The 72,089-nt window shown below is 39.3% G+C and overlaps 2 protein-coding genes and 1 non-coding gene across 3 annotated transcripts; all 3 read left to right on the plus strand.

Annotated features, from left to right (window-relative positions):
• Nucleotides 1-24,032: 24,032 nt before the first annotated feature.
• On the plus strand, nt 24,033-45,385 carry NT5C1B (5'-nucleotidase, cytosolic IB). Its single transcript, XM_060169338.1, is given in 13 exon segments — nt 24,033-24,065; nt 25,893-25,985; nt 26,313-26,546; nt 27,105-27,243; nt 28,558-28,694; nt 28,697-28,931; nt 28,934-29,031; nt 29,334-29,501; nt 30,631-30,760; nt 33,419-33,541; nt 33,925-34,109; nt 45,054-45,207; nt 45,210-45,385. Coding segments are annotated over 13 exon segments (1,905 nt in total).
• Nucleotides 30,159-30,265, plus strand: LOC132532039 (U6 spliceosomal RNA). The gene has a single exon (XR_009544298.1). It is a non-coding gene; the product is annotated as a U6 spliceosomal RNA (small nuclear RNA).
• A 3,188-nt stretch (nt 45,386-48,573) lies between the features above and the next one.
• Nucleotides 48,574-53,170, plus strand: RDH14 (retinol dehydrogenase 14). Its single transcript, XM_060169339.1, has 2 exons — nt 48,574-49,034; nt 52,356-53,170. Exons 1-2 carry the CDS (start codon nt 48,642-48,644, stop codon nt 52,971-52,973), a joined length of 1,011 nt encoding a protein of 336 aa, XP_060025322.1. The 5' UTR covers nt 48,574-48,641; the 3' UTR covers nt 52,974-53,170.
• Nucleotides 53,171-72,089: the final 18,919 nt, after the last annotated feature.

A 72,089-nucleotide genomic window follows, 5' to 3' on the forward strand; every position in this document is an offset into this window, starting at 1 on the left:
AACTTTATGGACTGGTTCACTACTAAGCACCATGTCGGTGCTTCAGGAGAATTCCCTAAATCAGTCAGTGGTGTGAGCAGCCTGTAGTCAAGGGACATCTTGGCTATTTGGTCCTGACATTTATTGATTTTCACTAGAAATCAGGCATATTTGGTTCCACTGGCAATTCACCTGTGGATGGTGTAGTTGTAGTGGTAACTGAAGTTGTGCCCACTGACTCTGTGGGCATATTGTTATCATTAAGTGCTACCATTTATGAAATGATGACTCCACTAAGCACCTCACATATACTATCTCACTTAATCCTTCCAACCACTAGAAAATGATAGTCATTATCCCCATTTTACTGATAAGGAAACAGAGTTTTAAGCTTCAAGGTCAAATACCTAATAAGTAACAGAGCTGCATCTTAAATCCACGTCTATTGAATTCTACAGTCTAATTTTCCCCCTAGTTCTTTACTGTAAATAAGATTTACTACATAAACAATTATTAACATAGAAATAGAAATAAATTGGATATAACAGTTTTATTTTATAATATATTTAAAATAGTTTTCCCTCTAACCCCATCCTTCATCTTGAGTTTATTAGAATTCTGCAGCAAAAACACTGCGCCTGGAATCAGATGTAATAAGTTCTGGCTTTGAAATTACCACCAACTTAGTGTATGATTTGGGGAAACCCATTTAACCTCTGGGTTTCAGTATTGAGATCTACAAAATAATGGAATTGGATTATATCATCTTTAGGGTCACTTACTATTTTGAGTTTCTATAGCTGTCCATTGGTTGTTAAAGCCTTGTCTTTGTGAAAAGATGCACTTTATCTCAACTGCAATGACCATGCTTTATCTAATTAATGGGATCTTAAGAAGTGAGCTTCATCCTAAAAAATTGTTACTGCTGAGAAAATTAACCATCTGAACAGTCTAGCTATAAAGATGTGAAACTCTAGACGTTGGGCTCAATGCTTTCACAAATGCCATATCAATTCTGAGATATGTCACTTTATTCTTATTTTACGGAAAAAGAAAACTGAGGCCCTGAGAGATAATGCTTCTTGTCTCAGGTTATGTAGTTAGCAACAGTGACTCAGACCCAGATCCCTCTCTGGAATCACAGACTGACAGGAGTTAAAGGGGTTTTGGAGGTCACACAGCCTAATGTTCTGTCTAAAATTAAGTTAACATTGGGCCGCTGATTCCTGTGAAGTAATTTAGAATCTTTTTTACTCGACATAGGTTTGAAAGGTACACTAAGTCTCCCATGGTTTGGATGAAAAGAGAGAAGGGCATAAAGCACACTAGAAGATAAAAAAAGAAAGAAAAGAAAAGAAAACAGGTAAGATCCACCACAATGAAGGAAAACCCAAGTTTAACAGTTTAACACAGTGATTAGGAGCTGAAGCCTTGAAAACTGACTGGCCTGGGTTCAATCCTGACTCTGACACTTAATGGATATATGACAAGGCAAGGTACTTGAAACTCAATAAGCCTCAGTCTCCACATCCATGAATTAGGAATACAGTATCTACTTCATCATGGTACTATAAAGATGAAATGGGATAATCCGTGTTAAACTGCTTAGCACAGTACCAGACACATATATTAAAGTGGGCTATTATTATTTCTCAATGAACTATAGGGAAGAACATAAAACTACAGCCATTACTTAACTCTGATCTTCAAAGCTCCCAGCCTTTCTTCCCCACCCCCACTGCCATTGTAAAGAACTTGCATTTCACTAAAGACAAATTGTGTGCCTGGTTCAAAACCAGCCATTCTCGGTCTGAGTATCATTTGCCTTAACAGCAAAATCTTTAAGAAAAGACCAGCAAATATACTAGTACCAAGCCCCTATTGCAGAGCTTCAGTATTCAATATAAATCTCAGCCTGACTAACGACATCATCACAGACCAGCCAGTAACCTATGCAACCTCTAATCAAAAATAAATATTTGGCAAGAACTGGAAATGTCAGAAAATCAGGAGGGAAGGAAGACCATGAGGTAAGAAAAGTGCTTCAGCCTCAAATATGATCAAGATGGATGGTTAGCGATAGGGCTGTGCCAGAAACTAGTAGCATGGATGATTTGTCTTGGAAGAGCTTGTCTAAAACAATAATTCTTGTTTATGTGCAAGTTTTACAGTACTTTCCTTGGAAAACAGGAAGGTTCTCAGCAGAGTACCTCAAGTTCTTCCAAGGAACAATTATAATAAATATTTGTAATGCTCCCACAAGTTTGGCGAGAAGGGGAACAATCAGAGAACAACAAGGACAATGTGCGGCAAAGGGAGAATTGCACGGGAGCAACAAACGCAGAGGTGTGGAGGCAGAACAAGGAAGAGAAATCAGTCCAGTGGTACTGACTTTTCCTCTCATTCCAGAAAGGGCCTGGTTATTTCCACATTGTCCCTTCCAACCTTCTTCCTGTCACCTTTCCTTTTATACCTCAAATTATAAGTGTATGGAGGGTGGGGAACACCTGTCTAACCACAGAAACTCAGTAAACTCTTGTTCCATGAATGATTGAAATCTCAGTAATCTCTAAAGTGTAGAAGTACCCATATATCTACAACTCTATATTTTCTTCCTCCTTAAACTTCGTAATTATCATGTTCTACAAGTTAACATGGCTAAGCCTTATTGTCTTTTTTTCTTTTTTTTCCTAGGAGTGTAAATAACTAAACAATGTGGTCATGAATCTTCTCCACTTGTGCAGGGTGGGAGGCTGTAGAACCCAGTTCTGTGCTGCTAATGGTCTCAGTGCCCTTGGGCTCGATATTTAATCCTTATCATCACTACAAAGCAACCTGATTAAAGTTTGACAGGGAATACATGATCTTATGCCCCTTTCAGTCTAAAGATTCTGCTAAGCCCTTTGCATTATTTGGTTGACTATTTTTTACCTGTGAAGTTTGCATAAAACTATACCTAAGACACTTTTTTAGAAAGTAATCCAGCCCAGAGTCTAAAATGAAAACAAATACTACAGGCAAGATGTTGCAAAAGAGTCACTAAACAAGGAGTTAAGACACCAGAGTTCTGGTTATGTCTCACCTTTAACTTGTCATGCGATGTTGGACACACTATTCACCTTTTCTGGGCCTCTTTTTCCCCATTGGTAGGTTGAAAGGGTTAGTATAGGATAACCTCAAAAAGTTATTCACAGCCCTAGCAGTGAAAAAACTCTGGTAACATTTAATATGGGACCAAATTTATACAATGAACAAATACTATGTTCCTGAATATAAAAGCACAGAATGTGTGCTGTTTAAAATGAACCACTACAAAAAAGATTTAATTTTTATAAGCTAGGCAAAGAGATGCCTAATGAAGTAACTTTACCAGGGAAGAAAATGAAAATGAATTTGGAGCTGAAGAAATAAATGAGGAAGGAAAAGATTTTGGTGACTTTCCAAAACTAAACCTAAGCCAAGTTGTTCAATGAAAATTTAGCAATATTTATTCAAGAAAAAACTACAGGATTTGAACAAGTTGTTCTAATTTTAATATCAAATGGAGGCTTAAAATGGAAATTAATGTACTTACTCCCACAAGATGAAGAAATTTAAATAATTTCAAGCAAAACAGTAGTAAGTGAATTACAGAAGTATTTTTGTCATTTATGACTAAGAAACTGGTAAGTATAATACATATATTAGAATTTCATATTACATATATTAGAATTAGAATTTTATATTTTCTTACAAAGCAATCTGAAAATATAACATATGTTTGATTTCCCAAAAAACGAACCATTTAAGCATTTCTATAACGTTCTTAGTAAAATGCACATTAAATAGTGTTCTTGGATTGTCTTGAAAATCTGATCAACCTTCATGTAACACTGAATTCATGGGAAAACATTTCAGTTTCTAAATAAAACAGAACTTAAAGCAAATTATCTGCTTATGGCCCATTTTTAAGTTGAACGCTCTAAATATCAGAGAATAGTGGTATCCTGTAAGTCCACAGAAAGGATTCACCTAGGGCATAAAAAACTCCCTTATCCTTAGATTCCTAAGGTAATTCCTTAGATTACCAGTCTCACACTTACCCCTTCACCTACCGGCACACCAGTTACAACATAGAACAGGAGAGCCTGCACTTCGGTTTTGTTCACTGTTTTAGTTCTAAATCACTCTCTCAGTCCTTTTCTTGCAGCTGATTTCATACTGCCTTCCGACATCTGTCCACTAAACTTGCTGCCCATTTTCCTCATCCTTACCTTACCTGCTGAATCTGTCACTTACCACCACTTTCCTAGCTTCAATCTTGGTTTCTTTCAACAACACTGCTCTCTTTATATGATTCCTCTGGCCTCCTTGAACAAGCATCCATAAGAAGTCCACTTGGCCCCAAGACCTCCTGCTCCAGTGTATGCCACAGACAGGGCCACCATTAGCTCTGCCCAGCCCATCAGAGGAAAACAAGACCAACATTTCTATAATATTCTAATAGGTGACTGAGCATATAGAAATAAGAGCTTATTCATTTGGAAGAATCAGAAATGATTGTTCACTTGATCAATAAATAATTATTAAGCACCTGTTATATATCAAGCACTGTGCCAGGCATTGGAATCCAATGGTAAACGAGATATATTCCATGACCATGGATACTTTAAAATCTAGTGGGGATAAACTTGTGACAAGTAATTTTAAGGGAGATGAAAGTAATAAAGTAGAGGTGCTACTTTATTTTATTTTATAAAATATATTTTTATACATTTTACTTTTTTTTTTTTTTTTGCAGTATGTGGGCCTCTCACTGTTGTGGCCTCTCCCGTTGCGGAGCACAGGCTCCAGACGCGCAGCCTCAGCGGCCATGGCTCACGGGCCCAGCCGCTCCGCAGCATGTGGGATCTTCCCGGACTGGGGCACGAACCCGTGTCCCCTGCATCGGCAGGCGGACTCTCAACCACTGCGCCACCAGGGAAGCCCTTTTATACATTTAAAATGTATAAAAATAAGGAGGCCTAGCTTATTCTGAGATGTCAAAGAAATCTGGGAGGAAGTCAGGAAAACGTCCTTATAAATTATTCCATCTAAACCCTCAACTTACAAATAAAAGCATTTTGAGCTGGAAAGAGGAAATGACCTGTTTGCCCCATGAATGAAAGACTAAAAGGGTAGTGGCTAACTATATACACTTATCTCTCTATCTTCCCACCTACTCTCCAAATGGAACTTTCCAAAACAAGTAACAGGTTAAAAAGACTGCATTATACAGACAGGTGCCCAGTAGGTAAGCAATTAAAATTGTTACGGTAAACGAATCTTTAGCAACGTTTAATTCAACTCATTGAAAATACTGTAAGTAAAAACAGACAGTATGAGGTAAAACAATGTTATTATACACTGACAACACAAGTATTCCTTCTGGCAATTTCAATTCAGCTCATCTTTAAGGCTCAACTGATATTTTATGCTCTCTAAGAAGCCTTTGTCAGGCCACAGGGAGCTCCTCGGAACTCCTGGCACACTGGACTATCTGCTCCACTCCTACTGCACTCATGCTTATTATGTGCATTTCCATCTTTTCATTTGTATATTCGTTCAAGCTTGGGTACAACAGAAACTACAAATCAAAGCATTGTGCATAACCTTTAGTACTAAACAGGAATCTAGGAATCATATGTATGGTAGGCAGAAATCTAAAATAGCCCTCTAAGCTTCTCACCCTCTCGTATATACACCATGGTGGACAGAACCTTTGCATGTGATGGGAGAAGAGAATTTTTACAGATAATTAAGAACCTTAATCAGTTGACTTTGAATCAATCAAAAGGAAGATTGTACTGGATAGCCCTGACCTAATCAGATTAGCTCTTTAAAAAAGACTAGAAATTTCAGAGATTCTCATGCTGAGTTTGAAGGGGCCACCACGAATTCTACACCTGCAAGGAAATGAATTCTGCCAAAAATCATGAGCTTGGAAGAGAACTCTTAACCTCAGATGAGACTGCTGTTTCAAGCAGCACCCTAACTGCAGCTTGTGAGGCTCTGAGCAGGGGACCCAGCTAAACTATGCCCACACGATTGAGTCATAAAAACCAAGATAATAAATGGGTGTTGTTTTAAGCCACTAAGTTCGTGGTACTTTGGTATGCAGCAATAGAAAACTAATGTAATTATCTGTGCTGACTGTGCTACTTGTACAAGAGGGTCTGGAAAGAGGGAAGCTGGTTCCTCCAAGCACAAAGTGACAAACAGCGAGTGTATCAGTCAGCCTGGGCTGCCATAACAAAATACCACAAGCTGGGTGACTTAAACAATAGAAGTATATTTTCTCACTTTTCTGGAGGCTGGAAGTCCAAGATCAAGGTTCCAGCAGGGCTGGTTTCTGGTGAGGCCTCACTCAGCTTGCAAATTGTTACCTACTCTCTTATGTCCTCGCATGGTCTTTCCTCCACACACATGAGAGGAGAGACAGAAATAGAGATTGCACGTGCTCTGGTGTTTCTTCCTCTTCTTAGAAGGAAACCAGTCCTATCGGATTAGGGTCCCATCTTTATGACTTCGTCTAATCTTAATTACCCTTTTAAAGGCTCCTTCTCCAAATACAGTAATGGGGGAGGGAGTTAGGGCTTCAACAGATGAATTTTGGGGGAACACAGTTCAATCCATAACAAATAGGTAAAGCAGATGGCAGGGGCATAAATGGGTGACAGTGGAAAAAGAGGAAAAAGGATGCAGGCTGGAAAATCTATGAAGGAATAATTGCAAGGGCCTGATGCTTACTTGGATATTGAAGATGACGGAGCAATACAAACTGAAGCACAGTTTTCAGTTTTGGGGAGATCCACCAAAAGGGATGCAACCACAAAAAAGAAATTGTCATTCCTTAGAGGACCACTGTCCTTTTGTTTTGGAGGGAAGTATCAGGAAAAGAGGGATGGAAATAAGGCAAGGAATTTTGTTGAAATTAAGGAATCAGCAAGTCATATAAACAGTTGTATCTACTAGAAAACAAGAAATACAGGCTAAAAAAGTAAATAATAGGTTCGCATTTTAGCAAAAAGAATTATTGAAATGTAAATGGTTATAGAATTGTTACAACTGAGGTTGAAGTTAGTGAAAAACTTATGGATTTTTTTCTATTTTTTAAAATATAACTATATTTTTGTTTCCTAATAATCAATCCATTTTATTTTGTTTGATACAGTTGAGTGTGGAAAAGTGTTCAACTATAATTTTACTGAAACTTGAAGTATTTCATATAGCAGTTCTAAAGCATGTTTATAAGACATAAACCTCATGAGGCAATCTGTGATTACAGAGTTCTGTGGTAATCAAAAAGGGTATAAACTCGAAGTCTCTACCAGAGATCTGTAATGCCCACTACTTATGAATGATTCTGAAATCAATAAGGATAGTCTAGAGCAGTGGCTCCCAAATTTGTTTGCACAGTAGCATCACCGAGGGGTATTTATAAAAATGCAGGTTATCAGGGCTCACCTAGGCTTACTGAGTTAGATCTTGGAGCTGGGCCTGGATCCTTCTAAATGTAAATCATCCTCAGACCAATCTGATGCATGACCAGAGTACTGGCCTAGAACAGCCTGGCAAGGTCCTTCATGGTAACCTTGTGCTTTATCCTTCTGTCATCAGGATTGGTTAAGTAATTTCTACCAGAGGCTGCTACTAGCCTCATTCAACAAAGGAGGAAACTAAAGTTTAAAAGAAGTGGCCCTTCCCAGTTACTGGTATAAATGGTGGAGCATAACCCAAGACTGTCCAACTACAGTATGTCCAATGTGCCCTTTCCCCTAGACTAAGCTTCCTTCCGGTGTCTAAGAAACCTCACATTTCATTCAGAAATGCCTGAATGCATTCAGTGAATATTTTCTTAGTATTTACATATTCAGCTGCACTACGTAAAAAGATGAGAAAGCACAGCAGCCCCAGCAAACTAATACAGTGGGATAGAAGCAGAAGGAGGGGCCCCTGTTTTCCAGCTGGATGGCATGCTACACTGGACAGCTTTCAGGACCACAAGCACGAGGGAAGAATGGGTTATCCTGAATGTCAGGAGCCTGCAGAATGCTGTGTCCTGAGGAGTCCTCTCTGAAGAAGTGGGTCGGTTCCCTGTGAGCAGCTCCCAGTGACACTTCCTTGTCCTCTGTCTTGCACTTTTTTGACTTGCATTCCAATCTGTTGCAAATGCATTGTAACCATCCCTCCTGCTGCCTTTTCAGATCTCATTCCTAGTAAGGGTAACCACTGACTACAGGAGGTGCCTGTTTTCTAACTATGTCACCTACTGATCTCTTCTCTGTAAATTCATGCTTAATCACCTGCTACTCAGTGAAATGTTGAATTGTTCAAATAAACATTGCTGGGAGAACTAAGATCAACAGTTTAGGCCTGTGTGTTAGCAGTCACCTCTAAAAGGGAGTGGGGAGGCCCGGGCTTCTGGCCCAAGATCTATGATTACTATACCTGAAAATCCACTGCTTTCCCACATCTGATACCCGGATGGGTTAGGTACTTCCTCTTTGGAAATTCATTTTCTCACAGTTCTGGAAGCTGATTCCCCAAGATCAAGGTGTTGGCAGTGTTGGTTCCTTCTGAGGCCTCTCTCCTTGGCTTTTGGATGGTCATCTTCTCCCTGTGTCTTCACATCGTCTTCCCTCTGCATCTATGTTCCAATCTCTGCTTCTTATAAGGACACCAGTCATACTCAGTTAGGGCCCACCAATATGACCTCATTTTACATTAATTACCTCTTTAAAGGCCCTATCTCACATGCTGAGGTACTGGAGGTTAGGAATTTAACATATGAAAGGAGCACAGGACACAATTCAGCCTAGCACCCGGTGAAATGAGCACTTTTGTCCTGTTAGACCACATTTTTCTGTTCATGAGGAATCTCAGAATTCTAAGTGGGGAGAATCATCTCCCTGAAGTATGTAATCATCCCTTCGTAAGAGGTGAATGTTCTCTCAGATTACTAATGGGGCCTGGAAGGACAAGCTCCGAAGAAGGCAGAGACAGACTGATGAAGTTTAATAAGGCTCACACATCAGGGCCTGCTATTGTAAGTTCTGGGAGCCACAGTGTTCTGGCAGGAAAGGAAAAGCAAGGCCACGACCAGGAAGGATTTCTAGATAAGCATTCCAGATAAATAGGCAAAGAGATTTTAAAAAAAGACATCTGGATCTCCAAGCCACCAGTAATTTGTTGTGATTTTGTTTCACATTCTTAATAAATGTTTACTTTCACACCTAATTTTATATTAAAATTTTTGTGTTTTTTTCTCTTAAGCTTCAGACACCCCCAAAAACTAGAGCTGCCCCGTGGAAGATTTGAAACATGAAATTCTTTCACACAGCTCAGACATTGAAATTTTCTCTGGAATTCCACAAGATTGAGACAGAACTGACAGAACCCACACACTGCTACTGTCTACTCTTCATGAAACTTAGCTATCTTTGAAGGATTCAGTCCTGGACTGCTACCCATGCTAAAAAATTCCACAGTAGAGAGAGAGAAAAAGGCTTTCATTGGCAAATAGTTAGAAAGTCTGTATACTAATTCTAAGATCATCTTTAATAGAACTAAGAGGTTCCTTTTCCCAGCAACCTAATTCCCATCTCACCCAAAACCATGTCCCTGTAATCAGATCAAGGTGACACACTGAGGACCACACAATTCATGTTTACCAGAGTCTGTATGTCCCATACCAACTAATAATCCCAGCCACACAGCTACAACATGTCCCATGCCAGCTGCCAAGCTTAAAGGCCCAAAACTGCAAGACCTATGCAAAGAAAGGTGTAACGCCTTACGCCAGTGCTAGTGGAACTCAAAACCTCATTCTCCTCATGTTATTTTCAGCTCTAAGTTCCAGTCCCTCTAACTATGACTCAATTGTTTCTGGCCAATGAGCTTATATCTGGAGTTTTAATTTGTGATAGTAATACTTTTGTCCCCAGTTTGAGTTTGGGACTAGTTGAGAATTAGACATGGCTATCAGAGAGACCAAACATCAGATGTATTACTTAAAATAACTACATAAGAGGATATGAATTAAATGAAAACTCACAGGAAACTTTCTAATAGTTCCTCCAAACTTCAGTTTACCCAAAAGCAGAGTGGACGGCTGGAGACACGCCCGGCTGGCCAGAGTTCCCTGGTAATCTGACCTCATGGTGAAGAGAAGACCCAGAGGTACCCTCTAGGCAGCAGCCGCATCTGAAAGAAAGTGAATCTAGGAGAAGCTGAACCAAACCGCTCACTTCGAAACTCACCCATTAGATAAGTCATACCTATCCCTGTGGAAAGGAGTACGTAGAGGTAGGAGGGCAAAAAACTCCAGGAGATGTCCCTCTGGCCAGAACACTGAAACATAAAGCTCAGGGAGTGTGTGGGTTTCCATCTAACAGCACTGGCAACAAATAGCTCAAGTCTTTAAAATGTTTTGATCTAAAGATACAGTAAAGGCATTTCCAGAAATACGTCCAAAGAAAATACTCAGTGCTACAAATAAGTAGTTATGTATCAATATCCTCATTTTAACAGTAGAGCAGGAAAAGAAATCAAGGCAATAAGGAAAAAGAATAGTATGTCTCTACTAAATGTTTTCTAAATGTTTTTAATGAAATCAAAAGGTATTCGTGTTATAACTGGGAATTTTAAAAAGGCAGCAAAATTTTATTACAACAAAATTCCAAAATGTTTTTTCTAAGTATTTCCACAAAAATCTAAAATAGATAAGAAACATTACAGGTATATTTTTTTCTTATTATGTATTTTCTAAATGTTCTACAAGAAGCATATATTATTAATAAAATCAGGATAAGATTATTTGTTTCAATCTTCCCAGCATATCCAATCCAAGATTTACTATGTATACTAATTTCATAAAAAAAGAATTTTATATTTAGGTATCACTCTTCTCATGAGTTAAACAAAAACAAACTTAAACCTGCATAGCATATTACCATATAGGGAACAAATGAAAATTCCTATCTGTGTGGATATCCCCATTATTTCCACAATATAAAATAGAAAATACATATTTTATCCTATTGCTGTAATTTACCTAAAATATGGGGACAAATATCTAATATACCTATTGATTTTAGTGAAACTAACCCATGATCAAATAAATTAGCTTCTGTGAATAAGAGCAATATCATCTTTTAATTATTCATGACTAGGGCTGCCAGATAAAATAACGTATGTTCAATCAAATTTGAATTTATGATAAACAATTTTCTTATACTAAGTATGTTTTTGCAATATTTGAAAGGGTCCATGCAATATTTGGAACATACTTATACTAAGAAATCATTAACTGTTTATCTGAAATACCAATTTAATTGGCCACCCTGAATTTTTATTTGCTCCATCTGGCAACCCTATTTATGATATCATTTCAGAAAGCCACATTCTCTGCTCTGAATATTCATTACTCTAGCTCCAGCAGTGGCTAAACAACTGAATTAACTGGAGAACAATTCATCAAGCTAAAACTAGAGCTTTCTAATTCAGAGGGAAACACTCCCAAGGAGGACACTTGAAGAGATTCCAAGCTTGTGAATCTTGCTGTGTATGCCACTCGATAATTGCCTTTGCACACCTCTCTCTCCCCCCATCCCTGTTGAACCGTCCCAGAAAAAACAAGAGCAGCAGGGAATCCAAGTGCCCTCGTTTCCAAACGAATTCTAAGTGAAATATGTGGGAGCCCAGCAATCCTTCCCTGACTCTCAGAGCCACCCAGCCACATGGCTGAAGGGCACGACAGCTGCGGGAGGGACGGTGGGGCTGCACCAGCGGTGGGTCCTCTCTGATGCCCCGAAAGCAGGAAGCCAGGGATCGCCACTGGAATACCTGTTACCACGGGAAGAAACGAGGAAGAAGTTGTCTGATTTCTTTCTTCTTATCCCAAAGATGCTTATCTCACATTGTGATCACAGAAAGATGAAGGTTGGGCAAGGACAAGAAGGACAACTGGTGTCTTATTATCCTGCAGCTATTATCCAATGGCTATTATTCCATTGTTGTATGAACAATAAAGATATAGACCAAAAGATGCAGGATTCAAACTCCCTGGTTCAGGGTTTCCCTAGTGCCGCAGTGGTTAAGAATCTGCCTGCCAATGCAGGGGACTCGGGCTTGAGCCCTGGTCCAGGAGGATCCCACATGCCGCGGAGCAGCTAAGCCCGTGCGTCACAACTACTGAGCCTGCACTGTAGACCCCACGAGCCACAACTACTGAGCCTGCATGCCACAACTACTGAAGCCCGCGAGCCTAGAGCCCGTGCTCTACAACGAGAAGCCACCGCAATGAGAAGCCCGCGCATCGCAACGAAGAGTAGCCCCCGCTCGCCGCAACTAGAGAAAGCCGGCGCGTGGCAACGAAGACCCAACGCAGCCAAAAATAAATAAATAAATAAAATTTTTGGAAAAAAAAACCAAAACCCTGGCTCACATTTAGGTGAGACCTCATGCTTCAGAAGATTTTGGTAGCCAGATGGCTCTCTGGGTCCTTCATTAAGTACTGAGCTCAAGCCTCAAAAGATACCTACTCACTCTTTGGTGCAGCTGTTTAAAAGGAAGATCAGCAACAATACTGAAGTCTGAAAACCAGATCAGTGGGAATAAGAAGGAATCCAGCAGAGGCCCTCAAAAGAGGACATGTTCACTGTCTGACCTTTTAACCAGATGACTCACCATGCCAAAGGGGACTCGCAAGGGCAGGTCCAGGTTCCTCCCTGAATAACCTCCCCTCCCCCTGCAATTCATCAAGACACGCCCATCCCAGCAAAGAGGTTTTATAACCTAGTAGAGAAAGTGAAAAGTAGATAGCATCAGGGTTAACGCCTGTTGTTCAATCACAAAAATGGCCCTAAGACTCAAGCTGATGAATTATACATTTATCACCCTGCAATCATACATTTACTCACCCTGCAACTGTCCCATTCACCTGCCATGGTCCTACACACACAAAGTGAGGATAAGCACCACTGTCCAACAGTTTGAAATCTATACCATTAGCTCAACGCTGACTGGATACAAACCGAGAAACAGAAATGATGACTTTTGTATTCTAATTTTTGCAACTTAAATATCATTTGCTTTCAAAACTATTCCAGTATTTATTTTTTGTTTGCATTTTGCTGAAAAGCCAATGCTTTCCTGGTGTGCGGTTAGCATATTTTTTTTTAGCCCCACCCTTTGCAACACTAAATACTTTAGTTATATATCACTTGCCTTAAGAGCCTGTGGAACCCTGCTTCTAGTCCTCTTCATCCCGTCTAGCTTCTCAATTGAATTTTTCTTACCTATCTAGGCTGATTGTCTCCACATGTCCTGTGGCTGGAAGTTTCCATTCAGCCAGTCCTGTAGTATACACAAAGCAGCAGAGACCTGAAAGAAATGACTCCTAGTCATTAGGAATAAGCTCTATTCCCATTTTTCCAATCTTTTTTTTAACTGATACTGGTAATGAAAGGCATCTGAAAATATTCCAAATATTGAAATGCACTGTCTTCATCAACAAAATACTTCTGATAACTGTTTACAAAGCAAGTCTGCTGTTAGAGAACCTAAAAGTCTGGGCCCTCCATTGACATGGGCATCCAACAGTGTGCTCCTTCCTCGCTGAATCCATGGGAGTGCGAAGTGGGAAAGGATTTTTAATTCATCTTGGCTACCACTCTGTCTTATGGGAGGACGGCATCTAAACTAAGATGACTCTGTCAGGCTACTTTCCCCTCACAGAAATAAAAAACGGTACAAAAAAACTTACCTACAAAACAGAAATAGAGGTACAGATGTAGAAAATAAACTTCCGGTTACCGGGGTTAAGTGTGGGGGAGGGATAAATTGGAAGACTGGGATTGACATATACACACTACTATATATAAAATAGATAACTAATAACGACCTACCATATAGCACAGGGAACTCTATTCAATACTCTGTAATGGCCTATATGGGAAAAGAATCTTAAAAAGAGTGGATATACGTATACGTATAATTGATTCACTTTGCTGTACACCTGAAACTAACACAACATGGTAAATCAACTATACTCCAATAAAAATTTTTTAAAATTCTACAAATTGTAATGACCCTGACAAAAGTTAAGTTCATAGCATGTGAGTTGTAGCTACAGAGGAGAATGTCTCTAGAGGATTCCTCTCAAAGCACAGGCAGAAATCATGATTTGAAAATAATGCTTTTATTTTAATATATGTGTTTTTTTGTTTGTTTGCTTGTTTTTGCGGTACACGGGCCTCTCACTGCTGTGGCCCCCACCCCGTCTTGGAGCACAGCCTCCGGACGCGCAGGCCCAGTGGCCATGGCTCACGGGCCCAGCCGCTCCGCGGCATGTGGGATCTTCCCGGACCGGGGCACGAACCCGCGTCCCCTGCCTCGGCAGGCGGACTCTCAACCACTGCATCACCAGGGAAGCCCCAATATATGTGTTTTAAACAATGTATATCTGCACCAAACAGATATGTAACCCTGGGAAAAAAAAATAGCATGCTGGTATTTTCAGTTTGTTTATTTTAGACCACTTACAGAATAGCACAGTTTTTCTCTCTCTCTAAAAGGCTTTCTTAATCAATAATGTGTTTAACCTCAACTTTAAGGAGGTATTTAAATTAGCACATGATTCTCAAGTTCTTTCTTCCCAGCGCAGTCCCACAGAGTAACTTTCTAAATATTGCTTTTGTCTGGGCCAAATCATCTTGCAACGCCAGAAACACATTACTGCAAAGTTGCATTATAAGACAGTGCCATCATAACAAAATGGTGAAAACCAGAGCAGTTTTTATTAATAACAGCAGAACCTAATTTCATGGGCTTTAATTTACCATTTTTATATTTTACAATGACATTATCCAGATATAAATTGTTATGATGAGAAGCTATTCACTAGGGACAGAAAAAAAAGTTAGAACTCTGCTTTTAAAATAAGACTTTGCATATATCAGTGAAGGACACACTAATAAAGATTGGTCTGGAACATTTCTCTTTATGACGATTGACTTATCAGCAATAGTTACTGCAGCAGAATTGGAAATTACATAATTGCCAGAAACTGTAGATATTTGACTTGGCAAGAACCCTAGGTTTATCTGATTTATTTTTGTAAGAATTGGGCCCCGTGGATATTTAGAAATGTTTAATGAAAGAACAGTAGAATATAAATGAAACAAGCAAAAATCCTCTTTTCAAAGGCTGAATTTAACTCCATCATCACTGTTGTGATAACACAAATAAACCAAAGACAAACCTTTGGTGATGGCGTTGGGGAAAATTAAAACATTATGAGCTACTAACATCTGGACATTTTCTCCCTCTTCAAAATCATTCTTGTCCATTCTCTGCCTACTATTTATCAGTGGGCACTGCATAATGTGACACCGAGCCTCAGAACATATGCACAGTAAAGAGAGAACAAAACCCGAAGGGCCATGTTCATGTACATTTTGACCTCTGTCTGCACTCAAGGAGGAGGCCATCCATTGTTGAGAAAAACAGAGAGACAGAGAGAGAGAAAGAGACAAGAGTTTTACTGACCCCAGATTCTGTTCTCCTGCCTTTGGACCTCCAATGCCTGGTATAATGCTTGTTACAAAGCTGATTCTCAATAAGTGTTTTGTTGTTGAACTGAAGCAAATTAGAAAGATAGACTAAGAGAAAATAAAATAAAATAAAGCTGCTAGATATGGTAAGAAGAGACAGCCTGCAAAGACCTGGTTTCTATTCTTGGTTGCATCATCAACTGGCTTTATGATCTTAGGTTAAGTCCTTTCTTCTTTCTAGATCTTGGTTTCCTCATCTGTAAAATGAGTCCATTTTTCTTGATGGTATCTGAAATACCATCCACTCCATTAACCCCTAGTTCAGAAGGTTCCTATCAGAAGTGATGAGGGTGGGAACTAGACAATGATGGTGAGGATGGTACAGATTCAAGAGATGTTATGATGTTGACGCTGAAGAACTCAGTGCCCAAATGAATGGCAGGATGGCAGAGCTAGGAGAGGTTTTGCATAACTCTCGTGTTCCTGCTTAGGTAACAAGGCTCACAGGAGTAAGAAACATAGGACAGGGAAAAGATTTTGGAAGGAGTGGATAAGTCCAATTTTGGACATGTCAAGTTTTAGATGTCTGTGGGTCATCAGGCAGCACCGATACCTATGTTTTCTTAGAATAGTCTCTGTTGAGCTATTGAGTAGACTAATTAATTACTGAGAACATTTTGGCTGAAAGTTGGAAAAACGCAAATGGGTACCATCTCATTCAAGCCCAGGATTAATGGAGATAGGACTGGGAGTCATTTTCAGGTCACAGAAATCACCTCTTCAAACCCTAGTCTGTCCTCTGATATAGAAAGTCTTTCCAATTGGGGACACAATGTCTTATATTCTTTTTTAATTAATCCAGGAAACATTTATTTCAACTACTGTATGAGACACTGGAGATGCAGAGATGATTAGTTCATAGGCCCTGTCCCCCAAGGTTTCCACAGACTAATGGAAAGGAAAAATACGAGAACAAGAAAGTGTAAATCAGTGTGCTTAGTGCTTAGGATAGGGGCTGCAGAGGGTGCTGTGGAAGGGACTGCCGTACAACAATGGACATGTGACGGGAGGACATGGCCGGTTTTGAAGGATACTAAGGAGGTCAAGCCAAAAGATGCTAATGAGTAACAGGATGTGACAAGGAGGAAGATGCAGGGTCTAGGATAAATCCAGGATTTTACCTGAGCTACCAGGAGGATAGTAGTGCCATCCACAGAAATGGGAACATAGGAGTGGAAGCAAGCTTTGTTATTTTACTGGGGAGGAGAAAGTGGGCTGCCAGAGAGTCTAACCAGAAAAGGCTATCAATCTTGAAGTCAAACTTCAAAAGACTGAAAAATGTCATGAAAGCCAATTTGGCCCATATGCATCCCCAGAAATACAGAATCCAAGCTGGACTAGACTTGGAGTCTGAGCTGTGCCGCACTGAGGGACATTCATTGCTGAACTACATTTTACAACAATATTGTAGGGGAAGGAACCTCTAGAAACAAGCTGCTTGTTCCTCAAATAGCAAACACACATATTTTCTCACCACCAACGGGGCTGTTGCCAGGAAATCACACAGACCCCAAATAAAAAACAGGCCAAAGGAAAACAAAGAGAAAAGACTCCTGGTCTCCTGTTCATGGGGCACTGAAGTTCAGGGCAAGGCCCTCCTTAGGGGGTCACAGGGTCCAGATAAAATCCTCCCCAGAGTCCCTGAAATTTGTTTTTGCAGGTGAATCAGGAGGCAGGGGACCTGGGATAAGGATGGTTACTGAGTGCCTGCTCTGTGCCAGGCATTGTGCTTCATCCTTCACATTTCTTGTTTCCTTTCTCTCTATGAGGTCAGTATTATTATCATTCCTATCTTACAAATGAGGAAACAGGCTGTGAGGTTAAGCAACTTGCAGAGACCCATAGGAAGTGGCAGCACTGATGCTCAAAGCCAAGCCTGCAGACCATGTTGCTTTTCTCCACAATATACTGTCTGTCTAAAGAGAGCTGCCTGAGAGCTCCTGATGCATGGAAGTGAAGCTCCTATCACTGCCACCTCCACACAAGAAATAACTTAGTGACAATGCAGGGGCAGCATACTGAGCACGAATATAGGTAGATGCCTCAACCCTCTCTTTCTTTTTTGTATTTTGTTTTGTTTTGTTTTGTTTTTAAAACAACCTAATAGAGAAAGCCCCGAGTCCTCACAGCCCCCCTCAGATCCTGGGTCCTCCGAGCAAGCTGATAACTGCCACCAGGTCCCAGGCTAGGAGGTATTTCCCTGCTTTGTTCTATTCAGGCTTGGCTCTGGAAAGCGGAAGCATCACAGCATCATACAGAACTAGACAGCTTAAAGGCAGCCTCTGTGAAGTCCAGGACATGTCCTCCTTAACACACCGTAACTCCAGGTGCAGCCACTTATATGCCATGAACATGAGGGTACATACTGAAGTCCTACTTAGCACTTGCTCATCTGGCCGGCCTGCAACAGGAAACTGAATAATTTCTTTTTCTCTGGATGAGGCATAGCAAGCTGATTAATGATGTGAGAGAGAGTGGGCTAAGGAGGGGAGCTCTACAGATATTTCTTTTAGGTGAGCCATAGCAGGCGTGGGGAAAGAAAGGTGTGCATTGTAAGGGGTGGCAGGCCGTGTTTGGCTAATTAGGGTTTGGTTAATGCTGGTGAGTGTCGAACGTTCCTGCTAATGGCTGTTACTAATGGGAGAAATGGGATCATTTGTTAACTTTACTTACGAAAGTAAGTGTTGAAGGCAGGATGGAGAAAAAAAGGTGAACATGGACCATTTTGGCTAAGCCAAATGAGAAGTGGAAAAAACTCCTCATGATTTTCTTAAAAAGATCAAGATTCCGATTTCACACTGGCACCAAGTTCCCTTGCCTTTATGAGAAAGTGGTCACCAATTTCTACTTGGCCTGCCTGATTTTTAAGCCCTTGGCGATCTTCCAATTGACCTTTTCTCCCTGTTCAAACATGCAGACTTTTTTTTAAACGGAAGTTGTCTTGGAGGTATGTGTTATTAAGAACTTACTGTGAACTGTGCTACGTGCTTTTACTTGCATGATTTCATTCAAGTTTTACAACAGAATTGTGAGACGTATATAAACATTTAATTCCTATTTTACAGATGAGAAGATTGAAGCTTAGAACGCTAACCTACACAGCACTTAAGTAACACTTTTATTTTTGAAGGACTTATAGTTTAAAGAGCAACTTTAACTTTACGACTCCCCTCAGGATAACTTTTTAAAAATATTTTCTAAAGTACAAGTGTTTTACATTTTTTTACTCTTTCCCAATCCATCAATCACATCCCATCACATTGTGCCACAGAGTTCTCTGGCTCCCTAAATCCCTGGTGTCTCCTGAGTCATGTGGATAATCAAGATGCACAGACTCAAGAAACGTGAACTTCAAAAGCAACTTATTCTTCATTGGTGAATTCTGAATGGCATACTCTCCTCTCTGGAAAACCTTCCCAGAACTGGTACTTTGCAGCCTCGACCTGTGTAAGCAGAACGCTGACATAACTGCCATCTGGGCAGGGCCTGGTATACGCACATTGGCCTCCAGTCAATATTTTGGACAAGGAATTTCCACTTACCAGCTTTTGGCAAGAGAACTGTGCATACACACCATAAACAGGATTGATATGAGAAGCTACTCCTTAATCGGGCTCTGAGACTTATAGAGACACAGTCTCGTTGGATAGGGCTCATATTTAGAAACTATGAAGACTTGTCTGATCTAATTACTTAGACTATTCAATTAACTGCATAGGGTTTCAGACTGACATACTGTTAAGCTGGGGATAGAAGAATGGGCCACTGGAGAAGCTCCCTGAAGAGGAAGTGTGATTAAACAAACAAACAATCGTTGTAAGCTTTAGAGGCAGGTAGGACTGAGTTAGAAACTTGATTCTACCAACTGCCAATTTTGTGACTTTGGACAAGTTGCCTCACTCAGTTTGGTAGTTAAAAAGCAGTAAATAGAAATATGAAAAGTGTCCTATGATTAAAAGCATGAGCTCTCATGGCCCATACTTTTTCATTCATAAAGATTTCAAACCATCCCTATGCATTTCAAAAGGGAAAAAGCAGTCACTGCAAGCCTTTGAGGGCCTAGGCTCTAGAACTCACACAATGTTCCTTCCCAGCACCACATTAAATAAAGCAAGTCACAGGCAGGCCTGGATTCAAGGGGTGGGAAATTTCTACTTCCTGATGAGAGTGGCTGCAAAATACTGTGTATGACCCCGTCAGCCACAGAACCAGGAACTCTGGGCCAAGCACATTACAAGCATTACATATATATTCCTCCCTAAAAGACTCAAACTAGGTATCCTAACACCCACCTTATAGAGATGAAAAACAAGGTGCAGAGATGTTAAGGGACTTGCCGAGATTAACTACGTGTTAGTAGCAGGGCTGGCTTTTAAATGCAGGCTTATTTGACTCAAAAGCCAACACTGATACCTGATATATTTTGAAGGCCAATCATGAGAGATGCCATTTCTACAGAAAGGAGCTAAGAAGGATAAATCACTTTATCCCCACATTTATTTTCAGTACTATTCCAAAAGAAACACTGTGAGTACATAAACACTCTTTGCAGGGGTCAAGGTGCTCCCAGGTCTGTTCCACACCTGCCTCAACAGTCACAGACTCTCAGAGGGCTACAGGCATATGTCCACCACTCCTCCAAAAATATCCAAACACATGAATCTAACAGACTTAAGAATAAGCTCAGACACCTCTCCATCTATTAACCTTCCCAGCCGATACTCTCAAAAAATAGGAAATGTATTTAAATCAAGTGCCCAAAGAAACCCCAGTTAGCCTGTATTGCTTGAGGTAGATGGCGGTGGTCAGTCATTTCCAAGCCTGGGTTTTACTCACTTAGCTCTGTGTTTTGAAAGCTCACTAAGGTAAAGTCAGTTAAATGAGTGTGGTAGGCAAAATTCTAAGATCATGTCCCCACAAAAGACTCTTACCCTTAAATGATTCCCTCCCTTGTGAATATTGTGGGACATCACCCCCATGAGTAGGTTTTGTACATGGCAAAAGGGATTCTGTAGCTATAAGTTAGCTTACTCATCAGCTGACTCCAGGTTAATTTAAAAGGAGATTTTTCCAAGTGGACATAACCTAATCATGCGATTTCTTCCAGAACAAAGCATTGCCTCTGTCTGTTAACAAAAGAGAAAGGCAGAGATTCAAAGCAGGAGAGGAATTCAACACAAGGGAGGTTCTCCATTAATGAGAGGGAGGTCCTGGGGCAAGAATCTGAGAATGGCCTCTAGGAGCTGAGAGTGAACCTTGGCCAACATCCAGGAAGTTGGACCTCAGTCCTATAGTCACAAGAAACCGGATTGTGCCAACAGCACGAATGGACTTGGAAGCAGATTCCTCCCCAGAGCTTCCAAGGAAGAGCCCATGCTGATTTACACCTTGGTTTCAGCCTTAGGAGATCCTGAGCGGAGAACTCAGTTAAGCCCACCTAGACTTCTAGCCTGAGGAACTATGGTATAATAAATACACTTGTTTTAAACTGCTAAATGAATGGTGACCTGTTACAAAGAGGGAGAAAACGAACACAGCAAGCCAATTCAAGTGACAGATGGGGACAAAAGGAAATCCCGACTCTTTCTCCTTTTCCACAACCCATTCTGTTGTCTCAGGAAAGGTGAAGCTGTGTTGACTAATATTAGGCCCAACATGCCCCCAAACTATCCATTCTATGACATGGACGGTGTCCATTGTTAACTGTATTAAATTTTCCAAAATAGTCTTGACTGGAAATATCATTAGACCACATATTCTCATTTTCAATCTGACAGTCTAGTTATGCCATAATAGCATGTCTACTTGGTAAGGCATCGATGATAACATCAAAGCAATGCTTTTTGCAAAATTCTTTGTTCATAATTCACTAAGACAAAATGATAATGAACATATCTATTATTGCTATGCACGTTACTATATTACCTATAATCCTTACATCCTTCCTGACAGGTAGATGTTACTATTCCGATTTTGAGGGCAACAAAACTGAAATTTGAATGGAGTAAGTGGTCCAAATACATTGATTAGCAGAGGTAGAATTTGAGTGAATGAGGTATCATTTATTGAGGCGACAAACACTGAGCAGAAAGCAGGTTTTAGGATTGAAATCAAGAGTTCTGATTTGGATATGCCAATTTGGAGAGGCTACTGATCACCCAACTATATTTTTTAATGTACTAATCATTATGGACAGAAAAATTTTGTACTAAGGAACTTGTACTTTAGCTAACGAAAGGAGATACTCGAGAAAATATTATTTACAATAGCAAAAACTTGGAGATCCCCCAAGCATTCAATAGTAGGGAAATACATAAATTGTAGTGTACACACTCTAGAACATTTTGGAGTCATTAAATTTACGATTATTCAAACCAAGTGAACTGGGAGTTACACCACCAGCTCCCCTAGTTTTCAGGCCTTCAGACTCAGAGTAAATTACACCATTGACTTTCCTGGTTCTCCAGCTTGCAGACAGTATACTGTGGGACTTCTCAGCCTCCACGATCACATAAGCCAGTTCCCATAATAAATCTCCTCGTATATATCTATATATATATCCTATTGGTTCTATTTCTCTGGAGCATGCTGACTAATACAGCTGCCTACATATATGTGTAGTTTTCCATGCTCAGTAACAGAGCTAAGACTCAGAATATAATAAAGGAAAACAAATTAGAAAATCTGAAAGAAAAACAAATAATTTTTTTATCACCCTTAGCACTCAGAACAAAACAATATATTTACATATTGATGCATAAAATAATTTGAAACACTCATTATGCTCATATTCTATTCTGGGTGGTATGCTATGGGAAAAGAACAATAATCAAGGAACTTATTGAATATATGGATGCAGAGTTACACAGAAGAGACATGGAAGGGAGCAGAAGCAAAAGCAGATCTTGGGTATAGGCTAGAGGACTGGTCAAAAACCAGAGACTTTTCCAGTCCCTCCTCTCTGCGAAATCCTCCTCCTGTGTTTTGCAGAACACAAGCTGAGACTCACAGCTTTTGTTCCTAACTGCTATTCTAATGCCTGCCCCTTCTCAGCCCGCCCTCCCTGTTCTGTCTGTGCCACTAAGACTACAGAGTTTAGGAAATGGGAAGAATCACCACACTGACATTTGATTGGTTATACATGGACATGAATAAGAAATATTTCTAAACTTCTGTTCCTACAACTAGATTGCAGTGTAGATTAAATCAGTTAAAGATTTTTTTTCAATTTTAACTTTGTAGTATAGCTGTAGCAAAATTATCAGTAAAAGTAATAACTAATGTTTGTTAATCACTTATGAATGCCAATCACTGTCTTAAATACTTTTATTTCAACCATCACAACTACCATCTGATGTTGATACCATCGTTATTTCCATTTTCTAAATGAGGAAATTGAGATTTAGGACAATTAAACAACTTGTCTGGGATCACAGTGAGACATGGGGGGTGGGTGAAGGATTCAAACCCAAGCAGTCTAACCTGGAGCATATGTATTTAACTATCTAGAAGATCCTTTGGAGAACTTTGATTAAAGCTGTCAAAAACTTCTGATATTCAAACTAAGTCGTCAACTCCCATGAAGAGAGGCCAGAAATCTGTCTCAGTCCATGATGGTTTGACAAAATCAGGCTGGCATTACACATGTCTCTTACCTAAAATCAGAACCATAAGTGAAGAACAGTATTGGACGTTATAAACCAGAGTCAGGGACTGGATTTTACATATTCTTCTCTGTGTGTATACAAGAGGGACAGATTGTGTTTAAGAACGTTTAAAGATGGGGCAAGCACCAGGAAAAACAGTGCAAGTATCATTCTGCCACACTATGTTTAGCCACATTAAGTGCTTTGACTTAATAAATGGAAATGGCCTTCCTATTGTGAAAGAAACACCAAACACTAAAGCTAAACTCAAGTCTAAACTCTGTGTCTAGAACAAGATCTCAGCTGTTAAAAAGTCTCCAGATTTTCAGAAAGTTCTCCAAAATCTGTCAGGATAAACAATAATAAATGCTCGGGTCCACAAATGAGTTTGCCATTCATTTTGGCAGTACCAGAAAGTGTACAGCCACAAATGGAATTGATACAATAAGTAACTTACTAACATTAAAGAGATTTAAAAAGAAGGAAGCAGTAATACTGATATTGCTACATATTAAACATTTGAACACTGTTTAGACATTGATTCCTAAAAACCCAGACAATGGTTATGAGTGGATGCACACAAATAATACTATCTCTTTTTATTTTTTAAGTCACATATTCAGAGAGTCAGTTAGTTACTATGGAATCACATGTGATGTCATAAATTTGACATTCTAAATGCAGACCTAGACTGAGCAACAGAAACAACAGGAAATGGAGCTGGGGAGAGGAAAACCTGCATAACAACAAAAGAATTTCAATAGTTAAAGAAATGAGTCAAACATCTCTGAAACAGAAAAAGAAGGTCAGTGAATTGAATGTCCTAGAATCTTGCCAAAGAACTGAGGAAATGTAGATATCAGTCCCTCATTTGCCTCTGGAAATGCTCTGCAGCCATCAAATTTCAGATGATGATCACACACAGAGGCAAAAGGAGAAGTAAAGAACATGAAGAGTGGAGAACAAGGAGATTAAATCATGTGGTATAAGTCCATCCAGTAAGTCAGCACTTACTGAGCAAATGCTCATATGTTAGTGGTAAGAGGCGAAAACACAGTTGCTATCTTTGAAGAATGCACAACCTAGTAGGAAAGAGAATACATAAACAAAGTACAATTCAGTACTCAGTAAAAGTATGTACAAAAGACACCGGCAACACAGAGGGACGTTTAATACTGGGAACTTCTCCCAGGTCGTGCTGAGCTTGGTTCTGAAGAACACTGAAGGGAAAAGGAGGTTATAAGATATAAGGGTGGTATATAGACAAATATAAGTCATTTGGCAAAAACAGAACATAGAGATAGAGTGTAGCGTGGAGGGCACACAAGTTGGAGGTAGACAGGATACATCATGAGACTCCTGGGTCTCTCTAACCACGCGAATGAAGAGTGTATCCAGAAATGAAGCATAAGCAGATTTACATTTTATAAATATCACCCTAAATAAATGGGGTAGATGGATCTAGAAGTTGAGAGGATTTAAGGCCATGAAATCTGGTCAAAAGCCACATTCTAAGAATGCAGACCCATAACGATCTGAGGCCTGGAACAGGAACAGAGAAGAGAGACTAGATTTAAAATGCAGACCCATAACGATCTGAGGCCTGGAACAGGAATGGAGAAGAGGGACTAGATTTAAAATATCTTTTGGAGTAAGCGACAGGACTTCATGGTGATAGTGTTGAGGGGGTTGATGGAAAGATTTTAGGACTAGTTCTAGGATTATACAGCTATGCCATTCTCTTCAGACATAGACTCAGTCACTCAACTAACATCAACTAGATTTTTCCTAGGTTCAAGGCACAGAGCATAAAGAGATTAACAGACTGCCCCTGAGCACTTTGGTCTATGCTAGAAGTTGAGCTCCTTAAACAGATAAATAACACTAATCTTGATTGCATTACAGCTACTGAATTGGCAGGAAACAATAGAAACACTGCTCTAATACAACAGTATTTCCTGCAGTTGAAAATGAAAACAAATATTTGAATAGATGTCTATGAAATAAGCCATTTTCTTCTGCTCCCCTACATGGTCTTCCCTATTAGTTCGTTAATAAGAGACCTCTTTTCACTGTTGATGCTATGAATAGTTAGAGAACATGAATAGAAGACATGCCTGTTGACTGATCTGTACAGGATTAAAGTGCTTGATTTAAAAAATCTATTACTGATGAGGCTCAGATCGACAGAAAATTGGTTTATGAATAAAACAAACAAGAGAAGTTTCAGTTCTATGGCAAATGAAAAAGTTCCATAAGTAGCAATCTTCAGAGTAACAGAGAAGTTGTTCTGCGTGAGCAGCTTCACATTTAACTCCAAGTCCTGCTGACCCCTGGGAAATTCTCCCACAGCATTTCCCATGTTACCATTTTGTAAATGATAAATGCTTTATGTCTCAAATCTATAAACCAACAAATTTCTATATTAAAAATCTGTTTGTATAGTTGTCTGATATATGTTCTTTTTACTCATGCTGGTTAGAACAGAGGAAAAATAATATCTATAATTTATATTTTTGATAGTGGCAAAGAGACAAATTCTAACTTTCATTTTTCCTTTGATTCCCCAAACCCAAGGTTTCTAATGCCCCGAGATGAAAAATTAATAAACATTCTTTGTTTCCATATTAAGAATGAGACTGGACCGAGGTACTCAAAAGACAGCCTAGAAGTAGACAAATCTAGAAAGGATTCTGAGAAATCAGGAGTTCGTCTGAGCACTCAGGTGAGCTGACCTCTTCAGAGTTGGTGAGAGAATTAAAGAGCAGACAGCACAATAAAAAAATATTAGCGGGCAGGGGAGTTTGGGGAGAAAAGACTGAGATATCAAGATTTGTATTAAGGGATACCTAACGTCCTCGTGGCAAGGTTAAGAAAATACTAGAAGAAGCTGGCCCCTGCCTACCCATCCAGCACACATCCCAATGTTCATGCAGAATAAATGGTGTAGAAACCTCTGCTCAGCCTGTGGGAGGAGACTGGCCTTTGTTCAAATCAGGGAGGGAAGGGGAGTCTGGCCATCGCATTGACCATCTTCTGCACCATCTTTCAGATGAGGCGTGCAGTCATACCGCATCACTCGCTGAGATGCTGCCCCATGCGGGGTCACTCGTCGTGTAGACGCTGCCTTTGTGCAGCTGAGGGAAAAGTGCTTCTTGGCCCCTGCTGCACGATACGTATTTATATTCACATGTGCCTGTTGTGGGAGCAGGGCTAGCAGATCACCGTGATCAGGGTGAGCCGAGACCAAACTACTGACTTTGGAGGGGAGCTACAGGCAATCCGGGTGAGGGGAAGGATACGGGGATGGAAACTTCCACTTGCCTCTCCATGGTCTCCTCCATCCCGTTCCGCCCAAAGGCAGTGCTACAGGGCGCTATTCCCTCTTCTGCAGCTGCCTGGGAGCCCCGCTACAGCCTTGTTGAGGTACCAGTGGCCTTCATCTTTGTAATCTGGTCAAAAATGTTGGGTATGTCTTTTCAGCATCTGCTAACAAGCTTATCCTTAAGGGCGGAAGTGGGGAAAAGGGAGGAAAAAGCCTCAACTCTACTAACTTCCGCATAAGAGGAGTCACAGGTGAAAACCTATGAGACATCAGACTTGTTTCTTGGTTTTGGATGCTCTTCCAAGTAGATTCCCACTTTATTGCTCCTCACAGAAGTTAGGATTGGGCCAGAGCTAGAATAATACACAAGGGCCAGGACTGAATTACACGTCGTAGAGGGCAGGGGCCTTCTCACTGATCACTGCTATATTTGGCTTGCCATGGCTGTTTCGTAAGCATATGTGTGGGAGGACTCGGTGGTGGGGTATTACACTCCTGGGTCTCTTCTCTCCTTGAAAGGGATCACGAGAATTAACCTTGCTGAAGACAGACTCTCGAGGGTACCTAGTGAGAAATCAGTGGTCTCGAACTTCACGGAGCCCATCCACCAGAGCTCCATCAGGAGGTGAGTCCAGAAGCAAGAACACAAGTCTTAAGGAAGAGATGGGAATGAAAGGGAAGAGTACACGCCATAAGAATAATAATAATAACATAGATTGATGCTTTCCATGCGCCAGGCCCTGTTCCGTGTACTTTATATCTTTTAGCTAACTTAGCCCTCACAGACTCCCACCCCCATCAATCCCCAGAGTAAGAAAACCAAAACACAGAGTAACTTCCCTAAGATTTCACACTAGTAAGGCTCATAGAGCTAGATTAAAACCTAGGATCCCTAGGTCTATAAACTGCACATTGAATGATTAAACTCCATGGTTTCTCCTTCCTTCCTTCACACATTCAAAAACTATTCATTGAGTACCCAAGACTCAGAAGAGGGGGTGAAAATGTCAACAAAGGAGATAAACTGTTGAAGAGTATTAGGTTGTGTGATGCTTTGAGCCCTTAACTAGGCCTAGTCACATAAGAAGAAAAAGTTTGTTGTGAGAATTAGTTTTTGGATGCAGAGTGTGACACAGGCCCAGACACTGGGAGAACCAATCCATCTGTCTCTGTGAGGACTGGCTCAATAATCTAACCAAGAACATGCCCTTTGAAACGTGTGAAATAATCACAAAAACTGGAATAATATACGGATGCTTAATAATCTATCTCATACCTTAGTGCAGGAGTCCTTTCTCTAGAATGACTAGAACCAGTTCCTATTTAGGAAGATGATTCTCTCCAACTGAGCTTCACTGGCACAAGAAGTTCTGAAGGTGGTGGGGAGACACTTGATTCTCCAGCCTACTGACCTTCCCAGCACTCACTGCATTAATCACAGAGCAAATGTGGAGACGGATGCCCCTGAGGTGCTTTGCAGAGCCTTCTGGTGGGAACTTCTGGTCTAGCTGCTCATCAAGTTAACTGGAGGTCACAGATGGAGGCAGTGGCAAGCAAGGTCCCTTCCTCAAGCCTTCTGTCCTACCTGAAGGTCTCTGACTGAGCAGGTATATGTGAAGAAAGTGACAGAACTTTGCAAACTATGTACCAGCTACCTAGGGGCAAGGAAGAGGACCTCTACCCTATCTACTCCAAAAGAAAAAAAAAGTGTGAGGTGCTGATGGAACAACTGGGGGGAAATGAAAGCAGTCTGTCTCTGGGTCCATGTAACAGAAATGTCTAATATATGGAGCCTTGAAACGTCTGAGCCCCTTTAAGCCCTACTTAAAGGAGCTGAGATGAACCAGGATTCACCTAAGAGCTGGGAATGGAACACAGAGAAGGGGACAGCTCCTTGACCCCGGCTGGGCAGAGGTGAGGACGGGGACCCTAGGCGGGCATCTAACTCAGAAGCCCACTTTCTTGCTCCAGTCCCCCAGTAGCTCCAAGACCTCCCGGACTTCATTCACCTCCCCTAGCCATCAAGAGTCACCAAAGCCGCTGTCAGCGCAGCGCTCGCCACCCACACCAACCATGCCGCTCGACTCACGTTCTTCCACAACCCCGGAGGTCCAGCTCCAGACGGGTCCCGGCGCAGCACCAAGATGGCTGAGAATTCCGACGCCTGGTCTCCCGGCCTGGGGCGGGAAATCCTAGCGGGCCAGTACACACGAGAGTTGCGGGACTCGCGAGATTCCAGGGACACGCACCAGCGGGAACATCCGCGCACGCGCCCCACTGAAAGGAAATCTTATGCCCAGCGCAGGGCTCTCTACCCGTCAAAGCTGGATCAAGACTGTATGCCTGACCCAGGCAACGAGAGGAAGAGGCGGACGAGGACGATGCCTACTGGGCATCCGTGAGAACACTGTACGAGAAGTCACCGAGCTGCTCGCGCCCCAGGCCGGTGAGCAGGGCCCGCCTCCGCTGGTACCCGGGTTGCCGCTCCACGCAGCCCCGCATCCGGACCTCTCTCAGCCTCCCTCCTGTCCATGGTATAGGGAAGTTCACCCAGCCCCCTGCTTCTCCTCCCTGAACCTACCCCTTGGCACAGTAGCCCCCAGAACCCAGCCCTTGGCTGTCTCCAGCATCCCAGTCCTCCAAGCCGGGACCCAAGTGTTTCCTTCCCACCCTGCCCTGGGATGAGGCCCATTCCTGATCCCTTTAGGTCTGTGTGACTCGTCCTCCTGTCGGTGCCCCTCTCTGCAGCCCAAACCCAAGCATGCCATCACCATCGCTGTGTCATCCCGTTAGCTCTTCAACATGGTGGACGGCAGGAAAATCTACAAGGAAGAGGGTCTGGAAAAGTACATGGAGTATCAGCTTTTCAATGAGAATGTCGTGCTGGCCCCAGGGCCGGCCTTCCACTTTGTCAAGGTATTCTGCAAAGCTGTCTTCGGCCTTCCAGGACTCTGGATGGCAGGGAAGGACTCATGCTAATCCCTGGGATCTCATCCAGGTTTCCTTATAATTCCTAATCCACCCTTGTCATTCTTGCCTTTTTTAAGTCTACCCCAGGTCAGTTTATATTTTCACAGAAGCTTCCACACTGTTGAGGGAGGGACTGCAGCCCTAGATTTGGAATGCTGAGCTTTCCCTAAGTGGAGTCCAAATTCTGAGACCTGTAACAGAAACTTTTGTCCTCTCCATAGAAGGAGCAGTAACCAGAAGCAATAATGAGTTTATGATTCCAAGCAGTAGAAATAAAACACCTCATTCAAATAAGATTAAATTCACTTTCGCTGCTCTTGCCCCAAACACAGCATATTAAGAAACTCAAGATGCTCTTGGCACTTAGGGGCATGACTTTAATAGAGAAAGTAAGGTTCTTGGAACTTACACTGAAATGTATAGCACTTATAGCTCTGATCCCCTATATAACTTATACAAATATTACACAATGACATCATAACCAGGCAGAAACAAATGACACCTCCACGTGTTGTAAGTAGAAAGTAGTTATGAGGCATAGTGGAAGCATGAGAGGAAACCACAAACCTATTCTAAAGACTCATGTTTTAAAAAATACACAAAATGCTCACTTTGGCAGCACATGTGCTAAAACTGGAACAACACAGAGACCATTAGCGTGGCCTCTGCACAAGGATAACATGAAAATTCTTGAAGCAGCCTGTACTTGTCACAATAAAAAATCATCAGATCAAGAAAGGCAGGTTTTATGAATCAAAAACAAAAATAGACAAACCATGAAAGGGTTAGCCTGATCCTATCTATGTACCTCACAGAAATAATTCTAGTAAACCAAATGTTGTAACAATTTTCAACAAACGTTACCCATCTTTCAGTAAACATTAACTGAGGTCCTATGTATGCGAGGCTGAAAATACTGAAATGAATGGCATAACCCTGACTTAAAGGAGCCACAGTCTCTCAGTGAAGAGTCTTCAGGGCTTGAATTGGACACCTATGGGATCCTTTCTATCCAGACCCCCAGTGCCCACTTTGCCTGGCCCTCTTTACACACATTTGTGTTTGTAACCTTCAGGCACTGCAGCACGTCAATGCTAGACTCCGTGAGCTGTATCCTGATGAACAGGACTTATTTGATATTGTTCTGATGACTAATAACCATGCCCAAGTGGGAGTGCGGCTTATAAACAGCGTCAATCACTATGGTAAGTAAAATAAATACCGTGTGGAAGAACAGCTCGCTGCTCTGGAAGAGAGAAGCCATGTTATTTTGCTCACTGTGGCCTAACTAATGCAGTGTCTGATAGTGACACCCCCTTCTGCGTGAGGAATGTTTATTTGCCTATGTCAGAACAAGAGAGGCCATGTTCATTTTTAACTTCAGCACAGAGTTGGGCCCAAAGCTCTGGACTTAACTTGTCAAGTGTGAATTTCAAAGTCTTAATCCCAGGTCCTGCAATATATTTCTCTGTTTTATGTTTTTCACTTCTGAACTTGACTTCAAGGAGCCGTCAACCCAGGGCTTTCTCTGTGTGATCAGACTTCCTGCTCACCACAGACACATGTTAAAGGTTTAAAGGTTTTTACCTTTCCTTTCCACTCTTAACATCTGACTCGCCCCGGCTGCTCTCCCCACACATCAAATTCATACTCATGCCAGCAAACCTGTCTTTATTCCTTTACAGGGAAAATTGGTTTGACACTAGTCTCTTCATAGCATTTCCATTAGTGTGTTGGTGACTTTAAGGGGAGGTCCCCATTTTTCCTCTTATGAATTTACCTGACTTCTTATGTGAGGACCTTTAGCCCATTTTCTAAGTGACATATCCAGTCTTAAGGGTATGTCAAGTCAAAATAAGGTTTAAATTTGGCATATTTAACTTCTAGGCTTAAATTAGGCATATTTATAAATAATCACTATCTATTACAAGTTACAAGTTTTATATTATATCATCCTAATTATAAGGCTAACGTCTTACTGATACACAGTTGAAAATATGTTTACCTTTCAAAAACGCAGTCTTCACAGTATTATGCTATGAAAAGAGAGAATATATATAAAAGCGTTGGCAGAGGTGAGTGGTGTAATCACTCAATAAAGGACAGCTATTATTTTTACAAGACAGCCTTATTTGATTTAGTAGGTGATGTAAGTCTACCTATCCCTCACCACACTAAGCCCATTGAGCTTAGTAGCATGAGAAATTCTACTTATTTACATACTAATACTGTTAATGAACAGATAAAGCCCAATCTTGCACAGCCTTGCTCATGGAATAACAACTTTTCACCTGAAGAGGTTAGTTACCTTCTCTCGGGGCTGAAGGCAGTTTGTATCTCCCTTCGCTGTGGTCTTTTCTATATTATAATTATCTGTCTACATGCCTGGCTCCTTAGTGAATTGTGATCTCCTTGAGAAGAGGGACGATGTTTTCACCATTTCTGAAGTCCCCAGTACCACCAAATAATTTCTGATCATTAAATTAATATTATTTAAGGATTTGTAGAGTACACTTTTATGCCACTTATGCCCAATGTTGGTTTAAGTGAAAAAGTGAGAGTATTTCATCCATACCACGGCAAACACTTCCCCTTCAGCTGTGGATAGATCCTATCCACTCTCTTGGTCCATGCAGATGATAAACAACTGACTAGCTGGCTCAGCAACAACTGGCTCAAAATTCTGCTTTATGTCATCTGCAGCTGCCCAGTTTTATCATATATCCAAAAACACTTCGAATGGGTACATCGCTTATATACTTAATGTTATACCTTAGTTATTCTCACATCATTGGAACCATGGTTTGCTTTTATAAATAATCCTGTGCTGAGACCTTTCTACATAAATCTTTATCAGAGTTTCAGATTATTCCCTTAGGATAAACTCTTTAAAAAAGGAATCCTAGGGCTTCCCTGGTGGCGCAGCGGTTGAGAGTCCACCTGCCGATGCAGGGGACACGGGTTCGTGCCCCGGTCCGGGAAGATACCACATGCCGCGGAGCGGCTGGGCCCGTGAACCATGGCTGCTGAGCCTGCGCGTCCGGAGCCTGTGCTCCGCAACGGGAGAGGCCACAACAGTGAGAGGCCTGCGTACCGCAAAAAAAAAAAAAAAAAAAGGAATCCTAGGTCAAAAGGTATAAGCTGCTTAAAAGCTATCAATACTTTTATCAATAAATATCAAATTACTTTCTAGACAGCTTGTACCAATTTACACTTTCATCCATAGTGTATGTAAGTGCCTATTTTACAAACCTCTCACCAACATCTAGTGGGTTTTTTTAACTGTTGTTGATTTGAAAGGCATTTAATGGTATATTAATGTCAGTCTGCTAATGATTGCATTTAAAATTTCAAGTCAAGAGAGACAATTTCAGACCTTCTGTTGTTGTTTTGGGGAAATAGTTTAAATGCTATCACTACTTGCTATTACTATTGTATTGTTACTAAAGAAATACTAAAATAGTACTTAAAAACAGAGCCACATCTTAACTGGCCCTCTCAAAAAGTGAGAATGCTGTAGCTAAAGGAAAAGTGCGCTGTTCTAGTCTAGACAAGAGTCAATGTGAAGCACTGGGCATAGACAGTCTTTATGTCTGCATTTCCTTTTCTGTAACGAGGATAATAATGCCTGCCATAACAGCTGTGTGAGAGTAAACTAGCATGGCCTATCTGGATATACTTCATAAACCGTCATGCACCGTTATATAAAATAGCCGAGACATTTTTCAATATTGGTACTACAAAGGTAGTTCTAAAACTGCAGTAGGCACTCATTTATTCCTAAGGTAACTTTCACTTGCATTTCCAGTAAGTATATTGTCTTTAGTCTCTGACATAACAAAGTCTTTCTTGCCGGATAATAGGATTACTAATTGACCGGTTCTGTCTGACTGGTGGAAAAAGCCCCATTGGCTATTTGAAGGCATATCTTACCAACTTGTATCTTTCTGCGGATTCTGAAAAAGTACAAGAAGCAATACAAGAAGGTATTACTTGGTTTCCTTTCTCTAGTTAATAAAGAGGTCTGCACTAGTGTTTCATTCCATTGGCCTTCACGTATGATTATGTGGTTTACGTCGTCGTTGGGTTTTCTGCTAAGGTGTTTCCACCAGTGGCAGCCCTTAAGTTTCTCTTTTAGAGCTTTCACCTTCATGGAGGTGGACATCTTCAGTGATTATCCTACACCCATTTTACACTTTCCCATCCGTTATAGAAACGGAGGCAGTACAAAGATGACTGTTTCGAGATGTGTGGTTGTGAAGAAGAGTTGTGTTGTCAGGTAATAGTGAGAGAGGAAATTCGAGGTCTGGGAAGACACTAAAACATATGGTCCTAAGAAGAGTATTAATTAATTCCAACGGTCTTCCAGGGATCGCCTCTGCAACAATGTTTGATGGAGCTAAAGACATGGCTTACTGTGACACACAGCTCCGTGTGGCCTTTGATGGGGATGCCGTCCTCTTTTCTGATGAGTCTGACCATATTACCAAGGAGCACGGGCTGGACAAATTCTTTCAACATGAAGCACTAATTGAGAATAAGCCTCTTGCTCAGGTAGGTTCAATGAGCTCTAATTAATTTTGATCTACTTATTTTCCAATATACCAATATATATATTTCTTCATTGTGATGACTTTTAAAATTTTTTAGGCAGGCCACTCCTCACTTCCAAACTTGTAGTTTTCTCCCCTTGTTTCATGAATTCCTCATTTTAAAGCATCTGCTGCCAACTTTTTTTAATTTTAGTGTTCTTTTATCTATCCTTTTGAAGTGTTTCTATGATCTTCTCATGAGAAAGAGTTCATCTCCTCCAAATTATGAGTAACAGAGGTAATACGGCTTACCAGTTAGCCATTTCTACATAATAGTTCTCAAAATAGTAAGGTTATTTCCAATGGGTCAGTAAACATTTGTTGAACTTCTCTGTCCATACCCTTAAACTCCATAAAGGTAGCACTTAATTGAGAAAAATCTGCAAAACTGAGAGTTTAAATTAAATCAAATAATGAGCTCCAAGCAAGTACAAAGTACGAACAATTAAAATTTTAGGTTTTTTGGAATCAATCCATGAACCGAAGTGTTAAAGTCATGGTCTAAAATGAACAAAACCTGCAATTTCTGAACCAAAGGAGATTTGAACATCAAAGTATTCTCCAAAATGAATATGAAATGATGGATCATTCAGTTTTAATCTATGAATCTTACCTAGGCCTTTCTTTTAAATTGGCCTTTTTTTTCTCAGCTCTTCTTGAACTTAAGATCTTAAATATCGTTAGTTTTATTACATTTATAAAAGTAGGAAGAGACTAATTGAAAGATGAAAGTTTTACTAACTCACCTCACATTACAGCAAGTGATATTTAAATTCTGTGTGTTTTTGTGTGTGTATGTTTAACTTCACAGTCCCTTCCTAAACAGCTTCTTTAGAAGTCTTGAGCTCATGTCAAAAAGTTGTTCAGTGTTAACAAAGTTTACTATTGAGAGGAAAACCCTTTGTTATATTTTGCATAAGTCTGCTTTGCTGAAATTTAGAGCCCATTGTACATTAGCCTTTAAGCATTATTAAAATGTTCAAGATCTCTAAAAAAGAGCACTTAAAAAGAAAAAAAAAACTTCAGAACAAGAATTATTTCAAGATAATCTTAAAATACCATTTTTTTCATCTCAGGGAAAGAATCCAAATTTCTTTTAGATTCTGTACTTATCAGTTCTTTTCTCCATATTTCAAAGCATTTTTCCCATTAAACAACTGAAATTGTGAAGTTCAACACTAGATATTGCAGGAATACCCAATGAATTCTTACTAAGCATACTTGTTTTCATAATGTGGTCCTTCTGACAGTGGAAAAATATGCTATTTTTCACATAGAAAGGGTAGCTTTCCTATAAAGACCAGGCTTCGCCAGATGTTTCCACTGATGAGCAGGAAGTTATGAGATATGATTCCTAACCAAGGCTTTCAACTATGTTGGTCATGGGGCTTATGGTTTCGTCATGACAATATCCCAATTGTCTCCAATGGAGGAGATCTGAGAGTCACCAGCAAATGGGACAGCTGGACAGGATTAATTTAGCCACTCTCATTGTAGCTTATAAAGCCTCCAATGTGGTACCATGACAAGTAATGGATGTCTCCTGATTTGATCTCTATCTCATTTCACCATTCTGGGATAGTGATCTCCGTGTGTGTGTGTGTGTGTGTGTGTGTGTGTGTGTGTGAATCAGAATTGTTGAGGTATACTTTATATGTAGTATAATTCATCATTTTTAGTGCATGGTTCTGAGAGTTTTGACAAACATATGTGTACAGTCATGAAACCACCATCAAACTCAAAATACTCACAAAATTCCCTTGTGCTTCTTTGTAGTCATCCTAGCCCCCTATCCTCAGGATCTGTCAAACACTAATCTGATTTCTGTCCCTATAGTTTTGCCTTATCCAGGTGTCATATAAATAGAACCCCACAGGATGCAATCTTTCGAATCTGACTTATTTTACTTAGAATGATGCATTTGCGATTCACCTGTGTCATTCCCTGTATCAGTAGTGCGTTCCTTTTTACTGCTGAGTAGTAGTCTGTTCTATGGATGTACCACATTTTTTCATACATTTACCTATTGGAGGATATTTGGGTCATTTCCAGTTTTTGGCATTTATAAATAAAACTACTTTAAGCATTTGCATACAGGGTTCTGTGTAAACACAAAAATCTCATTTCTCATGGGTAAATACCTCGGGGTAGGATTGCTAGGTCACAGGATAAGTATGCGTTTAACTTTATAGATAGTGCCAAACTATTTCCCAAAGTGGTCACACCACTTTGCATTTCCAATGAAAGATTTTTTGCTCTGCATCCTTGCCAGTATTTGGTAATGTCAGTTGGTTTTCATTTGTTTGTTTGTTTTAAGCTGTTCTGGTGGTTACATAATTGTATCTCATTGTGGCTTTAATTTGCATTACCCTAATGATAGATGATATTGAACATTTTATCAAGTGCTTATTTGCCATCATATTTATTCTTTGGCAAAAATATCTGTTCAGATCTCTTGCTCATGTGAATTGGGTTGTTTTTTATTTCATTATTGAGATTTGAAAGTTCTTTGTATTACAATTCTAGATACAAGTCGTTTATCATATATTTGTTTTGCAAATATTTTCTCTCAGTCTGTCCTTGTCTTTTCACTCTTTTAATATTTTTCAGTGTCCTTCAATGAGCAGAAACTTATAATTTTAATGAAATTCAATTTATCTATTCTTTCATGAATTGTGCTTGTTATATCATATGTAAGAAATCTTTGCTAACCCAAGGCAAAAATTTCCTCCTATGTTTCTGAACAGAAGTTTTTACAATTTTATGGGGTTTTTTTTCAGAATTATTACCTGTTTGAGTTGATGCATTTGTGCAAAGTATTAAGGTTCACTTTTACTACTTATGGATATATCTTGTTTCAGCACTATTTGTGGAAAGACTGGCTTTCTTTTCCTTTAATATAGGTATCTGTCCTTTTGCCAAAATCACACTGTCTTGATTATCATAGTTTTATAGTCAGACTTGAGATCTGGTGGCAGGAGTCCTCCAAATTTGTTATTTTTCAAAATTCTTTTGACATTCTGATTCCTTTGCATTTGCATATAAATTTAAAAATTAGCTTGTCCATTTCTAGAAAAAAATCCTGCTGAAATTTTTATTGTGATTATGTTGAATTTATAGCTTAATCTTGGGAGAATAGATATTTTAACAATATCAAGTTTTTCAGCCTATGGACATAGTATATCTCTCCATTTATTTAGGTCATATTTAATTTCTTTCATCAGTGTTTTGTAGGTTTCAGCATATAGCTATCATACAAAATTTATTAGATTCATACCTAAGTATTTAATAACTTTTGATGCTATTATAAATGATGTTTTAAAATTTTTAATTTCTAATTTGTTTATTGCAAATACACAGAACCACAATTTATTTTTGTATTTTGACTTTGTATCCTGCAACTTTGTTAAAATCACTTGTTAGTCATAATAAAATTTGTGTAGATTATTTAAGATTTTCTACATAGACAGTGTGGACTGTGAATAAAAAACATGTTTCCAGGGCTTCCCTGGTGGCGCAGTGGTTGAGAGTCCGCCTGCCGATGCAGGGGACGTGGGTTCGTGCCCCGGTCCAGGAAGATCCCACATGCCGCGGAGCGGCTGGTCACATGAGCCATGGCCGCTGAGTCTGCGCGTCCGGAGCCTGTGCTCCGCAACGGGAGAGGCCACAACAGTGAGAGGCCCGTGTACCACAAAAAAAAAAAAAAAAACTTGTTTCCATTCTGTATGTCCTTTATCTTTCTTGCTTTATTACCCTTGCTAGTACATTAAGTACAATGTTCAATAAGCATTATGAGAGTGGACTTCCTTGCCTTATTCCCCGATCTTAGAGGGAGATCATTCAGTCTTTGACTCTTAAATATATTATCTACAGGTTTTCTGCAAGTTATCTACAGGTTTTTTGCAAGATGCCCTTTGTCAGGTTAAGGGAGTTACCTTCTATTCCTGTTTTGTTTTAGAGTTTTATAATAAATCCATGTTGAATTTTGTCATATGTCTTTCCTGTATCTATTGAGAAAAACATGTGGCTTCTCTAGTCTGTTGAAATATAAATTATATTGATGAATTACATTGCTGGTATAAATTCAACTTGGTTATGTTGTATTATCCTTTTTATATATTGCTGGATCCAATCTGTTAAAATTTAGTTAAAAAATTTTTTTTGCCATTATGTTCTTGAGTGTTCTTTTCTTGTAATATCTTATAGAGTAATGCTGACCTTATAAAATGAGGTGGGTAGTATTTTCTCCCTGTCTATTTTCTGGAAGACTTTGTGTAGAGTTGGTATTATTTCTTCTGTAAATATATGGTAGAATTCTCCAGAGAAGCCATCTGGGCTTGGACTTTTTTATTTAGAATGCTTTTAACCAAGAGTTCAATTATTTTTGATAGATACAGAACTACTGTGCAGATTATCACTTTCTTCTCTTTCCTCTTCTGGCAGTTTATGAGTTTGTGTCTTTCAAGGAATCTGTCCATTTCAGTTAAGTCACTGAATTAACGAGCATAAATATTCTCTCATATTTTACTATTATGATTTTACTATTTTTAGGAACTTTAGTGATGTAGCCCTTTTCATTCCTGATATTAGTAATATTTGCCTTCTCTCTTTTCTTCCCCCCTTGTGGTCAATCATGCTAGGCTTTAACAATTTTATTTATCTTTTTAATAACCAGCTCTTCCTAAGTTTTTAAAGGTGATTTGAGGCTTCTTTTCTATAATAAACATTTAATACTGTAAAATTTCCTCTAAATGCTACTATAGTTGCATCCTACAAATTTAGATAGGTGGTTTGTAATTTTTATTCAATTCAAAGTACTTTTTAATTCCCCGTAACTTTATCTTTGAGTTATTTATAAATGGGTTATTTGTGAAATTAAATTTGGAATTTTTCCAGATACCTTCTGTTATTAATTCCAAGTAGAATTCTGTTGTAGTCAGATAATATGTTTTCTACGATTTCAACTCTTGAAATTTGTTGAGGATTATTTTATACCCAGAATAAATGGTCTTTCTTGGTAAATGTTTCTTGTCTACTTGAAAAGAATGTTTATCCTGCTGTTTTGGGGTTGAATATTCAATAAATATCAATTAGAATAGGTAAGTTAATAGTGTATTATTCAGGTTATATTGCCCAGGTGTTTAATATTGTCAGTGATTTTCTTTCTATTTCTTCTATCCACTATTGAGGAGGCAGCATTGAAGACTTCAAGTATAATTGAGGATTAATCTGTTACTCCTTTCAATTATATTATTTTTGCTTCATGTATTTCTAATTTCTGTTGTTTGGTACCCAAATATTTAAGATTATTATATCTTCTTGGCAAATTAATCACTTTTCGTTATGCAATGCCCCTCTCTCTGATATTCATACAGCCATTCTAGCTTTTTTTTCTTTTTTGGACTGATGTTTGTATGGTACAACTTTTCTATGTTTTTACTTTTAACTATTTATGTTTTTACATATAAAATATCTCCATATTTAAATTGGTTTTCTTGTAGATATTACATAGTTTCTGTTGTTTTTCTGTACAATCTGACAATCCCTGTGTTTTAATTGCTGTTTTTAGATCTTATTTATTTATTTATTTGCAAGTTGACTAAGTTTTATTACAATCAAATTCTTTCTTTACAATTGGTTTACTCTTTTAATTAATTTTTATTGGAGTATAGTTGCTTTACAATGTTGTGTTACCTTCTACTGCACAGCAAAATGGATCAGCCATACATACATATATCCCCTCCATTTAGGACACTACAGTGCATTAAGTAGAGTTCCCTGTGCTATCCAGTATGTTCCCATCAGTTGTCTATTTTATACATAGTATAGATCATTTATATTTAATGTGATTATTACTTTGTTTGGATCAAAATCTACCATCTTCTTTTTCTATTTGTTTCATCTTTAATTAACTTTAGTTTCCTTTTATTATTTTTGCTTTTGAATTTATTGTGTAGAGTGTATGCTTTTAGGATTCCATTTTATCACCACTATTGATTTATTACTCATTTTAGATTTTACAGTGGTTACCATAGGATTTACAATATACAACATCAATTAATCACAGTCTACTTTCAAACAGTATTATGCCACATCATGTACAGTGTAAGAACCTTACAACAGTATACTCTCAATTCCTCCCTCCCATGTTTTGTGATATTGGCACACGTTTTACTTTCACCTATACTATAAACTCATAATACCTTGCTACTATTGTTTATTTGGGTCAGTTATCTTTAAAGTGAATAAGGAAAAGACAAAAATATGTCTTTTGCATTCATCTTCATTTTAACCATTTCCAAGAATCTTCATTTCTTTGTGTGGATCTAGGTTTCTCCCTGGTATCTTATTCCTTGTGCCAGAAGACCATCTTTTTACATTTCATATAGAACTGATGTGCTGTTACCAAAGGCTCTTAGTTTTGTGTTTTTTTTTCCTGAAAAACTCTTTACTCTCCTCCTTTTTTGAAAAATATTTTATTTTGACTGGCTATAGCTTTCTGCATTTACCCTATTTTTATTTGAGCACTCTGCAGATACCCATTCATTGTCTTCTGACTTACATAAATTCTGAAAACAAATTGTTTGAGATTCTTATCTTTGGTCCTTTGTAAGTAATGTGTCTACTTTTCTCCGGCTGCCTTCAAGATTTTCTATATTTCTTTGTGTTTCAGCAGTTTGAATATGGTGTGTGTATATGTATTCCACAGTATTTTAATGCCCTGTTCCTTTTTTCCCCCACTATTGTTTTCCCTTTATTTTCAGCTTGAGTAATTTCTACTGACCTATCTTCAAGTTCACTGATTCTTTTCTTAGCTATGTTGGCTCTATTAATGAGCCCATTAGAAGCATTCTTCATTTCTGTACCACAATTTTTATTTCTAACATTTCCATTCAACCCTTATCTTTTCCGTCTCTGTGTTGAAATTACTAGTCTACTCATATATGTCATCCACCTTTTAATACAGTTGTTAAGATATTAATCAGAGTTATTTTCAATTTCCTCTCTTACATTTATGACATTTAGGTCATCACTGCGTCTTCTGTTAATTACTTTCTCTTGAAAGTTAGTTGCTCTTTTAATTTATTTTTATTGTAGTCTCATAAATCTTTGATTAATTTCTAATCATAGTTTGTAGACAGTATAGGCTCTGGTAAATAGTATTTTTGCCTGCTAATAGGCATGGCTCCTCTTCTGCTAGCAATTAGTGTGATTGACTGAATCACCAAATCAGGCATTCGACTAGGTAAGCATTTTGTTGCTGCTGTTGTTACCTTCATTTCATCACAGGCTTCAAATTCCTCTGGTAGGGTACTGGAGGGTTTTTCATAACGTTCCTTCTCCATTTTCAGCTGTAGGCTTTCTCTTTGTGTCCATGCCTCATGGGTGGCGTCCACATTGTTACCCTTCTCCCAACTGTTATTGTTTGTCTCTGCCAGCTCAGGTGGTGATGTGAGAGGAAGGGACATTCTCTGTTGTCCCAGGTTAGTCTAAATCTAAGTGTGTACCCCCCTAGGTCTTAGGTATGAAGTTATATCATTGATCTCACCTTTCTCCCAGTGATAGGGGTGATATCTAGTGGTCTGGGTCTCCTGCCCCTCTCCCAAGGGTGGAGGATTTTTCCTTCCCCTTCCCCCATAGCAGTAGATCTTTACCTGTTCCCTGGGGGTAACAGTGTTTGAAGCCGTTCTTCCAACAGTTTAATACTTTTGTCCCCTAGGAAGTATGGGACAAGGTAGATCTTTAGTCTTTTCTCACAGTGGCAGCTGCTCCTCTCCTCCACGTCTGCACCACCAAGGACTCTATTCTTTCATTTTCCACCCTGTCTGCAGTCCTTCTCATAAGAAACTAGTGAAATCCATAGGGAAAAAAAAAATCCTGTAAAACAGTGTGCATTTCTTGTGTCTGTGGCTTCCAGGGTTTCTATGTTCTCTCATTAGCCCATACTTGTCCTTTTCCAATTTGTTTTTAAAAATTACCTGAATTTTTCATACCTGCTTCTATGGCGTCTGGTATGTCTTCCTTTAGTGCTCTGTCAAAGATGTGCCACTTCTCGAATTCCATCTGTCCTTGAAGATTTTTCCATAACTTTTTCCCTTAGGTTTCATGTTAGTCGGTTGCCCTGCTACCTCAGCTCTTTCATGGGCTCAAGAAAAATTATGATGTTTCAGATTATCTGGCTTTTTCTTGTTGTTAGGATAGGAGTAACAGTCTTTCCAGCTTTCTACATCCAAGGCAATCCAAATGTTCTAAATCATAGAACTCCTCAAAAAGGTATTTTCAAGTAACTTTCCTTCATGTTTCTATATTTTTTCTTGATAAATTACATACTTACACTACTGTACAAATATATAAACTGTTAAACATACCCCAAAATAGAAGAAAGAAAGAATGATATGGGTACCTGGTTTGAACATGGCGATATAAACTGACCAGGCCCTATTTATTCTCTTTGAAAATTACTCAAAAGCATCAGGGAGAGCCATGTTCCTCTGTGTTTCAAAATCAAACTGTGAGCAGGGCGGCTTCTGCCAACAGTCACTGCCCCCCACTTTGTTTCTGTGGCCAAAAAAGTAATAACAATAATATGTTACAGTTTTTTTACCTATGTGACTTTTTGTCTTTTTTCTAATATGTGCAGCCTTAGACAAAGCAACATTAAACAAATGATCACATAGATAAGCCATGTTTGTGGAAAATGGTTTCCATGAAGCAGAGAAGAAGGGAGCTTCTGAATTGTGAAAACAAATCAATATTAAAATACTATCCATGACCTTTCCCCAGAATCCCTCTAATTTTTCCAAGGAAAACTAATCTACTTCAGAGATAAGTAATAAAAAGAGAACTAGCACAGAACATATGCAAAGATACTATGAGAAAAAGGCAGACACAGAAGAGCAAAATCTAATAACAGATGAAGAACTCTCACTAGAAACAGTTGCCAAAGTATAGGTAAAAACTGTGACTAAACATTTACTTAAAAGAAAGTTGGGTCATAAAGTGGAAATCCCCCAAATCAGGGAAGAGATAATAAAATGTTAAATGGTAGAACTCTGGAAATAAGCAAATAGAAAAATAATATTTTAGACAGAAAAAAGACAAAAATAGGTCCTAGGTAAAGAAAATCCAACATATGCAAAATTAGAATACCTGAAGAAAACACTGAAATTATGTTATGGGGGTAGGAGGATAGGGTTGTGTGTGGTAAATATAAAGATGCAAACATATCAAAATATAAGTCAAGAAAACATCCTGAATTATCAGAATATTTTAATGGATACATTAAACTATTAAAGGTTAAAAACTAAAGGCCACATTATACTATAGGGAAATAGAAGAGAATGATCATCACTGAGACATGCCCTAGTAATATTATTTGACTTCAAAAATAAAGAAATAATTCTTTGGGCACCCTGCACACACAAGTGGGGAAAAGAAAATCAAGCTGTCCTGAGTCTTCTCCACAGCAGCACTCAGTAGCAAAACACAGTGGAGCCCTACTTATAAGATCATGTGGAGAGGAAATCTAAATCACAGATTCTATATCCAGTCAAAAGCTCATTCAAGTAAAAAGGAAACAGATCAACAGTTAAGAACATAGTATATTCTCAGGGATTATTATTTCCATAAGATATTCTTGAGAAAACTAATACAAGAGGACACATTTTGGCCAATATGTAGGTGACTACAAACACACAAAGGCACAAATGGGCATAGAATATATTTAACCATAGATCTAAAACTAAAACAACTGCAGGGATTAGAGTGACAGAAGAGAAAGCACATATTATATGCCCTAACAATGTAGAAATTATTTAACTATTAAAAACTGGAAAAATATGGAGGAAAAAGTTATAAGGAAGAGTAGGTGTACTGATATCTTCAGTTACAATAGCTGATCAAAGGATAAAATGTAAAGCTGAGAGACAGAAATATAAGAATCTTTAATAATTCAAATGCAAACACTGAGAAAGATGAAACAGTTAAAATCAAATGATTGAAGAAAAATAGAGGATAAGAGAAAGGTGAAGAAGTACCCTAATTTCATTATTTTTCATTATAAAAAATAATAGATCCTGGATTTAAAAAAATAGAGGTCTGAGGGTACTATAAAAAGTTATAAAGGTAACCAATAGAAGGAAATAATACAAACCTTCCTAAATGTTAGAAGAAACACACATACACACAAGTTCAAATAAAAAAGATAGTGAACAATCTTTTGAAATCTTTAAACGTGAAAAATGAAATACAAATTGTAATACAGAACCATTATCACATATATTTGTGATATCGATAAATAGAAATGGCCTAAAACTCAGCTTTTGTTTTAAAAATTAAGACTTTCAGATAGTATCACTTAGCAAAATCCAATTCTATGTTCTGTACTAGAGGTACAGCTAAAAGTAAGTGTTCAGAAAGGTTGAAGATAAAAGTGTGATGATATATAAAGTAACTGTAAATATAGAGAAGACTGGATTTAAGCCAAGAAGGAATTGAACAAGATAAAAAAGTACACTTTATAACGTTGAAATGTGCAATTCACAAAAAGTAAATCAAAAGAGTAGTGCTTTTGCTGATTAACTGAACTTTCAGAGTATCCCATTTTGCCATGGATAGTTTACGTCTGTTGCCCTGGTTCAACTTTTTATAGAAGCTTCTTTCACTCTTAAAATATCTGTGTTTAGATGATAAATTATATGGCCATCCTATGTTTTACTCTAGGAATGCAAGGATGGTTCCATACAAGGAAATATAATCACATAAATGCAAGGAGTTTCAGCATTGTATCACTGGTCTATACTGCATGTTTCATGCAGTATTATAAGTTCTTATAAACATCTGCTTTTTTAGCGTTCACTTCCTTTGGCTCACTGGATGACAGCTGTGACATATGTTCCTTTTACAGGGTCCCTTGAAAGGCTTTCTGGAAGATTTAGGCAGACTGCAAAAGAAGTTTTATGCCAAAGACGAACGGTTATGTTGCCCTATCAGGACCTACCTGGTTACAGCTAGGAGTGCAGCCAGTTCAGGCGCCCGCGTGCTGAAAACCCTTCGCCGCTGGGTCTAGAGATAGACGAAGCTCTTTTCCTTGCTGGAGCCCCCAAAGGTCCCATCTCGGTGAAGATAAGGCCCCACATCTTCTTTGATGACCACATGTTCCACATTGAAGGGGCACAGAAATTTGGCACCATCACAGCTCATGTACCTTATGGAATTAATCAAAAAGAGAACAATTAGGGATGGGAAGGGGAAATAAAGCAGTGAGTCTGGTATTACGGAAGCCACATCTTGTGGATCTCTAGGGCAATTAGGTATTTCAGTAGATTAGACCTCAGAACTTTGTTCATTTGGAAAGGTTTTCTCTTGAGTTTTTTAAAACATTTTGAACTCTCAAGTTACCTTCAAGCTATTTCTCTTGGAGCTGTCAATGCTGCTGATGACATTGCAACTACCTCTGTGTGTAAGTCATAATGATGACTCTTTAGAATAATTTTAGAATGTGAATCCTTGAATGCTTAAAGGACTATGTCAGAAGCCTACTTAGTTTTACAAAACATTGCTCATTTATGGATGTTGGTAGCTAGAATGAATCATTACCCATCATCATTATAGAATAGTGGGTCTTCACAAGTGGCAAGAGAAGGGTTAAGTACACTCTTGAAAACTGGAGCTTTTTAGTCTGTTGCCTCTGTGAACAGCCTTTTAATCAATGCAAAAATGAAAATACCACTCTACCTGCGTGAGTATTCCAATTTTGACATTGCTTATTCAGAAATAAATCAGTTATTCATACAGGTTACTTTCATCTAAGATGAGCTCCAGACAGAACCTCCTGGAAGGGTTCTTTGAAGCTTATTTCCTGAGTTCATTGCCTCTGAACTACAAGGCTTCATATTTGAAGTCTCTGGCTTTGGGCCCAGCAGGTAGTACAATGTTTATATGGGGAAAAAAAGCCTTGGCTACCACTTCAAAATGTGACATGAAGTAAGTGTAGTATCCTAGCCTTCATTGTTGTCATTCTGTTGTGATTTTTGTTTTGTTTTCAAAAAAAACCATTGATTGGTTATTAACCATAATCTACTACATTAGGAACAACAAGCTGGTTATTTTCAGATGTTACCTCATTTTCTCATCAAACCAAACTTTCGTGACATAATATCAATATTATTACCTTCCTTTTTTTTAATCAATGAAGAACCTAAAATTCAAAAAGATTAAGTAGCTTGTCCAAGGATGTGCAGGTAATAAATGGTAGGACTAAGATTCAAATTTAGATCTCACTTCAAAAGCTATATGCTGAAAAAAAAAAAGAAAAGAAAAAGCTATATGCTGTCTTATCTTCCCTTCCTCACACCCTGTCTTGCTCCTTCTCGTCCCATCTCCATCTCTACCCCACCCACATATACATATTCCACCCCGGTTCTAGTGAAAGCATGCCACTGCTGACACACATCTTTTGATCTGCTTCCTAATTTGATGTAAGGCAGTCCAAAATATATCAGTCATGACACTTACTGAGTACCTACTGTTTTCTACGCATTCCCCAAGATAAAGGCCACAAGAGAGACTCAGACATAATCCCATCCTTTAACAATCCCTTAGAAGTCAAATGTGCAAGCTCAAATAGCCGACACGAGAGGGCTGGTTGTCCTCAGTGTCAAGAGAGGGTCACACGCAAGGCTGAAACAGAAATCTCTATGGGCTGGAAGTGGTCAGGAAATGTAGAGAACGGAGGTGGGCTTTGCAGGACAGGAAAGATGTGGACGGAGAGAAAAGAAGAGAGGAAACGTGCTCCCGGCTCAGTGAGTGTGAGAGGCAGCTTCAAGTTACAGATAGGATAGAATAAAGGCCCCCCCTCCATGATTTCTGTTCCTGGTGCCTTGTCTAATCCTCAGTGAGAGTGCTCCTCCCACCTGTGAGCTCCATTCTCAGCACTCATAAGAATCCTTCTGGCATTCGACCTCTTGGCTGTTTGTACTATGCCTTTTTGGTGCATGTTATATCCTTCCCAAATACAAGGGAGTGGAGGAGAGTTTATCAAAATCATCTAGGGAGTTTATTTCAAACTACAGAAGTTGTGTGTCTCTTCTCTTGTCCTGAAGATTCTAGAAAGGGGGCTGGGGCAGGAGGGGTCTCTGGACCAGACAGTAAGCACCCTGAGGGCAGAAATGGTGCCCTATTTCTTCGTGACTCTCGCAGGGCATAGGGCCTGGCATGTATTGGATGGGTGAGTAGATGAACGTATGACGACTTAAGAGTAGCTTGGTCTGGGCTTCCCTGGTGGCGCAGTGGTTGAGAGTCCGCCTGCCGATGCAGGGGACACGGGTTCGTGTCCTGGTCCGGGAGGATCCCACATGCCGCGGAGCGGCTGGGCCCGTGAGCCATGGCCGCTGAGCCTGCGCGTCCGGAGCCTGTGCTCCGCAATGGGAAAGGCCACAATACTGAGAGGCCCGCGTACCGCAAAAAAAAAAAAAAAAGTAGCTTGGTCTAAAGTTTGAAGTTTGCAGCTTGAAGATGGATCCCTGTGGCAATAACCCGATATTTCTGAAGCATTTTACAGTGTAAAAAGCACTTTCCCTTCCTTGTTACATTTAATATTCTCCGGGAGGGAATGGGGAAGACGCTGGTGAATGAGCCTGCTCAGACGTCTATGTATACAGTAAGTCCACGCTTTTCCCAGTGTATCTCCACCACTGTCAAATAAGACCATTTGAGAATGCCTTTTTATATATGGATCAAGGCCACAGTGGTCTAACATTCTCAAACCGTGGTCCCCAGATCACCTGCATCAGAATCACCTGGGAACTTGTTAGAAATGTACATTCTCAGGTTCCATTTTGGACTCTAATGAATTTGAAACTGGGCCCTGAAATTTGTTTTTACACGTCCTGCAGTTGATTCCAATGCAACGCTAAAGTCTGAGAACCACTGGTCCATTCTATTTCTAACTGATTCATGTCGCTAAGTTCTTAGCGTCAGCTGTGGGAAAAAAAGAGCCTCTCTTCAGACTTCCGTTCGGCAGGAACCATTCTCCAGAGGATGAAGGTAAACTGAACTGAGGGTTAACAAGTCCCAGGCGCCCTTAACGGAAAACACACTAAGCCAGCCCCGAAGTGTGGGATTTGTAAAGCAGCCTATAAAGAGACTTGTAAATTCAAAGTACTCATTAGGCATTTCCACGGGGAAGGCCACCACCACTCTGGGATTTCCATGGGTAGGGACCTCAGGACCCTGAAAACCCGGGGCCGTGCTCACCCTTCTCTCAGGCTGGGAGCCGGCTCCACCGAGGAGCCACACAGAGCGCTGTCCTCTACTAACCAATCAGGTGCCCTCAGAAGGGGGACTACAAATCCCAGCATGCCCCACGCCGCCGTCAGGGGACGACAGGCCGCGCCCCAGCGTTCTTTACGTACAGGGGGCGAGCTCAGACCCGGGCGCGCGGCGACCCCGGAAGTCCCGCGCAGGCGCAGGTGGGCCCTGGGCCCGGGCGGCCATGGCAGTGGCTACGGTGGCGGCGTTACTGGCCGCACTGGGTGGGGCCCTGTGGCTGGCGGCCCGGAGGTTCGTGGGGCCCAGCGTCAAGCGGCTGCACCGAGGCGGGGACTCCGGCCTCATGCACGGGAAGACAGTGCTGATCACGGGTGCGAACAGCGGCCTGGGCCGCGCCACAGCCGCCGAGCTGCTGCGCTTGGGGGCGCGAGTGATCATGGGCTGCCGGGACCGCACACGCGCCGAGGAGGCGGCGGTTCAGCTCCGCCGCGAGATATGCCAGGCTGGGGGCCCCGAATTGGGGCCTGACTCCAGCGGGGCCGGCGAGCTCGTCGTCAAGGAGTTGGACCTCGCCTCGCTGCGCTCCGTGCGCTCCTTCTGTCAGGAGGTGCTCCAGGTGTGGGGCTCTGGGAACCTGCCGGAGATCGGGGACTGGCTAGGAGCTTCGGCGGGCGAGGCGGGGCCTGGAGGGCCGGGGGCTGAGCCGGGGAGGGGACCGCCCACAGTCGAGGGAGGGGGTGTGACCTTGGGAATGATTCGGGCGGCTTGGGAATTGAAGGCTGGAAAAATTGGTAGGACAGTCTTCTGTCTTCCAAGAATGTTGAGAAAGAAAATGGGCCCAAGAGAAAAATAAGCGAGTTTCTGAACATTTCCTCTTGCCATGTGAGGACAGCTCAGGAGGAGATCCGCCAGGTCCCTGGATTGTTTTTCCTGTGTCCAAAGTGAATGTGCACCAAGCCATCTCTCAAAGAGCCTGAGAGCACATAGGGGACGCTGCTAGACAAGAACCTTGGAGCAATTTTTCCCCCCCTGCTAGGGTAGGAAGTTTAGTTCTGCCACCTGTGAACTCATGAGCAGTATTCTTAACCATACTCTGGCCTAACTTCCAAATAGACTGGAGCTTGGAATGCCAGTGGTCATGTGCTCTAAATGGGGACAGAAATAAAAGTAATATAATACCTAGCACTTATTGAAAGTTTCCTGTGTGCCAGGAGCTGTTCCAAGCATTTCAGATATATTTTTTTTAACTTTTAATGAAATTAAAGTGACTTTGACTGCTCTTGTCATCCAGTCTTCACAGTAACCCTGTGAGGTAGGCATTGTTACCCCATTTTACAACGTAAGGCCACTAAGGCATAGGTAGGCTAAGTAATTTGCCCACGATCTTTCTCTAGAGCCCTTGCTTTTAACCCCTATATAGTACTTCTGCTGCCTGCCAGTGAGGTAGAGGATTTCTTTGTTTAGATAGTTCATCCACTGAAATGGATGTCCTCTGCTGAAATTGAGGTAGAAGGGTTCCCTGCAGAGGTGACTTGCAAGAGGGCATTCAGAAGAGTGATGTTTAAAATTAGCTGGCATAGAAAAGGAGCCTATATGAAAAGGAGTCTCCTGAGTCTAGAACAGAAGTTCCCAAACTTTCTAATTTTTTCCATGATGCCCTTAGGCCAAACAGATATCTAACAGCTTATTCATTAAGCAGTTAGATCCAAACAACTTAATAAGTATTTATGTAACAACTTAGTAGCTGTTTGAAACAAAAACACATATAGCATAGATGAAAGAAAAAAAGATTTTTATTTCATTTTTCAATAACCATAATTATTATAACCATAAGTATACTAATGGGAAATGTGCATCTGTTGTTCACTGTACCAGCTTGTCAAACTTTGGAATCAGACTGACCATTGCCACCCTCATTTCTGTTCTATGTTGACTTTTAACATTGTACTTGCATTTCATTGCAGCAACTACTAAACACTCAGCTTTGAAAAGGTAGGACATCATGAAAAGGAATATAGCACAATAAAATGTTGAAGGTGTGAACCACTGGAGCTTGGTAGTTTTTGAGATGTTGAGCAGAGTATCATTTTGTTTCCCTCGAAAATTTAAAATACTCCAAATCACCCTGAGAGTTTCCTTGTGACTCTCTAGGGCAACTCGATACACAGTTGGGGAGTTGTTGCAGATCCAGAGAGTTTTGGTTTGTTTTGCCGTTATGACCAGTATTTCATTATCAGGTTTAGAAATAAGAAGTAATAGTGTACAAGAGATGTTGGGAGAATCCAAAGTGGATCTTCCTATTCAGTAAAAATGTAGATGGGACTGGGTATACTTATTCCTTGATACCTATGGTTTCTCACTACTTTGGCCACTTGACAGAACCAATTAAAAGTTAAGGAGATAAAGAGATAACTAAGTTGTCCTTGCTTCTAAGTATGTATTAAGTTCCTTCCTGGCTCTGAAGTTCAGTAGTTCAGTGACTATAACCAGAATTAAAAAAAAAAAAAAGGAAGTGTAAATTTCCCACAGGTTGGTATTCTTGGTATTTATGTCATTTATCTTCTAGAATTTAAAAAACAGTAAATGATACAGTCTTAAAATAACACAAGCCCAGCAAAGAATGATGGCTCAGAAATGATTAATACAGGAAACTCTTCCAAAGGATTACTGAAAAGAACACTCCTTTCTTTCCCCCACGGGTGAACTTTTGCCTTCTTTTTGAAGTTGACTATTGGAAAAGCAAAAGGTGCTGAGACACACAGAATGAGAAATAGTTAATCCACTGACAGGTAGGCTTTGATAACAGTTGTGAAATTTAACACATTCTTCTTTTCACTTAATTTGGCAAAAGGGCCAGTGATATTTGAAATTTGACCTCAAATTTATTTGTGGGTCATGACTGTGTCTTTACACCTGGAACACGTTGTACATTTCTTTTTCTCTGCCCATCAAAAGACACAGAGCCAGGAAGGGACAAGGGAAAACCAACTAAATGAAGTAAAGAATGAAAAGACTTCCCTTTGAGGACAGTCTAAATTTTAGGACTTTAATCTGGGAAGATGCAGGAGGATATGGTCAAAGTGCAAAATTCTGACTATATAGATCTCTTAAGTTGGGGGCTCCTCGAAGCTTGAAAGAGGTAGATTTCATATCGGGGAAAAAAGAACTGTGAATTCTAGAGTCGTAATAGAGGTTAAAGGTATTTGTTGGGCAGACCTCCTCTGTTAAGTCTCCTTTGCTGTTATTGTGAGACTTAGTATGTATGATTCATGGTTTTGTTTCTGATATGTTTATACTACCTGTTTAATATTTTTCTTAATGTTCCGTTGATTTATTTATGATGTTCTCTCCAGTCTTAATTTGCATCCCTCACCCTCTCTATTGCTTGTCCCATTTTTAAGGAAACAACCTGGAGTTGCTCCATTCCCATGGTGACATTTATTATTAAAAAATTACAGAATAAAACAATCCTAACTTGCCCCTGGTGTTGATACTAGTAGCTCTGGGAATAAACAACGCTGACCTGTCTTCTGCTGTAGTTCCACTCTCTAGCTCACATTGAATGTCTAACTATGGTTTGAAAATCCCAATTAGAAAAGCAGTCTAGCTTACTAATTAAGAATAGGGCCATTGGTGTCAGATTTCAACTTCAGGTTTTATTTTGCCACTTAGGAGCCCTGTGATTCTGGACAAATCACCTAACTCTGGTGCTTCAGTTTGCTTAGAGAGTTGTTGAGAGTAGATGAGATAACATGAAAAGCACCAGGTCAGGCACACAAGTCATTGTTGTCGTCGTCTTCTTTTCTCTCAATTGTTGAAAACTCATAGAGGCGTTTTTTAGAATTTTAGTAGTTTGCAGGAATTGTTTAAAATTTTATTTTAGGCACATTTAAGGCCTGTGTTCATAACTCTGCCATTCTCTTTTTGCCATTTGAAGGAAGAGCCTAGACTGGATGTTTTGATCAACAATGCAGGCATCTTCCAGTGCCCGTATATGAAAACTGAAGATGGGTTTGAGATGCAGTTTGGAGTGAACCATCTGGGGCACTTTCTACTCACCAATCTTCTCCTTGGACTCCTTAAAAGTTCAGCTCCCAGCAGGATTGTGGTAGTTACCTCCAAACTTTATAAATACGGAGACATCAACTTTGAAGACTTGAACAGTGAACAAAACTATAATAAAAGCTTCTGTTATAGTCGGAGCAAACTGGCTAACATCCTTTTTACCAGAGAACTAGCCCGCCGCTTAGAAGGCACAAATGTCACTGTCAATGTGTTACACCCTGGCATGGTGCGGACCAACCTGGGGAGGCACATACACATCCCACTGTTAGTCAAACCACTTTTCAATTTGGTGACATGGGCTTTTTTCAAAACTCCGCTAGAAGGTGCCCAGACTTCGATTTATTTAGCCTCTTCCCCTGAGGTAGAAGGTGTGTCAGGAAAGTACTTTGGGGACTGTAAAGAGGAAGAACTATTGCCCAAAGCTATGGATGAATCTGTTGCAGGAAAACTCTGGGATGTCAGTGAAGTAATGGTTGGCATATTAAAATAGGAACAAGGAGTGGAAGAGAGCTGTTTGTAAGACTGGATGTCAGCTCTGTCGTTTTAGGTTTTTTTTTTTTTTTTTTTGACTACTCCATGTGGCTTGCGGGATCTTAATTCCCCAACCAGGGATCTAACCGGGGCTCCCAGCAGTGGAAGCGTGGAGTCCTAACCACTGGACCGCCAGGGAATTCCCTGGATGTCAGCTCTATCTTTGATCAGGAATGGTGTGGCTTGGGCACTTGCTACTGGAAGATGCAATTTTGGTTTTACCATAGTACTGCTAAGAGGTACATAGAGATATTTTGAAGTTACTAAAAAGTTATTTTTTGGAGAACATAAAATTTCAGAAAAGATGTTTTAAATATATATAATAAGCATATCAATGATTATTATGAGTGATATGGTTATAATATATTTTAAAATTATAATTGAACAAGCATGGATTACAAATATTAAAGAATTCAGGGACTTGAAATTGAAAAACGTTGAGAAGTTTTTCAAATATCTTTGAGTTTTATGGTATGTTTAAAGTGTTAAGTGTTTTAATGATAATACTGGCTTTTGTGGGGAAATAATATGCATGGTGTGAAATGCACAATTCTTACTTGGAATAAATTTACTGATGCAAATTCTTGTTTGTGTATTCCTTTAGAAGTTTCTCTGAAATTAGTCCTTTATCATCTCATTAGCCTCTACTGATCTTGGTATGCCCAGTGCCTTTTCTTCCCACATATCTTGCGCACTGCTTTAAGAAGTAGTATTTCTAAAATCCAAATCTGTGTCACAGTGTCATGTCCCTGCTTAAAAACTTGTGGTGGTTTCCAGTTGCCCATAACTGGGTTTCCAGCCTTTTTTCTTTCTTTTTTAAGCTGCAGAATGTTTTTCTTCAAGAGAAGTCTTATTCAAATGTAGAAGCTGGATGGGTATAATAGATCATAGCAATGCTGTGAGGATGGAGTCTTTCAAGGCTATTTCTGAAGGGACTTTGTGCAATTCAGTAGTTTATAAACCATTTCTATTTAAACATTTTAGTATATTTTTGAGACTCCCCATGAACTGGCCACATGCTTACCTTGTACTCTTACACTCAGTGCTGTCCAGTAGAACTTTCTGCAATGATGGAAATAATTCTGTCTGCACTGTCCAATATGGTAGACTCTAGACACCTGTGTTTATTGAGTACTTGAAATGTGACTGAGAACTGATTTTCTAATACTAAGGTCAATTTAAATTTAAATAGGCTTAGTTACTAACATCTTAGTATATCTCTACTCCTTTCATTGTATAACCCAGTCCTCAATATGGACCAATCACCCACTTGCCTCTGGGCCTTTCCTTATATTGTTCTTTCAATCTGGAATATCCTTCTCTTTTTTACTGGGAATATTCCTTAGCCTTTAACATTCCCTTCAAGTGTGTTCCTTTCCTTAATATCTGTAGGAGGATCCAATTCTCACTCTATTTTTTATTGATCTTGGCAGATTTACTAGGAATTTAGTGCACTAATTATTTGTTCACAGCTCTAGCTAGACAATTGCAATAGGAATTATCCAAGGATAGATTATATTCTTACTAGTTTTCCTTCCTCAAGAGTCAGATACAGTACCTGACACAGTAAATACTAATGTGTGAGTAAATAATAAGTCAATGGTGGTATACATAAAAATCATTGAGTAAGTAGGAATATTGTAGGCATCAATAGTAATTTTAAGTATTTGTTTTAACCATCTCATAATATTGACAAAAGGAATTATGACTGTAAAGGATAGACAACTACACAGAATTTAATGGCCATTTTGGTCAGGAGTAGTCCTTGGTTGGTTATTATTTTTAAGACTGTAATATCTGGTTACCAGTATCAGTTCTTTCTAAGAATGGCAGGATCTTGGCAAATGGTATAGAAGGTCTGTTTTCTATTAGAGCATTGGGTTGTGAATATGAGAAACACTTAGTGTTTGTATCATCACAGGTGTGTCTTTGCAGGTGTAGTCATTATAGCTGCATCATATTCTTTGAAACTTATTTTTAAAAAATAATCCTACAAAGAGACCTGCTGAATTTAGAAATATGGGCAGGAAATACATCAGAATGCAACCTGGAAAAATGGAAGCTAATAAATCTGTCCTACACCTCAACTTCATTAAAAAGGAGCCTTTTTTTTTTCATTTAATACCATCTTTTCTGGCTGCATTTTGATACCTGATGCTTTTCAGGGGATTTGGGCCTTTTGTGAGAGTTGAGCCTTTCAGAGTTCTTGTTTGTGGCACCATAATAAAATAGGATATATTAATTTATCATGATGGAAAACTAGAAACTAGAAAACTAGAAACTCATCTGGAAACACTACCTATTAAGGTAAAACGAGCTGCCATTTGGAAGATGTCCTTCCCACTCAGTGTTTGGTGGAATCGAGGGCTAATCGCTGTAGTATAACTAGTTAGATTTTGAGGAGTGTTTAAACCCTTTGCTTCTCTCTCCTTTCCCCTTTCTGCTGACTTCTATTTCACTGGGCAAGGAAATAAGAAAAAGGCAATTCTGTTACTTTGATACTCTTGCCTTTAGCAAAATATTGTTAAGAAAGAAGCATGTAATGTGCCAGATAATGGAACAATTGAGTTGGAAACCCATTTTCCTGTTGGTTACTGACAATCTTTGGAAATACTGACTTCTATTTCAAGCAGGTTTTTCTGAAAATGAGTGAGATTTCTGGGTCCTCTGCCTCAACTTCACTCAGCGTAGCTATTTTATATAGTGGGGTTCTAAGTAGCATTTAATTGGGAAAGTGACCTCACTGCTTAAATATACCACCACATTGGGTTTGATGAACAACTCTACTCTTTAATTCTCTCTGTGACCTTGGCAAGTTACTTAACCTCTCTGAGCTTCTGTTTTCTTGGCTCTATCATTGAGACATGAATGCTAACTTTAATGGATTGTTCAGTGAAGAGGCCGACAAAGAGTTTAACAAAATACCTGCCACATGTTCATTTCCTCTTCCCTATGTACCTTATCATTATACTATTATTAGTAATAGTAATTAGGTGAGTACACATAATGGGGGAAAAACCTCTAAACCAAGAGTCAGCAACCTTTTTTTAAAAAGGCTACATTGTAAATACTTAAGGTTATTAAGCCATATGCACTTTTTCTGTTACATATTCTTTTTTAACAATCTGTTAAAAATATGAAAAATTCTTGGATCACAAAGGCCATACTATTTACTTATGCAACACCCCAATGTATTCACTAATTTGTCTTTTGATATGGACCATTTTTAAAGTCTTTATTGAATTTGCTATAATATTGCTTGTTTTATGTTTTGGTTTTTTGGTCGTGAGGCACGTGGGATCTTAGTTCCCCAATCAGGGATTGAACCCACACCCCCTGCATTGGAAGGTAGAGTCTTAACCACTGGACCACCAGGGAAGTCCCCACTCATTTGTCTTTAAGACACCTTGTAAGGCACAGTTCTCATGTACACTGTTACTCCTATTAATAAGTCTCCTGTTGTTTCTCCTAATCATTTCTAATCTCCTGTGACTATTTGCTTGCGGACCCAGGAAGTGTAAAGAGTGTATTCTTCAAATCTCTCTCCAGCTATAGATTCTGGTGTGAGGAATAGCAGTTATCTGCCTCCAGCTTCCTCTCTCACAAACCTGCCGCACCTGGCCAGAGATCTAAGACAACCTATATTTGAATATTTAATTGATTCCAAATGTGCTAAGGAACACTGCAGAGAAGACACGTTACTAATCACTCTTCAGGAGCTTGGCCCCTACAGAAACAGCTTCAGATGTTTCCCAAACCTTCTCTGGACAATAGGGAGTTAAATTAGTTACAGGTTACCATGGAGGAAGGGAATCTACTCCTAGAGGAAAGTTAAATGGAGCCCTCAGTTTTGCACAGACACGAGGAAGAGTTTTTGCTACACTAGATGTTTAATCAAAGTACAGTAGAAGCCCTCTTACTAGCCATCATCTAACAGACTGGCTGCAATAACTGATTCTCCGTTCTGTTTGTAAAACATGGTGACTGATGCCCACAGCATGCGAATGCACTAGGCTGGCAGGCTCCCCGCTAGCGTACCTCTGGCACTTCTGCCCCCACCTATTCTGTTACATACTTAGGAAGAGTGAGTTTCGTACCATTCATTTACTCACTTAATAAATATTTATTGAATGCCCAGTATGTGCCAGGCATTATTCCAGGCTCGCAGGACTTAGGAGGCAACAAAGGAAACCAAACCAAATCTGCATGTGTATGTTAGCTGTGCTCGTTATTAATCATACTAGAAGTTATTAATCATAATGCAAACCAATGAAATATGAATACAAAGAGAAAATGGATTTCTATGAAAAGCTGAGTGCTTTGTTAAAGCTAAATGAAGGTGAATCACTAGAAACTTACTGTTGAATAACGTTTCAAAACAACTGTCAAATACTAAAAATAAATATTATAAAAATCTAAAAGTTGTCTGTATTAAGTGCTTTGCAAGTGGCTTTAAATTTTGACCCGATTTTAAAGACTCAGAAAAACAAAAGACAAGTCCTTAGCTTTATATCAGAGGTTGGGAAATGAATGGACACGTTATATGTTTTAAGTTCAAATAATAATGTTGTGGTGCATATGATTCATCTTTACAATTTCTTTCTTTAATCAACTTTTCATGTGACCCACCAGTTTCAAAGAAGAGGGCTTCTATTGTATAAAGTAGAGCTATCACTGACATGTCAGAAAAGTTTCAGTTTGGAGGAACTGGCAATAAATGTATCTGTGTAGTGAATCACATTCACCCAAAGCCTTCTAATCTAAATTTGGGAATATGTTTTATCTTTTTTAATGTCCCAATATATTTATTATTTGATGTATTTTGTCCTGAATGTCTTTTGCAGCCTAAGACTTATTTTCATCAACTGTTTGCTTCAGTCTCTCATTTAAAGCTCCTACTCATTGTGTTAAACAGATAAATTCTTGAACACTTAGCAGTTATTTTTCAGTATGTCATTTTATCATTAGAAGTTGCCATGTTACATATGATGTATTACAGCTTGATCTGTCCTAAGTTGCAGGTCTTAAAGTCTATTTTCAAACTTCCTTTATAAATGCTAACTTAAAATACTTGTACCTTTATTTATTTATTTATTTTGTATACTCCATAGATCTGGACAGTTATCCAGTTATTAGCAGAATGGCTCTAAATCCTAATGGCATCTTTTTTGCTACTATGTGAGCTGTAAGTTGAGTTAGTAAATAGAAGTTTCAATTGTAAATATACTCAACAGATTTTTATCTGTGCAGACCTACACACAGTGTTGGCATTTTAGGTATATCTGGAAGTTATACACATGGTTTGAGGAAACGCTGAGCAGGAAGAAATGTATAATCATTATTAGTTTGTGAAAAAAGCAAAGCAAGTTTCTGCCACCAACCCATGAAAGCACAGGAAATGGCTTCGTGTAGTAGGTGTTCGAGTCTAAGCATTCTGTTGACAGAAGTGGGCTCTACCCAGGGATTTTGTGTTAATGTAATCAAACACTTCAGTGCTGCAGCCTAGCAAGCTCAAGTCCACCCACCTCAGAGTTTATCTTTAGCTCATCTGGAAGAGTTTATTTTAAACATTGAACATTGTTTGCTGCTGTTGAAATGAAAGTGAGAGAGTTACAAGCTTTCTTCCACGGCCATCTGGCAGATTTACTGACGGATCAGGTTCTCTAATCCATGCAGCCCCGTGTGTGGGAGCTATTGTCTCTGTGTTGATCATGCAGCTGGCTTGGCTGAACTTTCAAAAGCTCACACAAAGCTATCAAGAGCCATCCTATAGATAAATGAAGCTGGGGGCGTTACAAAAGTCACTGTATACTTTTCATTTTTCTCTGAGCCCACATTTTTTACTCTATCGTTCCCTGTGAACTGGAAAAGAGGATAACTAGATTTGAATATTTTGAAAAAATAATTGAAGTTGCAAAAAGTGACTATACTTAAATTAGAAAATTATGGCAAAGTGGAAAGGAACAGAGCAGCAGATTTTGGGGAGAGGTCTGTATCTCATTAAAGTAAATGTGCAAGAAGTCAAATGAGAGTGTTCTTTTCAATGGGGATTTACCTTTCTAGTTTTCCACACTATGTGTGATACGGGGACATTCAATGATACACACACATTACATAGTTAACCGTTAGCTGTAGCCTCCACGGGTATGAGACTATACAGGATCTCACACAGGACATCACGCCAAGTATAGCTTACAGCTAATTCCAGGGCACAATTTTGATCATACCCACAAGTGCATACACAAGCATCAAGAGATTAAATACGAGTAAGTGGGCTGTGTGCAAGATAAGATACCTTCAAATAAAACGTATTAAGTTTGTAGGAACATAAGACAAATAGAACCAATGATATTTTGGATGTGGTCAATTGCCATTCAGTTTTCTTTGCTACCTACATCTGGAGCACCCTTTTTATCTTGCATAGGCTGCAGAGTTTTAAAACAATAAACAAAAATCTACATTGCCTGTGTTCTGGATGAAAACCAGTTTCCAACATGTAGATGCCCCTAGAGTGAGATTTTGAAGAGGGAATCGAAAAGGAAGACTTCTTCCTAGTGTTTCTGACTATTTTCTGCTGGCAAGAAAGGTTGTGGGTACAGAGTGGTTTCTTTTTGTTTAGTTTGGTGGGTTTTTTTTTTTTTTTTTTTTGGTTTTTGGTTTTTTGATAACAAGAGGCAATTGGGGTAGACCTGACAATTCTGTGTCCATCCACTTCTTAATGGGTATTGAGAGGAGGTTACAATGGTGGTGGCCTCCTAATCCCAGTTTCCTGATCCCTGGCTCATAGCTCTGGTGCTGTAACTCAGTATTTCCATCGCACCGTCCAGATTCCCACCTTCCTGATCGTGGCAAAGGCAGTCACTTCCCCTTGCAGGTCAGTTCTGTTGTATTTCTGGAGTCATTCCTGTGAATATAATCTATCCTACTTTTCCAGCCCTTCCCATTATTTTGTAGACACCTAGTTTACTATAATCTATCTTGTTCTCCTTAAAATACTGTATCTGGGATGGATTTTGTTTCCTATAAAGAAAACAGACCACCAGGATTACTGACCAGAGAGAAGAAACGTAAATTTGTAAATAAAAATCACCTTGAAAGTGAGCAAGTGAAGGCATATATAGAAGACATGAAGAAATTGAATATTACAGCTTGGAAGGGACGGGGCTGATGAAAGAGAGGCAGCCAACATGGCATGCCTTTGGTGAAATCAATAGTACGTTGTTTGGGCCTTAGCTTAGCAGCCTCAGATACTTGAATTTGTCAAAATGTCAGTTGATAATGAAAAACCACCAAAGGAACTGGAAATCTCTTTCCTTTGGGTAGCATTTTGTACCCGTGAGGAAATCCATTTGGGGAGCCAAATTATAATCAGAATCTTGATTTGTTCTTATAGAATCAGAGGAGAGGAAGTTAATTCTGAGGCTGAATATTTGGTGACATTAGCGGTGGTACCTGCATAAGCAGGAGACGTATGCTCTGTATGGACGTGGATCTTAATGTGGGCCTTGTAAGCATGTGTTCTGTTGTTGCTGACTATGCTGCCTTCCGATTGACTTTTCTTTTCCTTTTTTTAAATATCTGTTTATCATCTAAATATTGCTAGTCAGGCTCAGGAGACATTTTTGCCTCCAGTGTACCTCACAGAGAGGTAGAAAAGGGACCAAGTGAATTAGCCACATTCAAAGACACAGATAGGGGTAGAGGAATATATTATTCATAGTTGGAAAGACGGTCAGTTAAGAGAATATCTGAGAATCATTCCTAATATGAGATTTCAGGTGAATGGATTAATTCATCACAGCTGTTTTCCATTTAAGAAAAAAGTAATAAATACTGGGCTTCCTTTAGCAGGCAATTTGATTAAGATTGTAGAATGACTTGTAATGGATAATCCTGCATAAGTGTTTGGGATAGTGTGAACTGATTAAAAAGACATTCATAACTGAAACCCTGGCTACCCTAGGAATATTTATTTCTATTTATCTGCTGCAAATCAAATCAGAGAAGTAAAGGTGAGAGGGGATTCAAAAGCTAGATGTGAGTTTTCAAGAAACAGACTATACTGCCTTGAAGGCAGGGACATGTTTGAACATTCCCACTTCCTGCTAACATCTGGAACAGGGGCTGTATTATATCTATTATTCACAAGATATTAGGTTGATTATTTAATTAGTTAATTAATGACCAAAAAACTAAGCAGTCTACCACGCTATCGATAGCCAGGGTAGATGGAGCTGACTTAACCGGCCTGGAGGATGGTCTCTTCCTACACCTTAGAGAATGACTTCAACCTTGACAGGGAAAAGAAGGCCCTTCTGGCTTGTGAAAGTAATGCTGGATTTTCCTGCATACTCTTATGCAAAACATGGAATGATAAGCATGAAAGCCCTGAGTAAGTGTGTCATCATTTTTGACAACTGTAGTCAGTGGTAATTTGGAATTAATAGGAGAGAAGCTAGAATATCAACAAAGAAGGCTCACAGATGAAAAAGAATTAATCTTGCCACAACTTCCCCTGGAAGCTTCTATAGAGTTTAAATTATTGACTACTGCCTTCCAGTTTTTTCTGCAGTCCTGCGTATTCTAGTAAACAATCTGCCTTCAGTTGATTAGATATGATCTTCCAGAGACAACACAATTAATTCTGCCATAACCAGTATGTATTTACTCTGCCCCATAATCAATTTTCAAATAAGTATATATGTATAAAAAAAATTAAAGGACTTATTTTCTTTTTAAAGAATGCCACATTTTTGCAAATTCCTAAGACCATGGGTCATAAATTAATAGGACAAATTAGGAGAAAGTTCTTTCTAGAATAATAATAGTTACTATTTATGTGAGATATTTTACGTGTATTATCTCTGATCCTTGTAACAACACTGCAGGGTGTTTCTGTTCCTGAGCCTAGTGGCTTGCCTGAAGCCTGATGAGCTCATCATTTGAACCAAAAGTTTTCAGATTTTAGAGACTCTGACTCCTTCCCTTATGCCAGTGTACACTTCTTTTAGTGACCTAGAATAATGCACACAGAAAAAGTTAAAGTCTTCTCTAAAATAAAAGAAGTAGATATTTAACTCTCATATTTATAATGATTATTATTCACAATTTTCCCTTTAGTATCTTCATTTTCTAGAGGAGATAATATTTGAAATAAGATTTTCTTTCTGCCTGTTAGGTCAAGAATGTGTTGAAAAAAAGTTTTTCATTGACTACTATATTTAGTTTCTCTGTCAACACCAGTTAATTGAAAAGGTTTCTGCATAATATCCCCAAGTGTAAATTATTTATCAGGGTGGTTAAATAACCCAGTGCCCAGTCCAGAGTGTTGGTTTTCTGCCAGAGGGAAATATATCATCTTTCATGGGTTTTGAGAAATTGCACAAACAATGAAGATGTCTGACTTAAATCATAGTACAATGATCAAAAGAACCATATTACTGTACTTTATAGTAAATGCATCCATTTCTTTTGAAATACAACAGTTTTAACTCTCCAACATCTGTCGAGAATTCAGAGAGATTAAACACATCCTATTAGTGAAAACCCACTAATTAAAGATTCCTAATACTTAGGATAGTTTTCCCACTATGTAACTGATAACACACATGATACATCAATATTATTTCATGTAAAATTTTCTAAATAAAATGGGAGGTGACAGAGAAAAGATTTTTTGTGTGTTTCTTTTTCAAAATAATTATTTCAGGGAACATTGGTTTCTGGAATTGGCAGGCTAGGTTATTTGGACCCATTTTTATTTAAGGACATCTAACAATTCTGATGAAAATAGAAAAAAATAAATTTTCTCAAAAACACCAAAATGCTGACAAGATGGTGAGAAATTCTTGATCAAGATCATGCAAACATGAAGGTAAGAATCCTAAAAGTTAAGGGAGAAGGCAAAATTACTTTGTCATAGAGAACATTTGTTTCCCTAAAAGAAACAGCAAGTATAAAATTTTTTTGACTACTTAGAAGCCTAGAAACTGAAGGAGGCTAGAAATGAAAGCCTGAACAAAATCTGGGATTGATAGGCACCCACACAAACTCACATTAAGCTGGGATTCTGAACGACTACACACTCAAGGTAAGGGTGAGCAAGAATTAACGTTATATTATATTCCCAACTATCCCATGTAACAGGGGAGTTGTCTTAAGGTTGAGAAGAAGAGGGAACATAAAAAAGAAGAGAAAACCTATCCCTGGAAGGCTATAAACTAACCCCTGGCCCCCATGCATAAGTGAAAATTGATTTCACCAGGACAATACAAGAAAACTCAAACCATCAATTTGGTCTAAAATTGTTAGGGACTGGTAATACCCTAGATGACCAGCAGGAAAAATAAAAATTCAAATCCTCTTTAGAGGAAGGTACCTTCATAAAACGGCTTGGACAACCTCCATAAGTAAGTTTTTCAAAGGTAATGATTAGCACTAAAGTTATAAGTGCAGGTACCACGAGTGAGAGTCATCAGCACTGATGCCAAAATACCAGATATGGAAATTATCAGACTTGGATGATAGACCCACTATACTTACTGTGTATAAAGAAATAAAAATGAGTTTGAAAATTTCAGCAGGGAGCAAAAAAATATAAAAGCAACAAATTTTGGAATGATATGGGACTTGGACTTCCAGAGATGGAAATTACTATAACTGAAATTAAAAGTTCAGAGTGTGGGGCTTCCCTGGTGGTGCAGTGGTTGAGAGTCCGCCTGCCGATGCAGGGGACCCCAGTCTGGGAGGATCCCACGTGCCGCGGAGCGGCTGGGCCCGTGAGCCATGGCCGCTGAGCCTGCGCGTCCGGAGCCTGCGCTCCGCCATGGGAGAGGCCACAGCAGCGAGAGGCCCGCGTACCAGATAAATAAATAAATAAATAAATAAATAAAACAAAAAAACAAAAGTTCAGAGTGTGCATTTGGCTGCAGATTGAACATGACAGAAGAGGGAAGTAATGAGCCAAAGGGACAATAAGAAGGAACCATCCAGAATGCTGTGAACAGAGATGCAAAAATGGAAATTTTAGGTGAGAAATTAATAAATGTGGTATAGAATAAAAATATATAATATATACTTTTGGAGTTATAGAAAGAAAACAAAGAGAGAATAAGGACAGAGGCAATATTTGAAGAGAAAATGAGAGGGAGTTTTCCAGAACTGATGAAAAACAATAATCCACATCTCCAACACGCCAAATTTTAATCAGGAATATTACAAAGGTGAACATTGAAAACATACATCCATGCAAAAACCCTGCACAGATATTTATAGCAGCTTTATTCATAAGTGCAAAACTTGGAAACAACCAATATGTACCTCAGTTAGGTAAACAAAAATAATTGTCTGTGGTATTTCCAGACAATGGAATATTAGTCATCACTAAAAAGAAATGAGCTGTCAAGCCATTCTTCCAAGCCACACATGGAAGAATCTTAAATGCATATTGCTAAGTTAAATAAGCCCATCTTAAAAGGCTACATGTTGTATGATTCCAACTATATGACATTCTGGAAAAGGCAAAACTATGAAGACAGTAGAGATTAGCAGTTAACAGGGTTAAGACAGAAGGGAGGGATGAATAAGGAGAGCACAGAGGATTTTTAGGGCAGTGAAACTATTCTGTGTGATACTATAATGGTGGATATATGTCACTGTACATTTGTCAATATCCATAGAATGTACAATACTGAGTGAACCCTATATTTTAATAAAAAAGCATTTGTAACTAGATACATTATAAAGAAACTGCAGAAAACAGAAGTCAAAGAGAGGATATTAAAAGCTACAGTGAAATTGCCTTTAAAAGCAAGATTGATGGACAGCCGACTTATCACCAGAAGTAGTATATGTAAGCCAGAAGACAGTAATATGCTAAATGAAAATAACTACCAACCCAGAATTCTATACCCAATCAAAATATATATCCAGGATGGATGTAAAATAAAAATCTTAACAAACATACCAAAACGGAGAGAACTGGCCACTATTGAACCACATCAAAGGGCGTCTTATTTTTTTTCCTATTTATTGCTGCACTTTATTTTTGCAATTGATCTTAATACTAGAGTTAATAATCTTAATAATAATCATCTTAATAATAATAATAATAATCTTAATAATAATAATAATAATCTCAATAATAATAATCTTAATAATAGAGTTAATACCTAACACTAAGTTAAAATATAGCGATATAAATTGTGGCTGCTCATAGATTTTTTTTAGAATATTTCATATTATATATATATACACATATATATCATTGAAGAATAGTTGATTTACAATGTGTTAGCTTCTGGTGTACAGCAAAGTGATTCAGTTATATATATATATAATATAATATTATATATATTATATATACACTTCTTTTTCCTATTCTTTTCCATTATGGTTTATTGCAGGATATTGACTATCGTTCCCTGTGGTATACAATAGGACCTTGTTGTTTATCCATGTTATATGTAATAGTTTGCATCTGTTAATCCCAAATTCCCAATCCAACCCTCCCCAAAGGGCATTTTAAATGATTCACTTTAGACACATGGAAAGTAATTCCAAACAGAAGTTCTGAGATACAGGAAAGAAGCAAGAACAAAGAAAATATTGTGTAAGTATAAAGCTGATAATCATGTTAGAAAATAATAATTGTATAAACATTTACTATTTATAAATAATAATGTATATAAAATAACAATGTAAGACAATAGATTTATACCTGATAATATTTAGATAGAAATCAGGAAGGGGTAAATTGAGTTCAACTGTTCTGAAGATTTTCTATTGTGCAGGGGTGAGATAAAGGTAAAGTTTGGTATTCAAACTTATTGTTAAGGATGAATGATGTGATATAGAGTAACCATTGAAATAATTTTTAAAAGGTGTAATCTCTAAACTAGTATAGCAGAAAAAAAAGAATGATAAAAATAATGTTTCTGAAAGAAAATAAGGAAAAAATGTAGAAAATGTGGAACAAATATAGGATACAAAATAACATGGTAGATGTAAAACAAAATGTGTAGTTATAATAAATAAAAGTGAATAAATACTTCTGTTCGAAAGATGGAGCTTTTTATACTATTTTAAAAACCCAGTGTTACAGAAATATATCTTGAAAGTAAGTATGAAGATATTAAAAACAAAAGAAAGGAAAAATATGCATCAGGAAAAGTCACCAAGTTAAAACTGGCATAACTCTGTTAAAACAAACTAACACTTAAGCTGAAAAGCACTATGTAGATAAAGAAGGTCACTTCATGATGATAAATGTTTTTAATTCACCAGGAAGATACAACAGTTTTTAAAAAAAATTTCATAAACCTAGCTACGAAATTTAAAGGTACAGAGCCTCAAAACATACAAAGCCAAAAGAAAAACGCATGTCTACAAGGGGAATGGGCATATCTACTGTCATAGTGGGATTTTTTTTTTAACACATCTATCTCAGTAACGGATTGACAAAGCCGGCCAGATGTCAGTGAGCCTGTCGAAGATTTGAACAGCAATTTGGTTAAGTGAGTTGATTTAATGGACAGATATGCAGCACTGTGCCCAACAAGAGAAGAATATATCAACTCTCAAGGACAGGCAGAAGAATGTCAAAAACTGATTTTATAGTGGGGTATGAAGCAAGTTTCAGCATATCTCATGAATTTGAGAGTACATAGTGTTCCCTAATCACAACAGAGTTAAGATAAACGTCAGTAACTAAACATAGCTGGGAAACTCTCATATGTTTGAGAATCAAGAAATACACTTCTAGATTAGGGATGGATCAGATAAGAAATCAAAATAGGAATTTTAGAATATTTTTAGAAAATGATAGTGAAATAATAGCCTTGAATGAACATATTAGAAATAGAGAATAATTGGAAATCAATCAGCTATGCATTCATTTTCAGAAGTTAAAAAAAGTACAGAAAAAATTAACTCAAGTAAATAAAAAAATAAACAGATAAGGAGTATAAGAGCAGATGCTAATGAAATAGAAAGCAAACATATAATAGGGTCAGCAATATTAATTCTTTGAAAAGATTTATAAAACTGGCCTATGTAAAGAAGGCACAAATAAACAAACAATATCATTCACTTGGCTTAAGCTCGCTATCTCTGTGTTCAGTTGTAAAGTAAAAAAAATAAAATAAAATAAGAAGAAAAAGAAAGAAATTAGTAAAACAAACAAAAAAAGACATACTAAAAATATTATTTCTGAGATTGCACCAAACCAATAATGTCCAGTTAGGGATTATGTAGTTTATAATTAGCTGGGACCAATCTTTTCTTATAATACATCTATAAATTTATAATGTTTGTTCAAGTTAAATATATCTGACTTTCACACACATCTAAGAAGCATATCATGTATGAACACACGCGTCTAACTTTGCCTTTTGATCTCCACAATTTGTGAGGTGGGTATTCTTAGTCTGAGGAAGTTGAGGCTCAGAGACATGAGGCAGCAGGTGATTAACAGAAGGGCAGGTGGGCAGGCAGGTAGGCACGCAGGTAGGCAGTCTCGGGCTTATGTGACTTGTCATCCTTCAACACCCCACAAACATTTAGGCCCTTCTCTCAGCAGATTGCCACGAATCTCTGTGAACACGATCCACTAAACCCTGAAATGAGATCCACCTCCTTCCTAGTTATTTTTGTTTTTTTAAAGGCTCTCAAAGATCCAGTTGAATGATTATCTACTGGTAGAACTTCAAAAACTATAAATTAAACTAGAAAGGTGGGTGGCTTCTCCTCAATCCCACCTTTCTATCCATGAACCCCAGTTACCAGGGGAAAAAAATATCTTCTTTGAAAGCACAAATTTCCAGCCTCTTCTGAATAGTGGGAAACCTTTTTCAACTGATCATCTTAAAGGGCTCCCGGAACTGCATGATAGCCCGGAATTAAATAAATTACACATGCGGTTATGAGAAAGTTAAGTACTTCTGTATCCACATCATTAGTCATCGAAATTCTTGTCGGGAGTAAGAGCCCAGCCCAACAGGTCAGCCACTTCATGTTTCCTTAGCATTTCCACTGTTTCTTAAACCCCAGCTTCTTGATTTATGACTGTACCATGGCCCCAGCCTGGGCCTAATAATGCAGCATGTACCACCCCTGATCAGAGTGACACACATATTACCTTGCACCAATTTAAGTCATCCCACATGTGGGCTCTTGCCCTTTCTTTTGCTATCTGGAAGTTCATGGAAGCAGGAGGTGATCAGTGCTGCCAGCCAAGGACCATCACTTCAACGTGAAGACTTTCAGCAAATGATTCTTACTTCTCCACTAATTTCAGCCACTCGATATTCTTGAAGTTTTTTTTGGCTGCTTCTAATTTTCCTTGAATTGGTCAACTTACTTCTACTGGGAATGCTTCCCCTTGTTCTTACCCTGCATGGGCAAGGGATTGTTTTTCACTTTCTTCATAAGGTCACTACCCATGTGACCAGCCCAGGATCAAGTGCTGCTTCTACAGGAAACCTTTCCCACCCTCACCTCCATTCAACCCTTTAACATAGTACTGCATATTACTATAAGTAGTGTCTATGTCTACGTCAGATCCATGCATGTCTCTATGCCTGGGACATATTAGGCATCCAGAGAAATTCTGCTAACTGTTTTTGAGTGTCTGTTATATTCCAGTTACTGTGCTGGGAGCTCGGGATACACTGATTAATAAGACCGTCAGGCTACTCCCAGTCTAGCAGGTGTAGTTAAATATATGCATACAAATGGCTATAATATAAAAGGGTTGAGTCTATGATGAAGTCTATGAGCTCAAAGGACAACTAATGGTGGAGGGTGGGAAGGCTTTGGTAGAGCATGTGGTTTGGGAAGCGTGGCCTGGAAAGGGTGGGTTCCCTAGGAAGGAAGAGAGAGAAGAGTGCTATAGGCACTGCAGTGCACAGGCTGAGGCTCGGGGACGGGTCCTGGTGGGGCAGGAGAGTGGAGAATAAAGAATACCTTGGATGGATGGATGAGACAACACCAGGAAAGGTACGAAGGGCAAGTTAATGTGACTCTTTTAGACAGTGGGATGTCCTTGGAGTTTTTTTAACGGATGAATGGCAAGATTAACCTGTATTCCAGATAGATTGCAATCACAAGGACGAGGGTAGTGTTAAAGTGGGGACACTGGTGGGAAACAAACCAGGTGGGAAGCTGGTTTTCTAGTCCAACCAAGAGCTCATCAAGTGATAGCTACTTTGGAAAAATTGACAGCTCTGGGAGATTTATTGGATGTGGGAAGAGAGCAAGAGAGTAGAGGAAAGGAAGACCTTAAGTAGGATTAAAATAATTAATCTGATTCTTTGTCATTTGAATGTAGGCATCCCCTTGGCACACTCTCTCACCCAAAACAGGGACAAAGGAACCCCAATAACCCCTGGTAGACTTAAGCCAGGTCATGAGGGTCTTCTATACCCATCAGAGCAGGCCAAATAGGGACGTGGCCATTGTGGACAAATGAAAGCTCTGTCTTGCCTTGGTGCAGGACAATGTTTTCCTTTCACTTACTCATTCTTTCTTTCTTTCATTCATCAAACTTTTTCAAAGCAGCTTCATGTGACCTCAAGAAATTTGGTGGAGGAAATAGGCAGGTAGACAGGTGTTTGTGCTGAATTTTGCCCCCCTAAATTCATATGTTGAAGCCCTAGCCCCATGCAATACTGTGGAATGTAACTGTATTTGGAGATAGGGCCTTTAAAGAGGTGATTAAAGTGAGATAAGGCTATATGGGTATTCCCTAATCCAATATGATTGGAGTTCTTATAAGAAGAGGAGGTCAGAACACAGATGACATCCACAGAGGAAAGACCTCGTGAACACAAAGTAAGAAGGCGGCTGTCTACAAGCCAAAGAGAGAGGCCTCAGCAGAAACCAAGCCTGCTGACACCTTGATCTTGGACTTCTAGCCTGCAGAACCATGAGAAGGTAAATTCCTATTGTGTGAGCCACACCACCTGTGATATTTTCTGATGGCAGCCCTGGATGACTAACACAGCAGGTAACTGCAATTTGTAGTGTTAAGAGTGTGATCAAGTCTAAACCTGGTACCATGGGGCACGAGGGGATCATGATCAATTCAGCCTGGGAGAATTAGAAGAGGAAAAACCTCCTCAAATGAGGTTTTGAAGGATGAGCAGAAGTTTTACAAACAAACATGGAAGGATGGCATTTCAGACAGAGAACTCCCTCTTTCTGTCACCTCAGTCCTTCTCTCCATATTAGTCCTCTGATCCATTTCTGAAATCTTGTTTGCCTCAGCTGACTCTCAGCCAGTCCTTGTGAACAGAAAGAGCACAAGGCCCACTCTTTCTTGAGGCTGCTGGCTCTGCTCTGCCTACCCCTGCCCGGCTTCTTCCTCAGGCAAACTGCCTTCACATTTTGCAGGACGGCTGCTGGCAACCTCCAGCACACACGGCCCAGACAACCTGGGCCCCCCCAAGCCACACCTCACTCACAGCACACTGATCGACTCTTATGGATTGGGCCTACTTGGAGCATATACCCATCTGGGCACCCCCATAGTCAGAGAAGTGGTACTTCTCAACTGGCCAGGCCAGCTTCGGTGACAGTACCACCCCTCCTGTCAGTGCCACCTGAATCTCATGGAATGTCTTTCACACAGGAAGGAGGAGCTGTGTTGTTAGATGTAGAAGAAACATCAGGGAGGCAAAAGCAGCAGCTGCTCCTTGCAGTAGTGGTGTTATTCCTCTTTAGAGAAGGCAGACTCGGAGAGGTTAAGTGGCTTTTGAGCATCATTATCATTCATTCATTCAGTCAGTCAGTCATAATATCCTGAACCCTTACTGTATGTTAAGCACTGTGCTAGGTCCTTGGAATCAATTCATGAACAATACAAGCAAAGACACCCCACTAATGAAGCTTGAATTCCACTGAGAGAGGACATGAATAAAGAGTAACATTAAGAAATCAATTATATACTAAGAAGGTGATAAGGAAAAAAAAACTGTAGCATATGTAGAATCCCTTTCAGGTACCTAGTGTTGCACAGGGGTGGAGGGAAATACAGAGTCACGATAATAATGGAAATGGCTAAGATTTGATCAGTGAATATTAGGTCAGGCATTCTGCTAAAGGTGTGAAGGTATTAATCTCTGAGGTTGGTATTGCTGTCTTCACTTTAAAAATGAGGAAATGGGCACAGAGAGGTTGTGTGGCTTGTCCAAGATCACACACACCTGATCGGTCTACTTCGAGCTCTGTGACGTTCCACTGCTGGGCTTCAGTGGGCTTCAAGTTGATCTGGGGGTGGGGAAGGGGACATGAGAAGACAGAATACAGTTCTAGACAATACAATATGCATCAGACACTGAAAATAGTGGAGGAAGTTTTCCAGAGTAAAGGATAGTGCTTTGTGGGGTTTCCAGAGTAAAGGAGAGTGCTTTGTGGATGGGGTCTGTGTGTAAAGCCTTCCTGGAGAAAGTCAGAAGTGAGCTTGGCTGGAGTGTTCACCTGTTTGAAGAAGTCACCCTTGAGATTTGTAACTGCAAGACTGCTCCCTGGGTCGGATCTGTGGTGCAAAGGGCTTGAGGGAGATTTGTGGGAGACAAGCCTCGTTGTCAGCCTGAATATTGGATAATGCACAAGTTGCCTAACCTTGGCAATAAGTGGGATAGCACCCGCAACATTTAAGGAGTCCTTATCAAGTGTTGCACAGTGTTCACAGCACTTTACTTGTATTGTATAATGTCATCCTCACAGGCACCACCTGATAAGGTCATTTATTATATTTGTTATCTGTCTCTTATAACAAATTACCCCAGATCTCCATGTCTTAAAATAACATGCGTTTATTTATTCTGTGGATTAAGAATCAAGGCCCAGCTTAGCTGGGTCCTCCAGCTCAGGGTCTCTCACAAGGCTGCTATCCATTCTCAGCCAGGGTCACATTCTCTCATTCAGTTGAGCAGGGTCCACTTCAGGCTCGCTCAGTGGGTGTTAGTAGGAGTCAGTTCCTCGGTGGACATTGGCTGGAAGGCATCCTTAGTTCCTCGTCCTTTAGGTCCCTTGATATGTATCTGGCTCCTAAAGAGAGCGAGCAAGAAAGAGT

The sequence above is a fragment of the Lagenorhynchus albirostris genome, chromosome 13, assembly GCF_949774975.1.
Source record: "Lagenorhynchus albirostris chromosome 13, mLagAlb1.1, whole genome shotgun sequence".
Classification (NCBI taxonomy): Eukaryota; Metazoa; Chordata; class Mammalia; order Artiodactyla; family Delphinidae; genus Lagenorhynchus; species Lagenorhynchus albirostris.

Coding starts and splice junctions, on each gene's coding strand:
- RDH14 (XM_060169339.1), top strand. CDS start 48,642: ATGGCAGTGGCTACGGTGGCGGCGTTACTGGCCGCACTGGGTGGGGCC. Junction 49,035..52,355: donor TCTGTCAGGAGGTGCTCCAG/GTGTGGGGCTCT, acceptor TGCCATTTGAAG/GAAGAGCCTAGACTGGATGT.